Source organism: Saimiri boliviensis, chromosome 7, assembly GCF_048565385.1.
Source record: "Saimiri boliviensis isolate mSaiBol1 chromosome 7, mSaiBol1.pri, whole genome shotgun sequence".
Taxonomy (NCBI): Eukaryota; Metazoa; Chordata; class Mammalia; order Primates; family Cebidae; genus Saimiri; species Saimiri boliviensis.
The window spans coordinates 69,928,028-70,000,116 of NC_133455.1; the positions used below are offsets into that span (position 1 = coordinate 69,928,028).

At 41.0% G+C, this 72,089-nt stretch overlaps 1 protein-coding gene across 1 annotated transcript; it reads right to left on the reverse strand.

Annotated features, from left to right (window-relative positions):
- Window positions 1-1,756: 1,756 nt before the first annotated feature.
- TESPA1 (thymocyte expressed, positive selection associated 1) lies at window positions 1,757-45,172 on the reverse strand. The gene is made up of 12 exons (XM_074402724.1): window positions 45,014-45,172; window positions 41,841-42,012; window positions 33,821-34,027; window positions 32,726-32,768; window positions 27,151-27,200; window positions 26,521-26,574; window positions 25,730-25,766; window positions 25,374-25,472; window positions 23,116-23,324; window positions 21,795-22,609; window positions 20,234-20,333; window positions 1,757-1,846 (listed from the first exon to the last, which is right to left on the reverse strand). Exons 3-11 carry the CDS (start codon window positions 33,981-33,983, stop codon window positions 20,235-20,237), a joined length of 1,569 nt encoding a protein of 522 aa, XP_074258825.1. The 5' UTR covers window positions 33,984-34,027; window positions 41,841-42,012; window positions 45,014-45,172; the 3' UTR covers window positions 1,757-1,846; window position 20,234.
- Window positions 45,173-72,089: the final 26,917 nt, after the last annotated feature.

Genomic DNA, 72,089 nt, shown 5'->3' on the forward strand with positions numbered 1-72,089 from the left:
TGTTTCTTTTTTTTTCTTTTTTTTTTTTTTTTTTGAGACGGAGTTTTGCTCTTGTTACCCAGGCTGGAGTGCAATGGCGCGATCTCGGCTCACCGCAACCTCCGCCTCCTGGGTTCAGGCAATTCTCCTGCCTCAGCCTCCTGAGTAGCTGGGATTACAGGCACACGCCACCATGCCCAGCTGATTTTTTGTATTTTTAGTAGAGACGGGGTTTCACCATGTCGACCAGGATGGTCTCGATCTCTCGACCTCGTGATCCACCCGCCTCGGCCTCCCAAAGTGCTGGGATTACAGGCTTGAGCCACCGCGCCCAGCCTTTCTCTGTTTCTTGAGATGTAAATCTTCTCCCAGCTTTTTCCAGTTTTACAACCCAGGAATATCTTTCTCTAGGACCTGAGAACCATCTCTTTGAAATGTAAACATTGAGGAAGATAGTGCCTCCTGTCTCCTGGTTTCTATGGGTGGGAAAGGTAGGAAACTTGGGGTTGGTGGAGGTGAGGGGTGGTGGGGAGGTTGGAGGTTGGGGGGTGGGGGTGGGGGGGGTGAGGGAATCCAAATTATAAAACTATCTTTTATCATAAAATAGGAGAACGTTCATTTTTTTCTTTTAGTAAGGCCAATTAGTAAACACAGATGGTTTAAAATTCTTTCCACCCTAGCTCTTAAAAACTCCTCAGCCCTTTGTCTCTGCCTCACTATATATCAGACTTAGTTTGCGCCCTCTCCCCTAATGCTGGCAATAGCATCAGAACAAAATCAACTTCTGTTTATCATGTCTGGTATAATTTTTTTCTTTAAACTTTTGATTATGGTTTCCCTCAAATGCCCTCAGATCCTTCTCTTCTTGTCTTTTTTTTTTTTTTTTTTGTCTCATACTTTATTAGGCAGCCAAATAACATACTTCTGGAAATGTATGTATCTTACCTCTCCCACTCTATTAATACTAAGATTTTTTCAGGGGAGAAATGTGTCCAAAATGCTCTGAAACCACATATTGCCTAAGAGAGCACTGTATGTGCTCAAGCCCTGTTTATTGACAAAACAGTTAACTTCCAAAGCAAACTACAGCTGTTAATTAACTTCGAAAACATACCATGATTTTAAAAAATTATTTGTATTGTTTTCTGCCCCCAGAAATAGCGTTTCCCGCAACCCCCAATGACTGGCTAGGAAGAGAGACTCTGAATCCTACTTATCTCTTTTTCTATAAAGATACTAAGTTTTGGGAAGAGAAAGACACTGGACTTAAGGGGGAGCTTCCAAGCTGGTCTCTTCAAAAGAGGCCTCAAGAAGAAAGATAGGTCTCTGTTGTGGTGGAAGATTTTCTGGAATTTAGTTAGGAACATGGGATGAACAGAGGTACAGAGGGAATCATACTGTGGGATGCACCACGCTTTTAAAGCCAGAAAGTGAGATGTCCTTCCTCTCTTAGCTTGGGCCCTTTGAAAGTATTAGAAATAAACTTGTCCCCTAGACTTGATCCTAAAGTCCCCTAACTGCTCATGGCAATGTGGAAACTTGAGAGAAAACTAAGGCCTTGTTCTGTTTACTAATGTCTGTATTATATATTTTAATATACACGTAGTAGAGAAACCAGTGTACAAAGAAGTGAAATGATGTGCATGCGGTTTGTGGCAGCGTTGGGATGTGGATTCCGAATCTCTGAGTCTGGTCTTCTTTCCCATGTACGATGCTGCCTTCCTCCTGCTGAGTTCAGGGATTTGGAGGACCAAGGAGTAGAGGCTGGATGTTGAGGGCAGTGCAGTTTCCTGAAAAAGGTGGGAATTATGTTCCTCTGTGAAGCCACTTCTGTCAGACCACATGCTGTTGTGGTGGTGGAGAAAGCCTGCAATGGGAATAAACAAGATACGTATCATGTATTTTTGAAACAACTTTGGGTACTGAGTTTGGCAGGAACTTTCATATTTCAGCTGTGGAAATGTTTCTCAGTACTATAAGTGATATTTAAAGTTATTAGCAGCAGCAGCAGCAGAGTTATGTGACTTAGGGTTTCTGTTCTTATCATAATGAGGTGAGATTCCTGCAAGAGTTTACCTCTTGCTGTTTAGTACCTATAAAATCGTATATTTATACCTTTCTTCTTTTGTATAGATTGCTGAGCACTATTGGAGAATATCACTAAACCACTATCAATTCCTGTTCTGTACCTTGAAATGAGCCTAGCATTATTCACCTATTCAACTAGCAATGCATTTTCTATTAATAATTATTTCTCTTTATTCTCCATAGGAGAATTCTCAAATTTTCACCATTCTTCTCCTAACTCACACTTTTTAGTAATGACCTTACAGAAAAAAGAGGGAACAAAATAGGCAGAAATTTTCTTCACTTCCTTTCCAAGTGACCAATATAATTGTATTTATACTTAAATTTTTTTTTTCCATTTTTTCTTTCCTCTAATCTCAGAGAACGATCTGTCACACTACTTTATGGCTAGCTATACCCCTCAAAAGTGCTTTGAATCTCATCTCATCCCTGTTCTCAGTGACTTCACACCATCATTATCCCTGACATAGTCTGGCTCTGTGTCTCACCTGAATTGTGATCCTGAGTGTTGGAGGTGGGGCCTCATGGGAGGTGACTGAATCATAGGTGCGGATTTCCCCTTTGCTGTTCGAATGACAGTGAGTGAGTTCTCATGAAATCTGGTTTTTTGAAAGTGTGTAGCCCTTCTCCCTTCTCTCTCTCTCTCTCTCCTGCTGGCCATGTCAATATATGCTTGCCTCCCCTTCCCTTTCCCCTTCTGCCATGATTGAAATCTCCCGAGGTCTCCCCAGCCATGCTTCCTGCACAGCCTGTGGAACTATGAGCCAATTAAACCACTTTTCTCTACAAATTACCCAGTCTCAGGTAGGTCCTTACAGCAATGTGAGAACAGACTAATACAATCCCTTCCCCCCTGAACCACAACCTTTCCCATTCTGTTGATTCTTTCCTCCCAGGGAATAATTACTATATGCTTAAACTTTCCCCATCCTAAAAAAAAAAAAAAATTGTTTACTTTCTTTTCATCATTTCCTATTCCCTTATCATATTAATATTTTAAAGCCCTTTCACTCCAATGAAAATATTCTTCTCAAGGTTAGTAATTGTTATCTAGTCACAAATACAAACGGTAGCCTTGCATTCTCCTTTCTATTAGATATTTTATGGTAAATGTTACCAAAGACTACATCTTCCTTCTTGAGAGAAACATCACTTGGTTTCTATTTGCAAATTTCTTTTTCCAATCAATATTTCTCTTTTATATATATTTTTTCCTTGATAAATCTTTAAATCTTAATATTTCTAAGTTTTTTTTTCCTTCAGATTCTGATTGTACATGCTTTCTTGGGTGAGCTATCTTTTCTTATGCCTTCACCTATTGTAAGTAAGCCTTGAATTCCAAAAACCTCAATTCCCCAGATTTCTTTATCCAACTGCGTTATGAACTACTGTTTGAGTTTGTCCTCCAAAATTCGTGTTGGAATATAATTGCCATGTGATAGTATCAAGAGGTGAGGTCTTAGAGAGGATTACATACACTCATCAGTGTGAGACTCCCATGATGAGACTGTGGACTTTATAAGAAGAGGAAGGGAGACCTGAGATGGCATGCCCTTGCTTTTTTACAATGTGATGTCCTCTGCCATGTTATGATGCAGTAAGAAGGCCCTCACCAGATGTGGTCCCTCAACCTTGGACTTCCCAGCTCCCAGAACTGTAGTAAATAAATTTCTTTTATAAAATAAAACATCCAGTTTACAATGTTCTATTATGGCAGCAGAAAAGCAACTAAGACATGGACCTGTTTGTTTCAGTATTTTAGAAATGTCTCACACTCACCATGTTCAGATATGAACTCATCAGTTTGTTCTAAATAGACAAGATAACTAGATATTCTTTCAGGATAGTGTTAGTCTTTACTTTCTATTTACAGTGCTATTTTACAGTGCTGCAAGGGCAGAGATTACCTTACAGATTTATGTTGGTAGAGATGCAAATAATTTCCATCCAGTGGAACCAGCAATTCCAGAGATAAAGTTTATGCTGTTATTGAATATTAACCATCTTTGTACCTAATATGGCAATCTATTAAGTTATCTCTCTATATAAATTGACTTCTCAAATAGTGTTTGGACCAGTTAAAGCATATTGCTGGTACCTTTATTAATTAATGAGTCGAGGGAAGTCTTTGAACATATTTATCTACAGTTGCATGAGAGTCATTATTTTACCTTTTTGAAAATTATACTTTATTTGCCTTCCAAATTGTTATTCCTACTTTACCTCATTCTTAATAAAATGAAATTTATATCCATTTAGTTGCCCAAGAAGAAACCTGCATGCTCTATCCTTCTGTTCCTCATTCCATTTTTCCTTCCCAAACATGAGTCTAATTGGTGCTGGCTTAGACATCTTATCTCCTAATTATCTCAGAATCTCACTCATCCTCCCCTCCATTCCCACTGCCTTCAGCTTATTTCTGATCATCACATTTCTCCTCAGGTTTCTGCAGTAGATTGTTAAATTGTTTTCCTTACTGCACTGGCTTCCTACCCAGTCCATCTCCTATATTTCTGCCAGAATAATCTTTCTAAAAGACAAACCTAATCATCTCACTTCCTTTGTAAATTTTCCAGTGGGCTCCTATCTTAGACAATCAAAACACTTAAAATAACATAGGAGACTTTGTTTTATAATCTGCTTTCTATTTATTTTTCCTATTTTCATTTTTGACCTTTCTCCAGAACATCCCCTTTCACTAGGCAAAAGGTGTCGTTTCAGAAGATACTGTGGTATTCCATTCATCTGTCTTTGAACTTGTCCTTCTCACTGCCTAGAATATCAACATTCTGCTTTCTCTTTTTCTACTCCCCTCAGCCACCTTCTCCCTGTTCAGTGTTTACACATCTGTCCAGACTCACTTTCTCTACATCTTTGCCAACACATATCATTAAAAAATAATGATGTCATCTTCTGAGAAGTGATTTTCTGTGTACCTATGGCATTTAATGAAAAGTATTAATAATTACTGATTTTCTCATCATGTCTTTCACTAAACTATGAGTTCAAAGTATCCTGTTAACATTTCTGCTTATTCTGTATAATGCTCCCCTTGCTGGTGATTTTATAAGAAGGCAAGCACATTTCAGGGGTGACAAAGGTGTAAGAGAGTTGCTACTTAGCTTAAAGGGTCAAGGCACACATTAAATGAAGGTTAGATCCAAGTCCATGTAGTGAGGCTTGCCCTGATCCACAGTAACAGCCTAAACTCCTGCTCAATCAGGGCCATATTCTCTGATGGAAACAGCATTGGCTCAGATCTCAGGAGACCTGGGCCCTAGTTCTGGCCCTGATACTACCTAGTTGCACGATCTTGCTAAGTCTTTTTCTTTTTCTCACCCCTTTCAAGTATAAAATGGATTCTAGGCAAATGAAATCACAAAATGAAAAACCACAGACAAAAGAACACTGCCGTATCTTCTTTTCCTTGGTCTTCCCTTTATGTTTACTGTCTCATTCTTTTTTTGGCCGTGGATGGCAGAAAGATACTCTCTATCTGCATTGCATAATCCCGTTTTCTAAGTTGTAGTTCAAATGGATCACCAAGGCTACTTCCAAGGCTGCCAAGCCACACGCTGTTCAGGTGTCCACATTCACATAGAAAGCTGAGTTAACATTGCTTTTGAAGATGTGCAGAGAAGGGGAGGTCCTGGCTTCATCCATACTACCTTACACAGTCCTTCTGGTAGAAAGAGCCTCTAGTAGTTATACTGTATAACATTTTCAGAAATATTGTCTCCTATGAGTCTTATAGAGAGAGATGATGCCCCCAAGGTTCATCCATGCCATCATATATTGCAAGACTTCTTTCTTTTAAAGGCTGAATAATATTTCATTGTATATCTATGTCCCATTTTCTTTATCCATTCATTCATTGGTGGACATTAAGTTTGTTTCCACAACTTAGACATTGTGAATAGTGCTGCCGTGAACACGGGAGTGTTACGGTCTCTTCAAGATCCTGATTTCAATTCTTTTGGATAAATACCCAGAAATAGGATTGCTACATTATATGGTAGTTCCATTTTTTGTGTTTTGAGGAAACTTAGTACTGTTTTCCACAGCAGCTGCAGCATGCTACCTTCCTAGCAACGGTGTACAGAAGTTCCAGTTACTCTGCACGCTTGCCAACACCTACCTTTTCTTGTCACTAATAGCCATCTTAACAGGTGTGAGGTGATATTACATTGTGATTTTGATTTGCATCTTCTTGATGATTCGTGATATTGAGAATCGTTTGCTGTACTTGATGGCTACTTGTGTATTTTCTTTCGATCAATGATAATTACAAAATATATAAGGAACTTCTTCAACTCAATAACAAAACAAATAGATCAACCAATTAAAAAAAAATAGGTAAAGGTTGAGAGCCATCCCTTTGACATGTAATTATAAGGAAGATAACAGGTCTCCTCCAGTCTCCATAGGCAGGTGGGCATCTAACTTAAGCACTTTGTTTTAACTTGCAAAACCACTTCCTGTCTTAAAAATATGACAAGTTTATTTTTCTTTGGATAAAGTCAATTGACTGACACAGATGGCCACTCCAATTACCAGGTAAATCTAGGGTGAACTCTGAGTGACAAATGATTCTGTTATGTCTTCTTACTTGAGGACAAAATATTGTTTATTTAATAACAGCTATGTAATGGGTTGCATCTGCTTGGCAATACAAAAGGGTATGATTTCCTTCTGTCTTTGCAATCTGTTTAGTGGATTTTCTGTAATGCGCATCATAGTCTGCTTTAACGCTTATTCAAAAATAAAACCGCTTTCTTTCTGTTACAGTTTTGTGGAGTGATTTCCTGGGGTGGGAGGAGATTTTGTTTTTAATTATATTTTCCCAACAGAGACAAAACAATCTTGGTAAGAATTGTAAATGAGGTGGAAAAACATTCAGTCCCATGATGTCCTCCCACTAGCTCTCCCCCCTTGTCTAATTTCTTCCTACACTTCACATCTGACAGTCCTTCTTCAGAATTTGATACAAAAATAACTGTGTCCTGTATCATCATCTATAAAATGGGGAATAATGAAAGAGCCTGTATCATCGGATGAAATGATTGAATATCCGTAAGTGCTAAGGATGGTGTCTGCTATGTAGTAGCCACTATACCTATTTGTTGTTATTGGTCATGTTATCATACAGGACAATCTTATATCAAAGAGCAAGACTGTAGCTACCCAACTTACGTAGGTTCCACCAAACACAAAACAGATAGTGCTTTGAGTTACCCACCGTTTGGGGGTGTCTCAAGCAAGTTTTCTTCTTTGTCGTGTGTTCTGAACCAGCATTCCTACCTAGTCCTTTCTCTTCTGCTTCCACCAGCAGAGTTGACCATAAAAATGAAAACGACCATCTCTAGCTACGGTCACTAGACAAAGACAATGTATATTGGCCCGTGCTACCTCAGATATGGCAAAAGAAACAAAAAGAACAATAAAAAAGAAAAACTCTCTCCTTGGCCCTGCCTCTTCTAAGTGTGATAAAGGTCAAGTGGTTTAAATGTCAACACAGAAAACCGATAGAAAGGGCTGTGAATTGGACATTTTTGAGCATGGTGGAAATCAGGAGGAAAGATGTGGGTCATCCTTTCTCAGAAACTTGGAGGAAGATTAAAACTTCTTTCCCTGCAGAGACGAAACGAGAAAGTAGCAAGTGGAGAACGCTATTGGCTGGGGGCTGAGGTCCTCTCTTAACAGAAAAGGTGCCCGTTTGACTTCATTTCGTGTTGCTATAACAATACCACAGGTACAGCAACTTTTAAAGAAAAGAAATTTATTTCTTACAACTCTGGAGGCTGGCAAATCCAAGGTCAAAAGCCTGCATTTGGTGAGGGCCTCCTTGCAGCGTCATCCTGTGGTGGAGGATGGAGGCGGGCAACGGCGCGAGAGAGCAAGAAAGCAAGACGGGACCAAACCTGGTTTTCTAACGAGCTCACTTGAGATGGCTAATCCACTCCCACGATCCTGACATGAATCCACTTATGAGGACAGAGCCCTCATGACCTAATCACCTCTCAAAGGTCTGACCTCTCAGCACTGCCTTGGGGATTAAGGTTACGAACACTGTGAGACTCATTCAAAACACAGCAGTGCCCTTTTAAGGCACTCACCTTATGGAAATGAATTAGAAAAAAATGGAGCTGGCCCTTTTTTTTTTTTTTTTTTTTTTTCAGACGGAGTTTCGCTCTTGTTACCCAGGCTGGAATGCAATGGCGCGATCTCGGCTCACTGCAACCTCCGCCTCCTGGGTTCAATCAGTTCTCCTGCCTCAGCTTCCTGAGTAGCTGGGATTACAGGCACGCGCCACCATGCCCAGCTAATTTTTTTGTGTTTTTAGTAGAGACGGGGTTTCACCATGTTGACCAGGATGGTCTCGATCTCTCGACCTCGTGATCCACCCGCCTCGGCCTCCCAAAGTGCTGGGATTACAGGCTCGAGCCACCGCGCCCGGCACGGAGCTGGCCCTTAGAAGAGAAAACTCCTTGAGTTTTTGGATGTCAAGCTCAGGAGGGCTGGATTCTAATTCCCATGTGCCTACCCAGCTGGCTGTCTTTGGGCAGTGCACGGACTGCACAACCCTACATGGTGGCTGGTGAGTGCTACTGTTTCCTACCCACTGCTAACAAGTAGTGGTTAATACCTGGGACTTGAAACAACGTTATAATGGAAAACCATTAATCCCCAGGAAATAATTACAGACTCTGAAGAAGGGAGGAGTGGGACTACTTCCCAGTAGAACTGAAAAAATTATTCACTTAGCTCCGCCTTTGATTGTGGTGAGTGAACTTCCCCCTTCCGTATTTATCACACGGGCTTTATTTTAACATTGGCAGTACTGAGCTGTTGTCATAGCTCTTCTCTCTTCTTGAGGTCTCTTAAAGGGTAATAGAGGAGTGGATTAAGAGAAACGGTTTACAGCTTTGGGAAAAGATAATTAAACAAATGCGCAGAACATTGAAAAAATTTGGGCACTACTGTGACCCCCTTCCTCAGCCAAAGACTATGTCAGGAAAGAAGAGATCCCTTATTCTTCTAAGTAATCATAGGAAGAAAATCTACAAAATAGTTTCCTAATTTATTTGAGAGAAAAAGTGCATTTAATTTGTGAAATTATTCTGTTTCATTGATTATGATAAACCATCTTTTGTAAGACTCCTAATTATTTTACATTCCACTTGAGCCCCCCCCACCCCCACCCCCCGCGCCAAAGACAAGACAACTGAATGGGCTGACACTACCAATTTTAAGACACAACCTAATTTCGGAGATGTTAAAATGTGGGAAAATGTGTGTTTTAGAATCAATAAAATACAGAATTTTTACCTATGACCTCTCCTGCTGTAATGAAGCCCCATTACTGGCAGAAAATGGAATCTACTTGAAGTGCACGACTCCTAGCAATACTTTCTCCCTAGCAATTCAATTCTAATATTTTTAAATACTGACCTTTAGGCAAAGTTGGGAGGGGTTTGTGAGAGGAACTTATGTTCTAGTCATTGCATAGATTGCCCAGAAAAGTATAACCATAGAAATCCTGCAAGCAGCCTGCTTTGTGAAGCATCTTGGGATTTTTCTTGTGCAAGGCTGACATCTGCTGGGCAAATGACGCTTAAGCCAAATGTTGCATCTTAAAGTAAATTGAATTCTTGGCAAGAACCTACCTGTGGAGTATATACTACAGATTTTCTGTTTGACTTTGATGACTCCACAAGTTAATTTTCTTTTCAAATTTTGTATGCTGTGACTGAGTTTGAATGAGCTTTGGAATGAGCACTTACTCCCGGTGAGTCTTTAATATGTGAGGAATAAAGCACCTTAATTAAACCGGTGGTTCTGAACCGACATGGTGCTCCAGAATGATTATTGGTGAGAGACTGCTTAAAAGAAGGCCACAGCCGGGCGCGGTGGCTCAAGCCTGTAATCCCAGCACTTTGGGAGGCCGAGGCGGATGGATCACAAGGTCAAGAGATCGAGACCATCCTGGTCAACACGGTGAAACCCCGTCTCTACTAAAAATACAAAAAATTAGCTGGGCATGGTGGCACGTGCCTGTAATCCCAGCTACTCAGGAGGCTGAGGCAGGAGAATTGCCTGAACCCAGGAGGCGGAGGTTGCGGTGAGCCGAGATCGCACCATTGCACTCCAGCCTGGGTAACAAGAGCGAAACTCCGTCTCAAAAAAAAAAGATGGCCACAACAACCCTCTCATCCCACTTGCCTTTTTACACTGTAACTTTGCCACTGCATTAAAAAGTAGAGTCTGTTTTCCTCCCCTTTCAATATAGGTTGGCTTTGTGACTTGCTTTCACCACTATGGTGTAGCAGAGGGGACATTGTACAACTTCCAACATATCTTTTAAAAGAGGCATTGCAGCTTCAGTTACTGCTGAACTTCCAAGTAAGAAAGGCAGACCAGATACCAAACAATGACACAGCCCGTGGGAAGGGCACCCAGCTGACTTTCAACACCCTGACCGCAGACGTTGGAGAGTCTATGTTTGACCTTACAGTCCAGCCACCTGACAAATGCAGCTGCATAAGCAAACCTGGGTGAGACAAGCAAAAGATCCTCCCGGTCAACCCGGAGAACAATGACAGACAACAAATGATTCTTTCTTAAAGGCACTACATTTTTGATGGTGGTTATGCAGCAAAGGTAAATAACACACTGGGAAAGCTTTAAAAGAGGGAAAAATAGGCTGGGCATGGTGGCTCATGCCCGTAATCCCAGCACTTTGGGAGGCTGAGGCAGGTAAATCATCTGAGGTCAGGAGTTCGAGACCCGTCTGGCTAATATGATGAAATCTTGTCTCTACTGAAAATATAAAAATTAGCCGGGCATAGTGGCACATGTCTGTAATCCCAGCTATTCGGGAGGCAGAGGCAGGAGAATCGCTTGAATCCAGAGGCGCAGGTTGTAGTGAGCAGAGATTGTGCCACTGCACTCCAGCCTGGACGACACAGCAAGACTCCATAAAAAAAAAAAAAAAAAGAAGAAGAAGAAGAAAAAAAAAAAAACAATGCCCAGGTCCCATTCTATTGGGTCGATCCCAGGAAATAGTTATTTTTAAAAACTATTTTTTTTTTTTTTTTTTTTTTTTTTGAGACGGAGTTTCGCTCTTGTTACCCAGGCTGGAGTGCAATGGCGCGATCTCGGCTCACCGCAACCTCCGCCTCCTGGGTTCAGGCAATTCTCCTGCCTCAGCCTCCTGAGTAGCTGGGATTATAGGCACGCACCACCATGCCCAGCTAATTTTTTGTATTTTTAGTAGAGACGGGGTTTCACCATGTTGACCATGGTTGTGTCTCGATCTCTCGACCTCGTGATCCACCCGCCTCGGCCTCCCAAAGTGCTGGGATTACAGGCTTGAGCCACCGCGCCCGTCCAAAAACTATTTTTAAAAAGCTTGCTAGATTGTGAACTATTAACTTAAATATTTTATGACCACAGTTACCTTTAGTAAAATTCAGTAGCACCAGCAACAACATTATTGTTATTCCAATATATTAGATTACCTTTACATGCTACCTGTAAGGTGTTGAAACTTTATGTAAATATATAGTTCATATAAATGTATATGTGCATATATATATGTAAATTATTATTATTATTCTATTACATAGGACAAAACTGAAGTGGAGTGATTTTTCCAAGATCATTGAATTAGTAAGAATTAGGTAAGTTGACTCTACATCATAAATTTTTATTTTAATAGACTTTTTTTTTAAGAGAAGTTTTAGGTTCACAACAAAATTGAGTAGAAGGTACAGAGATTTCCCATACACACCCTGGACCCATACCTGCACAGCCTTCCGTGTTATCAGCATTCCCCACCATAGTGGTGCATTTGTTACAATTCATGACCCTGCGCTAACACTTCATTATCACCCAGAGTCCATAGTTTACATTAGGGTTCAGTCTTGGTGTTGGACATTCTATGGGTTTGGAAAAATGTACAATGACATGTATTCACCATTTTAGTATCATACCGAGTAATTTCACTTCGCTAAAAATCCTTTGTGCTCTACCTATGTATTCTTCTCTTCCTTCTAACCATTTACCTTTTTACTGTCTCTTCTCAGATTGGTTTCTTTCACTTAGTAATATGCATTTAAATTTCCTCCATGCCCTTTTCTTTCCTGAGACAGTCCCGCTGCTAGCAATATTTTCTCCTTAGCAATTCAATTCTAATATTTTTAAATACTGACCTTTAGACAAAGTTGGGACGGGTTTGTGAGAAGAACTTGTGTTTTGGGCATTGCACAGATTGCCCAGAAAAGTAATGTAAAGGCTCACATGATTGCAAGCTGAAGAGCAATCACATGACCTTGGCTCACTGCAACCTCAACCCCCCTATTCTCACTCCTCAGCCTCCTGAGTAGCTTGGATTACAGGCACACACCATCACACCCGGCTAATTTTTGTATTTTTAGTAGAAACTAGGTTTCACCATGTTGGCCAGACTGGTCTCGAACTCCTGATCTGAGGTGATTCACCCGCCTCGGCCTCCCAAAATGCTAGCACTGGGATTACAAGTGTGAGCCACCACACCTGGCCCTCCATATCTTTTCATGGCCTGATAGTGCATTTATTTTTAATGCTAAATAATATTCTATTGTCTGGATGTACCACAGTTTCTTTATCCATTCATTTAATCAGATTGTTTGTGTTCTTATTGTGTTTAAGAATTCTTTGCATATTTTGGAGAGCAGTTCTTTATCTGATATATCTTTAGTAAATATTTCTCAAATCTGTGATTTGTGTTTTCATTCTCTTGACAGTGTCTTTCAGAGAAAAAAAAATATGTAATTTCAATGAAGTCCAACATCAATTTTTTTCTTTCAGGGATTGTGCCTTCAATGTTGTTTCTATAAAGTCATCCACAAACCTAAAATCCTCTAGAGTTTCTATGTTACCTTTTAGAAATTTTACAGTTTTGCATTTTACATTTATGTCTTTGATCTGTTGTAGGTAATTTTTGTGAAGCGTGTAAACTCTGTGTCTAGATTCATGTTTTATTTTTGCCTGTGTATGTACAGTTGTTCTAGCACTTGCTGAAAAGCCTATTCGCCGCTGTATTGCCTTTGTTCCTTTGTCAAAAATCAGTCAACTAAATTCATGTGTATCTATTTCTGGCCTCTATTCTGTATTCTATTGATCTATTTGTTTATTCCTTTAACAATATCACACTGTCTTGATTACTGTGGCTTTATAGCACCTCTCTCGCCTCCCTCCCTTCCTTCCTCTTCCTTCTTTTTTTTTTTTTTTTTTTTGAGACGGAGTTTTGCTCTTGTTACCCAGGCTGGAGTGCAATGGCGCGATCTTGGCTCACTGCAACCTCCGCCTCCTGGGTTCAGGCAATTCTCCTGCCTCAGCCTCCTGAGTAGCTGGGATTACAGGCATGCGCCACCACGCCCAGCTAATTTTTTTGTATTTTTAGTAGAGACGGGGTTTCACCTTGTTGACCAGGATGGTCTCGATCTCTCAACCTCGTGATCCACCCGCCTCAGCCTCCCAAAGTGCTGGGATTACAGGCTTGAGCCACCGTGCCCGGCTCTCTTCCTTCTTTTCTTCTCTTCCCTCCCTTCCTCTCCTTCCTCTTCTCCCTTCCCCTCCCCTCCCCTCCCCTCCCTTCCCCTCCTTTCCCTTCCCTTCCCTTCTTTTCTTTCTTTTCACAGGGTTTTGCTCTGCCACCCAGGCTGGAGTGCAGTGGTGTCATCAAAGCTCAGTGCAACCTTGAATTCTTGGGCTCAAGCAATCTTCCTGCATCAGCCTCCTGAGTAGCTAAGATTACAGGCATGTGCCACTATACTGGCTAATTTTTTTTAATTTTTATTTTTTGTAGAGATGAGGTCTTGCTATGCTGTCAGGCTGGCTTCAGTATTGTTATTGTTGGTAACAATAACGTTATTGTTATCTAGCCATCCTCTCACCTTGGCCTCCCAAAGTGCTGGGATTACAAACGTGAGCCACTTTGCCCAACTTATAGAAAATCTTGAAGCTGGGTTGTATCAGTCCTCCAACTTTGTTCTTTTCCTTCAATATTTTATTAGTTATTCTTGGTTTTTGCCTATCCATGTAAACTTTAGTATTAGTTTATTGATATATAAAAAATAATTTGATTGGGATTGCATTGAATCTACAGTTGAGAAGAACTAACATCTTGACAATATTGAGACTTCCTATCCATAAGCCATCAATGGAGTATCTCACCTCTTACTTAGTTCTTCTTTTATTTCTTTCATTAGAGTTTTATGGCTTTTTACATATACATATAGATCATGTATGTATTTTGTTAGGTTTATACCCAAGTATTTCATTCTAGGGGGTGCTAACATAAGCTGTATTATGTTTTAAATTTCAAATTCCATCTGTTTATTGCTGGTATAGAGTAAAGCAGTTGGCATTTGTATATTAACCTTATATTCTGCAACCCTGCTATAATTGTTTATTCGTTCCAGGAGGTTTTTGGTTTCTGTTGTTTATTTTCAGATTTTCCTTAGATGATCACCATCTACAATCAAAGGCAGTTTATTTAGGCCTTCCCATTATGTATACCTTATGTTTTCTTTTCTTGTGTTATTGTATTAGCTAGAACTGCCAATCCAATGTTGAAAAGCAGTGCTGAGAGGGGACATGGGAAAGCTTTGAATTTATAACCATTAAGTAAGAAATTAGCTGTAGGTTTCCTTTTTGTGCATTCTTTATCAAGTTGAGGAAGTACCTTTCCATTCCCAGTTTACTAAGATTTCCCAGTTTATTGAGAGTTTTATTCAATGGCAGTTGGATTTTGTCAAATGCTTATTCTGCATCTATTATAGTGACCATGTGATTTTTCTTCTTTAGCCCCTGCGATGGATTACACTAATTTATTTCTAAATGTTGAACTAGGCTTGCATGCCTTGGGTAAGTCCCATTTTCTAGCAGTGTACACTTATTTTTATACATTTCAGGTTTTGATTGGCTAATATTTTGTTGGGGATTTATATATCTATGTTCATGAAAGTTATTGGTCTGTAGTTTTCTGGTAATATCTTCCTGTGGTTTTGGTATTAGGTAATGCTGGATTCACAGAATGAGTTAAGTATTCCTTCTGCTTCTTTCTTTCTTTTTTTTCCCCTCCTGCTTCTATCTTCTTAAAGAGATAGTAGATAATTAGTATAATTTCTTTTTTAAATGTTTAATAAAATTCATTGGCCCATCTGTGCCTGGTGCTTTCTGTTCTTGAAGGTTATTGATTATTGATTTAATCTCTTTAATAGATATAGGACTACTCATATTGCCTATTTCTTCATGTGTGAGATTATGTCTTGGAAGGAATTGATCCATCTCATCTAGGTCATCAAATGTGGGCATACAGTTGTTCATAGCAGTTCTTTATTATAATCTTTTTAATGTCTGTGGATCTGTAGTGATGGCCTCTCTTTAATTTCTTATATTGATAAATTGTGTCCTCTCTCTCTTTTTCTTATTTAGCCTGGGTAGAGACTTACTGATTTTATTGATCTTTTCCAAGAACCAGTTTTTGGTTTGGATTTTCTCTATTGATTTCTTATTTTCCCTTTTACTGATCTCTGCTCTAATTTTTATTTTTTCTTTCTTCTGCTTACTTTAAATTTTCTCTTCTTGGTTTAGTTTCCTAGGGTTAAAGCTGAGGTGACTGATTTCAGGGCTTTCTTCTTTTATAATATACACATCCAATGTTATATACTTATCTCTAAGCATTGCTTTCACTGGATCTCACAAATTTTGATAAGTTCTGTTTTCGTTTTCGTTAGTTCGAAGTCTTTCTAAATTTCTCATTATATTCCTGCTTCTACTTATGCGTCATTTAGAAGTATGTCGTTGAATCTCCAAGTGTTTTGGGATTTTCCAGCTATTTTTCTGTTACTGAGTTTTAGTTTAATTCCACTGTTGTCTGAGAACAGACATTGCATGATTTCTATTCTTTTAAATTTGTTCAGGTATGTTTTATGGCCCAGAACACAGTTCATCCTGGCGAATTTTCTATGTAACTTTGAGAAGAATGTGTGTTCTGTTGTTGAATAAAGTGGTCTACAGATGTTCATTACATCCAGTTGAAGGATGGTGTAGTTGAATTCAGTCATGTTATTATGGATTTTCTGCCTGCTGGATTAGTGCATTTCTGACAGAAGGGTGCTGAAGTCTCCAACTATAATCGTTGATTCATTTATCATTTATTTCTCCTTCTTTGGTTTATCAGTATTTTCCCCACTTAATTTGAGACTCTGTTGTTAGGGGCAGACACATTAAAGGTTGTTACGTCCTCCTGAGTAATGGACCCTTTTTTCAGTATGTAATGCCTTTCTTTATCTCTGGTAATTTCCTTTGTCTAAAGTCTGCTCTGTCTAAAATTAATGCAGCTCTTCCTGTTTTCTTTTAATTAATGTTACCATGGTATGTCTTTCTGTGTCCATGTACTTTTAATCTATATGTGTCTTTATATTTAAAGTGCATTTCTTGTAGATGACATATGTTTGAGTCTTATTCATTCTGACAATCTCTTTCTTTTAATTGTTATATTTAGACCACTGATGTTTAAAGTGATTACTGATATATTTGGATTTAGTATCTGCCATATTTACTACTGTTTCCTATTGATTGCCTTTGTTCTTTGTTAACATTTTGTCTTGTACTCTTTTTCTGCTTTTTATGTTTCTATTGAGCATTTTATATAATTCTATTTTTTCCTTTCTTAGCATATCAGTTATACTTCTTTATTTTCCCTTTTTATAGTGGTTGCCCTTAAATTTTGCAATATACATTAACAATTACTTCAACTCTACTTTCAAACAATGGTATTTCACATCATGAGTAGTGTGAGTACTTCATAATAATAAAATGATCCTAATTCTTCTCTCTGGTCCCTTGTATCATTGTTGTCATTAATTTCATTAATATATTAATATATATTAATATATACAAATACACCATTGTTATTAATACTTTGAAACAATTGTTATCTATTAGATCAGTCAAGACTACAAAAAATAGAAGTTTTAATTTTTCCTCCACTTATTCCTTCACCAATGCTCTTCCTTTCTTTATGTAGACTTGAGTTTCTGACTTTAATCCTTTTTTTTTTTTTATCTATACACAACATCTTTAACATTTATTGAGAGGCAGGTCTACTGGCAGCAAATTTGCTCAATTTGTGTCTGAGACTGTCTTAATTTTCTTTTCTCTTTTGAAGAATAATTTCACAGGGTACAGAATTCTATATTGGTGTTTTTTCCCCTCTCAGTGCTTTAAATATTTCACTCCACACTCTTCTTGCTTGCATGATTTCTGAGGAGAAGCTGCATGTAACTCTAAGCTTTGTTCTTTTATAGGTAAGGTGTTTTTTCCTTCTGGCATCTTTTATAACTTTTCCCTTTATTTTTGATTTTCTGTTGTTTAGAAATTATATGTTTAAGTGTAGAGTTCTGTTTTTTTATGGCATTTATTCTTTTTGGTATTCTCTGAGCTTTCTGGATCTGTGGTTTGGTATCTGACATTCATTTGGGGAAAATTCTCAGTTAGTATTGTTTCAGATAATTCTTTTATTCCTTTCTCTCTTTCTTCTCCTTCTGGAATTTCCATTATGCCTATGTTACACCTTTTGTCACTGTTTTTTTCTCCCTGGAGTTTTTATTTCTTGGATATTGTCTTTTTTTTTTTTTTTTTCAATCTTCTTCTCTTAGCTTTTAAGTTTTGGTGGTTTTTAATAGCTATACTCTCAAGCTCAGAGAGTCTTTCCTCAGCATGTCCAGTCTACCAATAAGCCCATCAAAGGCATTCTTCATTTCTGTTACAGCATTTTTGATCTCTAGCATTTATTTTTCATTCTAAGGATTTCCATCTCTCTGCTCATCTCCTCTTGAACACTGACGACTTTATCCGTTACAGCCCTCATCATTTTAATCGTAGTTGTTATAAATTTCCAGTTGATAATTCTGACATCCCTGTCATATCTGAGACTGGTTTTAATGTTTTCTCTGTTTCTTCAACCTGTTTTTGCCTTTTAGTATTTTCTGTCTTTTCTTTTTTTAATAACTGGACATGATATGTTGAGTAAAAGAAATTGATATAAGTAGGCCTTTAATAATGTGGTGGTAAGGTTTAGGGAGAAGGGAAGTGTTTCATGTTATGGTTAGGTCTCAGTCTTCTGGTGAGCCTGTGCCTCTGGATTCCCAGAAGACTGAGAAGCACCGAGAATCTCACCATGCTTCTCAGTCTTCTCTGTCCCCTTTCATGGGATGGGATGGCTAGAGTAGGCTGGAGTTGGGTGTTTCCCTTCCTTCAGGTTGGTTAGTCTCTGACAAAACCTCATCTGGTTAGGTTTTTGGTATTTAGTTTCCCCTGAGGGAAGACTTTGTTCAGAGGAATAGAATGCTCTGATGCATTTCAGAATGGTTCCTTTCCCTCGTCCCCTGCTGGAAACACTAGGGGGTTTTTCTCCAATATTTCCTGTGAGAACCTGGTTGAGCTCCTAGAGGTAAGACTCATAAAAATAAGGGGCCATCCAATGACTAGGTCTCCCTAGAGTTTTTATTTCTTAGACTGGTCCATGCTGAGCATCCAGTAATTCCTCGGTTATTGTCCGGGTTCTCTACTATGGTTCTGATTCCTGGGGGAGTTTATGCTTTGAGGTTTTTGCTTCAACAAGTCATGAATCTTTGCATTTGCCCATTTCTCCAATTTGAGGGGGAGTGGTTTGCCCTGTGACCCACTTCTCTGATGGGTCTAGAATGGTTACTAATTTTTCAGTCTGTTCAGCTTTTTACTTTTGTTTGGATGGAGTGGCCACTTCCAGCTCCTTACATGCCAGACCAGCAACTGGAAGCACCTGAAACTTCTTAAAGTGGGTATGACCTATTGATGCCTCTTTTGTGAGTGACTAGGTATATACATGTGATCCATATACCCCAAGATGTAGGTAGTGGGTAAGAGAGAAAGAAGAGTGATTAGATTCCTAAAACCACAGAGAATTAGCATTAAACAGAATTGTAAATATCTTTGTGTGTCTGAGAAAGTACCACTGCAATTTTGGAGTATTAACAAAGAAAACAATTATACTAGAAAATGCAGAAAATAGTACCAAGACATCCAAAAAGAAGGAGTCTCTAAGCAAGATGTTATTTACTTAATTCAATAAAGATTTTTAATTTATACTATTTGGGGAAAATACTGTTATCCCTTATGCCATTTTCCTTGTGGTTGTAGTAGATAGATAGTTAAAACTACAGGAGACTAATTTTCATTAGTTTAAATAATAAATTACTGGCCAAACTATTTAAAGATTTAACAGATATAGCTGAAAAAATTAATACTGGGAAACTAATATCTGGAGAAAATTTTTAGATGCAATAAATAACTATATGAAATTCATTTCCTGCTTTGAGAAGGAGAGGGAGAGCTATGTTCATCAGACCATAGTTGCAGAAAGGAACTCAGACCATAAATGAGCATAGCTGTGAGGTATATTGAGGGATCTGCCCTGAGTCTAATGATGTGGACAGATTAGAACATAGCTGAAAGCAGGTGTTGGGATATCGATTGCCATGGTTGGTCCTCACCCATTACAAAACTTCTACTACAATGCATTTCAAACTTCAGTATGCAATGAATTATCTAACCTAAAGATGTTGGTAAATTGTGATTCATTAGATCTGGGATGGGGGCTGACAGTCGACATTTCTAACAAAATCCTAGGGGATGCCAATGCTGCTTGTATCTGTAGACTACATTTTGAATATTAAAGTTCTACACAATGTCTCCTGGAACAGCAGTTATCAGGCTGTGATTAACAAACTAGCAGCAATAGCATCACCTGAGAACTTAATGCAAATTCTTTGGTTCCATCCAGGCCAACTCAATCAGACACTCTGGGAGCTGGGATCCGGTCATTTGTAGTTTAACAAGCCCTCCAGGTGACTGTGATGCCTGCTAAAGCCTGAGCATTATTGATCTAGAGAAGTATCTTCCAGCCATATTTGAATTACCTGGAAGCTTAAAATAATTAGTCACTGGTTTCCAATTAAATCAGAATCACAGGATGTGGGACCCTTTATTATGGGGTTTTTTAAAAACCCTCCTCATTTGATTACAATGTGCAGTCAGGTTTGAGAACCACTGCCTGAGAGACAGGCCCACTTACTTCAGGAGTCTTTGCCAGCAAAAGTCTGGTGGGAGTGAGGGTGTCTGGGTCTGCTGGGCCAGTGACTCTGACTCTGCTCCTCTTCACTGTTGCTCTGCACCTGTAACCAAGAACCCACAGAACTCAGCCAGAGCCAAGGGGGAAAAGGGGTAAGGAATGGTGCAGGTGGTAGGTTGCTCTAGGGGAAGGAGGCTGAGTGTACTTGAGAGACAGCCTCTTCTGTGGTGTTAGGGACACAGTAGTGAGAAAGGCAGGAGCTGAGGTGTGGTTCTACATTCAATGAGAGGTGACATACATGCAAATGATACTTCTTTTTTTTTTTTTTGAGACAGAGTTTTGCTCGTGTTACCCAGGCTGGAGTGCAATGGCGTGATCTCGGCTCACCGCAACCTCCGCCTCCTGGGCTCAGGCAATTCTCCTGCCTCAGCCTCCTGAGTAGCTGGGATTACAGGCACGTGCCACCATGCCCAGCTAATTTTTTTGTATTTTAGTAGAGATGGGGTTTCACCATGTTGACCAGGATGGTCTCGATCTCTTGACCTCGTGATCCACCCGCCTCAGCCTCCCAAAGTGCTGGGATTACAGGCTTGAGCCACCGCACCCGGCCTGCAAATGATATTTCAAATAATCACAGCTTCTTTTTGTGGCAAAGATTTAAAAGCTTTTTAAAGAGATCCCAACATTTCATGGAAGTACCTTCCATAGACCCAGGCAAGAAGAGTTCTGAGTTTTAGAGCATCCATACAGTGAAGAGTTGGTGGACTTAGAGAATGTGCCCACCTAATCCTGCACTATTCCTTCTAGAATATTCTTTGATTACCCTGAATCACAAAGTTTGCTGGTCGAATGGCCCCAAGCCAGTTGCAGGAATGTGCGCTGGTTTTGCCTGATGACTGTTCTCTTGAGGGCTGACCTCTCCAGTAGTACATGCAGCCTAGGCCCAAAAGATGACCAATGGCTGTTTGTGTAGGTGGGAGCTTGTGGCATTTGGATAGGCAGGCTCAGGTGACCAAACATGGACATGCAAGGTCCCTTATGGTATAGGGCGGGTCTGGGCATGGGAAGAGAAGGGGACAGGTCGGGAGCTGTGGAGTGGTTCTGCTCACACTGTCACGTTCTAGCACAGAAGTACTAAGAGTCTAAGAATCCTAGACTGAAATCTAGACTTCTAGGTCTTTATGATTAGATATTTGTCAAGGTAAGGGAGAATGTATTTTATTTAAGAGCGTTTAGCTTTGTGTAAAACTGTCCTCCACTTGTACTCTTATGAGGACCAGAGCAAATGGTAATGACAGGTGTACTTAATGAGAACATTTAATGGTGATCAGATCAGGTTAGTATTACTAAAGGAGCTCTGAAAACTCAACTGCTCTTAAGAAACCAGGCCTATTTCTCTTTCTCCCTATATATTAACCCTGAATTCGATTCAGAAAGTGGTATATCTGGCTAGGATAGGAAGCCTGGATTTTTTTTCCTCCCAAGGGTCCTAACCCCTTCATCTTCTGGGAAAGAATCTACAGCCTTTCTCTGCCAGTCTCTCCCTCACCTCCAACCCACTTACCTCCTCCAAGTCCAAAGTGTCCTGTGGCTGCAGGGTTAAAGATCGACGCAGTTCTGGTCTTTCTACACTCTCCTTCCATTTCTGCTGGATGATGGACAGGTCCAAGGACTTAACCTTCCTGCCCATGAGATTCTTCTGGAACAGGCTCTTTCTTGCTCTGCTCTTTCTTTTCCAGAAAGTCTCATCCTTGTCTGAATGGGTTTCTGGATTGGTGGCTGATAAACTGCACAGCTCTCTCCCTATCTGAGCCGGGTCTGTGCTCCGCTGTGGATCTGCTATGGGCAGAGAATGTGTGCAACAAGGTACCTTGGGGTTCGAATCCAGAGTTTGTGATGGTGCTGGAACTGTGGACATCCCCTGCTGTGTTTCCTCTTTGCAGTAGAGGACACATGGACGGGGAGAAGTGGGCAGCTTTGTACCCTCAACAGGGGGCACAGGATCTTCCTGTGAGAATTGCCCCAAATCAGAATCTTGCTGGAGAACCTGCCTCTTTTCTTTCACTTTGTCCATCGCTTCCCACATAACTTGGTCCAAACTGTTCTTTCTGGGAGTGTTGTGGGGTGGTGGTGGTGGCCGTTCTCGGGGGCATGTGTACAGGCACATCTTGGAGATGGCTTTCCGAAGGCGGTCTCTGGGTGAGTGGGGTTCAGGCTCTCGGGACAGAATCCTGATGGATGGCACATCAGTTGGATGGTTGCAATTCCAGAACATATGGGATGGTGTGAACTTTTGGACAGGTGTCTTAGACACATAGGAGTAGAGACAGAAGAAGGCATCAGCAGTGACAGCCAGTGTCTGCACCTGCTTAAACCTGCCTGGGTACAAGAGTTAAAGATGGTGAGTCTGGGGTTCATCAGCAAATTTTCTTAAATATCTCTCTTCAGAAGCTTCCCCAAAGCTCAAAATTCAGGGAGAAGCTTCCAATTTTCATACTAGTGTTTCTCCCTTTTAGATTTCTAACACCCAGGGTTCCTTTTCTTGAATTTCTTGACATCTTGACACCCTATCCCAAGTAGATATTCCAACTGGGAAATAAAAAAGAGGGATAAGATTTATTGACATCATGCTGATATGATTCACCAAAAGGCAAGAAGGCCTAAAGGAAGCAGTAATGGTCTGAAGTCTCTTGATGGCTATTTCTTTAAGAGAAAGAATCAGACAGAGTTCTCCATCTTCACTGACGACAACATAAGAGGAAATAGACACAATAGGCAAAGGGTCAATGCTAAACAAGAGAGAGCAGGATTTGGAGCCGCTGAGCCCTGCTGTGAAAGTCTAAAGGTTAAGGGAAGTAGAGCACGTGTCTGAGGGGTACACTTACTGGCCAGCATGAGGCAGGGGTCTTCCATTTCAATCCTCCGCACCTGAGATTTCAGGAAGAGCTGGAAATCAATGCCCCTGGCTTGAGAGGGGTTGGTGAAAAATCGGGCGGGTATCCGAGAAGTATCTTTGCGGTCCTCTTGGGCAAAGCCCAGACTGAAGAGGACATCTTCTGCATCTTCTTGCACTTTGTCCAGAATCTCTGAGATGCTGAAATGAGGGAGTTTGGGTAAATAAGGGACAACTTTGAGACCTATGATAATTCAGAATATCTAATAAAAGTGTCAGCAGACAAATTCTTTTCTGTCCATTTCTGTATTTTTCACTGTGACTTAAGCAAAGCGTTCACTTCTCTGAACCTAAATTATCTGTCTGACACATGGAACTACAGTCCAACACTAGTTCTAAAAACTGAATAAGATTTTAGTACAGTGCTTTGAACAACTTATTGCAGATGAATAAAAATTTAAGTAAATATGAAAGGATTTTGAAAAATGAAGAGCAGTACAGATATGAATAAGTGTCACGGTTGCATCATTAAGTACTCAGTTCCCAAATCTGCCACCTAACTTGCCCCTGTGGTTGTTGTGTGGGACAACTAAGCAATGATGTGTGAGGAACATGGCACCCCCAAAGGTAAACATTTTTATTCTTGACCTGAAAGCCAAAAATAGTAAGTACATCCAAAACCTGATTTTGAGGGGTATACTCCTTTCTAGCACTATTTTCAGGACAGAAGTCCCATGTCACAGAAGATTGTGTGCCTGTGCTCTCTCTCTATGGCATCAACCTGTATTTATGTCTAAATCGGATTTCCACCAAGCTGGGTGACACTAGAGCTTAGTAACTGTATTTCAGTGAGGCTAAGGGAAGCTATTATGGTTTGAGGCTTTGAATAATCACTATCACTCTCTTCAGAAAGTATGTTGAGCTTTTTGATCCAATAGGGACCACCTTGTTTCACTAAGAGCTGGACAGTCGGAATCCCTGGATCTACTCTTGTGTTTGCCAGCCTAGTGATCATCTTATTTTTATGATCCTAAGTTTTCCTATCTGTGAATTGTGGGCATAAGACTGGATCAGTGCTTCCCAACCATGGCTACATGTTAGGGTCACCTTTGTAGGCTTTAAAAATGCATGTATTTGAATCCCTTCTCTGATTTAATTGAAGTAGGGTATGGTTAGGGCTGAGGCTCAGTGAGGATAAGTTACTAAACATGGTCATGTGACAAAAATTTAAGTCTCAGAACCAGGTCTCAAATTCAAATTTTGACTTCAATTCTGGATACTTTTCATTATATCATACTAGTTTTCATGACTTTTTATCTTTTTTAAAGAGTTATTTATGTGTAGATTTTGTCCACTCTATTAAATCATTGAGCTCCTGGGGTCAAGCATCTTTTTTATTTTTAAGTTCTGTGGTACATGTGCAGGATGTGTAGGTTTGTTACATAGGTAAATATGTGCCATGGTGGTTTGCTGCACCTATCAACCCATCACCTAGGTATTAAGCCCCTCATGCATTAGCTATTTTCCTAATGCTCTCACTTCTATCACCCCACCCCCCGACAGATCCCAGTGTATGTTATTGCCCTCCCTGTGTCCATGTGTTTTCATTGTTCAGCTCCCACTTATACGTGAGAACATGCAGTGTTTGGTTTTCTGTTCCTGTGTTAGTTTGCTGAGGAAAATGGCTTCTAGCTCCATTCATATCCTTGCAAAGGACACGAACACATTCCTTTTTACGGCTGCATAGTATTCCATGGTGTACATGTACCACATTTTCTTTATCCAGTCTATCATTGATGGGCATTGGGTTGATTTCATGTCTTTGCTGTTGTGAATAGTACTGCTTCATCTTTTCAAATTCTGTACAGTCGTTGCCTGGCCTGCCTGTCTGAGTGATTTAACATTTTATTGCTTCATTCAATCAACAAATTAGTCAACAAATCAATACATTATTTACTGAGCACCTACTATGAGTCTGGGAACTGTGATAGTGCCAATATTATACCTCCTAGGGTACAAGTTTCGGTGGGAGGAGACACCTGTATTTTACACATAGTATTTAGCTCTGAGAAGATTCCTCTGCATCCTCCACAATTCTTGAAATAAATATCGTCACATTTTTCAAGTATGCAGAAAAAGTGTATAAAAGCTTCAGTAAGATACCCCAGAAAAAATAGGCAATGGCTCTTGGTCTCATTCTCCTATGCTTCTCATCTCCACCCTTCCACCCTGCCAGACTTTAGTACCTACCTTGAACTAGTCCTGTTGGTCCCCCCAGTCATGCTGCTGGAAGCCAAACTACAGCCAAGATCAAGTAGCTGGCAAGGCCTGGCTGTCTCGAGGAAACTCCTGCAGAGATCAAAGCTGATGTCATACAAATCTTGTTTACAGTCTGCACTCTGGCTTCAAGGAATCCCTGCTGGGATTATTTACCCCCTGATGGGTACCTTTTAGTCTATGCTGTGGTTGCCGGTTGTAAAGTCTCGGTTGTAAAGTCTCGCTCTCTAATGTGAATCTTTAGCTCTTTGTTTAAATCTCTTTGACCTACTCCAATTCACTGATTCTTGAAGGAGACATCATTCAGCCTGGCTGAACCTAACACTTACCTGGAAAAGAGTTTGCCATTGGCGGCCAGCAGTGTGGCTAGACAAGAAACAGAGAAGCAAAGAGAAAATTAGAAGGAAAATGAAAATCACCTGTGTTGCTCCTCTGAACTTAAAATTAAGTCCCCTCTGTTTTTTGTCACTCTGATGGGCTAGCTGGACCCCATACATTCTGCTCTTCTTGGGGCCTCAAGATTACCTACCACAGTTCTGGAATAGGGACAGATATGCCAGAGACAAACTGGCCTCGAGCCTCTAAACTTCTAACCCATGACTGGTGTCCAGACAAAAGGCCTTCTGTCCTAAGGAGGATAGAGTCATTTGGCCCTCCTGGGTAGTATTTCTGTCACACTACACAAGTCTTTTCAGGTCCCAGGAGACACTGGCAGGCTGCTGTGATTTCATTTTTTACTGATGCCCTTATCCTCCTGCAGTACAGTCTCTCTGCTACACCCAATGCACAGACTTGTTTGGAGTTTCTGTACAGAAAACCATCTTAAAGATATCTGGGCAGCAAATGTTATAATAATTTTATATGTTATCTTCCCAGGGGCCAAAGGAAAGTTCCAATGATGAATCAGCAGGAGTCATGATAGGCTGATGAGGAAGTGTTTCTGGGCATGAGATGTCTTCTATATTTTACATTAGATCATAATGAGATTGCCCTTTTCCTACAGATAAAACTCCAGGGATGGGCTGTTTCTTCCTGAAGTTTTGTACTTCCATCTTATCCTGAATTCATCCAATGTATATCCTGTTTTCTCTTCCCAATCTCAGAGAACGGTGCCACTTACCCTCTGCTCCTAGGGTCAAGTCATCTTCAAAGCTGGTCCCATGGCTGCAGAAGCCTGTCAAGTAATCAGGTGAGGGTCACAGAAAATCAGGATGGAACATATACACATGCACACACACACACCCTTGCATACACGAACATCTTCACATACCTTTAGACTAGATTTGCACAACCACATAATCATACTAGATATCCACGTTTGCAGAATTACCACAAACTGTACATATACCACCTCAGAAGTTATATTCGTTTTTGATTCAGAAAGAATCGTGCATACTGTAACCTTTCCCCATATCATATAGTTATGTACACAATCCCTTGCCAAACAGCAAACACGTGGGCGTGTGCACTCACATCCATATAAACACATATTTTATAAAGTTCTTTTCTTACAGCATTGGTTGCTATCTGAGCGACCACTAGCAGAAGATAGCCTTTGACTATCAGTGAGCTTATGGGCTCTGAGCCAGCACTTTCTTCTTAATTTCCTGGAGCCTTGTGACCACAAACAGTGTTTTGCAGCCAGTTTAAGAACACTCAGGCACTCTTTTGCCTGCCTATGCATGTATATGTGCATAAACACTCACACACACACACACACACACACACATACACACACACCTATACTCACCATTGCAGATAAACTGTACTGCTTCCTCAGAAAGTCCTTCTTCAGAGTATCTAAACCAAAAACAGTCTTATAGGTTGAAGTCACTTATTAGGTTTTTCTAGAAGCTTTTTCGTGGAAAAAGCTCCCACATGTTTATATTCTTTTCCCATGAGAGTCAATAGTATTTAATTTGCTTTTATATTGGAGAAAACAAGGACAGAGTGGTTACTGGACCAAAACTTTCATCAGAGTAGTCGGGGAAACTGGGGCTGGAAGGCTCTATGTTTTACATTGTGCTTCTGTTGTCCTGGCCACTGGGTTAAAGGACAAAAGTCAGCTTAGCAATGATTCTTCAGTCTTTAGGCAAAATAGGAAAGAAAGAACATTGAAGCAAAATTGGAGAATTACATTTGTAGAAGCCCGGGTTTGCTTGTCATAATTTTCAAATCACAAATATAAATATCTAGGTTTTCTTAAAACGTTGAGATCGCCTTAACTACCACACTTCCTTCCTTCTCTCTGAACCACGTTATTGCTGAAAATTGTGTCTTTCAGGAAAAGCAGAAATCGTATCCTTGGTTAGAAATATTTTAAAATTTTGAGACACGGTCTTATCAAACATGTACCATCTCCACCAGAAGAACGGATGGAAATCAGCACAAATAGGAGTGAAAGACAGCTCAGTTTTACAAACAAGGAAGAAATTCTCTCTGTCCAAAACAGGTGTGTGAAGTAATGTGTGGCAAGGCTTTGACATGGGACCAGCACATCTAGATCCGCATCCTGGCTCATCGTGGCTGTTTTGTTCTTAAATATTATGTAAGGGAATTTGGATCCCTAGATATTATCATCATCTAAGTCTGCTTCAAGCGCTGAAGTGTTGTGAGTTTCGTAGAGTTTGCTTTCCTAAAGCTTGCTACATGGAAGTTGTTCATGGTGCTGTAAATGTAATCTCAAGTGGATGTTGGAGGGGAAAAGGGTCGGTAACGAGGGTTAGCAGGGAAACGAGTGCACCCACTGTTGCTGGTCCTAAAGGAGGTTGTCTCTTTCTCAGTCTCCAGCAATCCAGATTACTCCCAGACTACTGGAGCATCACCTAATGGACTGTGTAACAGTGGGAATGGGCTTACTAGCCAAGATATCTGTAGATCGGGTTCTGCCTAAATTTTACAAAATAAGTCATTACCTATGTAGACATCTTTTGCTGTTAACTCCTTTCAATAGTAAAAAAAAAAAAAAAAAAAAAAAATCAACCATGTTTACCAAAATCTGAATTTTATATGGCCTTATGAAAAATGCTACATCAAAGGTTCATTATATAATGTAAAATAATGGGCAAGCTAGTTAAGAAAATGTAACTTGAATAATACACTTAGAACTACAAATATATTTTTCTGTTCCTAATATATAATCACATAAAATATGTTGTGGTATAATACTACAAACATATGTGTAACTATATATAATATTTACTATTACTACTAACAAATAGCATGATAACCAGTATAGTCATGTACTAGAATATTGCAATTTACTACTGCATTTAATGCTTGTGTTGTAGCTGCACAATAATGCAACTACTAAGGCCTACTGTTACTAGAAGTACAATTTAAATAGACTACAATTCCATTTCTAGGTTGTACCCAATGGACATGCCCGTATATGTTCCCCCAGGTAAATACTAGTCATGATACCAAGAAATGGAAGCCTCCAAATCCTGACTTACTATAAAATTAAACAATTAAATAATAACCATACAACTTAATATTACACAATAATAGAAATGGACTTACTGCTGTATGTGAATACATGGAGAAGCATCATAAACATAATGCTAAGCAAAAGAAACACACATAAAACAGTACATGTCATCATATGACTCTACTTCTATAAAGTTCAGAATGATCCCAAACATATCTATGATGTTACAAGTCAGGGTATTTGTTACCTTTGGAGGTAGGATAGTGAATGGAAGGGATGGAAAGGTGGCATTTGGAGTGCTGGTAATGCTCTGCTTCTGGTTTCATGGGTGTATTCTCTTTGTGAAAATTTGTTGATCTATTTATGTATTTATTTATTGGCTTATTTATCTATTGACAGGGTCTCACTCTGTCACTCAGGTTAGAGTGCAATGGCATAGCTCATTGTAGCCTTGAACTCTTAAGCCCAAGGAACCTCCTGCCTCAATCTCCTGAGTAGCTAGGACTACAGGTGCTGCCATGTCTGGCTAATTTTTTTTTTTTTTTAGAGAGTTGGAGTTGTCCAGGGTGGTCTTGAACTCTTGGGCTCAAGCAATCCTCCTGCCTTGGGGCCCCAAAGTGCTAGGGTTACAGGCATGAGCCATGTGCCTGGCCTCAGCCATATATTTAATACTCATTTATTTTTCAGTGAGTATATTATACTTCAGTATAATTTATATTTTAAAAAGTTACTAATATGTAGGCTGAACTTCAATAAAATTTACATTTAAAATGTCACTTATAAAATTTCCTGTTTGTCCAAAGCAAAACTCACTTGTATTCATTGGATACAAATTTTTACTGGGTGCTAATCCTACATTTCTCTTTAGTTACACTATGCCAGGTATTTCTATTCTCTTTATGAGTAACAGTAACATCATGAGTCTTGGGCAGTCTGTGGAACCTACAACAGCAGGGTAGACATGGGCCTGGATTTACTGGTGCTTTCTCACTGAGCATGATGATTTGAGACTTTATGGCCGTCACTCAAGTCCCAGGCTTTCCCTGGGTTATTGCATAGGTCATAAAATCAATGACCAGGGACTAGATCCATAGCTGCTCCCCTCTTCCCACCCTTGCATTAAAACATTCCTCAGCATCATTTTAAGTCTCAAATGAAAGAGCCAAGGTATTGCTCTTCCTGTATACCCAATTCATAAACAAATAGTAGGGAGGAGGGTTTGGATTGTGGGAAGAAGTATATGGCTATTTTTAGCTTCTTCTAGATGTTTCCATAGATACCTGCCTGCAGAGATTTAAGCTGAAGCCCACACAGATGATTTTTGGGCTCCCAACCCCACCTCTGGTGATTCATGAGCAACACAGTCATGTCCCAGAAAATCCTGAGAGCTTAGGAAGAGAAAGAAAAAAGGAGAGGCGTAGTTTGTAAAGACATGCATGATGTGATCCTGTGGCAGAAGAGTCTGCCGCTAGATTCAGTTGCACTGAGAAACATGGACACTAAATTGCCTGAGATGTTGGAGGTCTCTCCGGAGAGCTTGTCAGAAAAGAAAATGCTCTTGCTACCACAGGGGGTTTGGCTTTGGAAAGAAAAATGGAAACTGTATGGTCTTGGAACAAAATTTGCAAAGTGCCCCCCAGGTTACCTGGCAACAGAGTGGACAGATAACCAGTAAATGTGCGCTACTTGTTCATTCTCCTTTCTTTGTGGTCATGGGGCCTAAGCATGGAATACCGTGGTAGTTCAGAATCTCATATTTAGAATGCGTCTTGCCTCCATCTTCTTCATTATCTATTACTAAAAGTCAAGTGTACTATCACTACCAATCATCGTCATTATCATCCTTTAATTTTTCTAGCTTTTCCATGTAATTAAAAAGTATGACACACTTATTAGACAGAATTTTAAAACAGAGAAAACTGGAAATTTTCCTGAATCTAACAATTCCCCTTCCAAAGACAACTCTGCAAGTATGTTGATTAACTCTTTATGGCTGGTTCGAAGTTTAAATATTTAAAACCTTTTCAAAACACAGACACATAATGGAAATGTAACAGACACCCTTGTGCCAGGTACTCTATTTTCACATATCTAAACATTTTGCCATATTTGCTTCAGAAAAAATAAAATGTTAAGTTATATATTATGTCAAATAAAAAATTAAAGATATAACTAAAGTCTTATTTTACTTCCATTCTTTGCTACTCTTTTCCTTCCTCCAGGTAATCACTATCCAAGAGTTAACATGTATCATTTCTGGGCATACTTTTTCTGATTAAAAAAAAAAAAAACAGATGTAAATAGATGGATAGATATAGACAGACATGTTGTAGAATTATAAGTAGGTATAAACTCCTCCTTTATAAAACTCACCAGTTATTCTCTATGAAAAGCATAAAGCACATACACATATATCATGTCATTTAAACCTCACAAGAACCCTTAAACTGTATTATTCTAAGTGTCCTACTTTATAGCTCAGGTCTCTACAATGAACAGAATTTAAGTTATTTGCTTATGGTTACACACTCAGTAGCACAAGAATTAGGCTCAAATCTTGGAGACTTTTCACTAACCAGACCACTTTTTGTCATAAATCTTGGTTCGGGGTTTCTCTTTGTAGAGCACAAGTGAAGAAAGACGATTTCTAGAGTTTATTATCTTGTATATCTGTGAATTTATTCTTTTCAATTAGAATGAAGTATGTTCGAACTCAAGAAGCATATTTTAACCTACTTAGCACCCCTCTAGGTTATTCGGATAATCAGACAGTTAACAAAAGCGTAATTAATAATTGTTGACATGAATTGATGACTCAAGAGTAGTTAATGAGATAAAGACATTAACTGAGCTGACTTTTTCCCCTGTACATATCTGGCAAAGCATTTTAAATCCTAGGACAGTTCTCATCCTAGGCTTCTCAACCAAACCTGCAAACGTTCTGATTACCACCATTCTTTTCTTCCTGTATTTTGAGGGTCCTCTAATTGACTTTGAAGTCAATGAATTGTGAATAAGATGAGGGCAATGAGAACAACAGGTTTTTTCAAACAACAGAATAAACGCAAAATGAATCCTTCCTGGCATTGCCTTCTTAGGCACAGGTGAAATGAATGGCCTTGGATTATTCAATGCTATTTATTTCCTACCAAATAAGCAAGAATGGGTTTCTTTATGGCAATTAATAGTTGAGTTTAGATTAAAGGCTATATAAAACTTGAGACATTCCTGGAGGGAAAATAAGGAGCAGGCAGAAGTTGCCCATTGTGAGAATTCATTATTATGCAAAAGACTAAATAGGACACGAATCCCTCCTTTTGTGTCTGGATATACTGAGCCTAAGAATGGTATAGGCTAATGGAGTGTGGGGTCTCATCATTTAAGGTATCTCTGAGGAAAGAGATAATGCACTTCCTTGAAGTTCCTGTTCCAATTCTTCCCTGCTTTGAATGACTGTCATAAACCCTAAGCTTCTCCTATGTTCTGCAGTAGAAATCCATAACACAGATGAATTGCTCTCCAGCAAGAATGATCAGGTTTCCAATTCCTTTTGTTACACGAAGTGAGACTCCAATCTAAAGGGGAGATCAGAGGAGCAGGGCTCTGGAACTCAGCCCAGCTATTCCCCATCCACTCTGAGCTTGAGACCAAACCCAACCTCTCTTCCTAGACCTCGTGCCTAACTTAGTCTTAGCCCAGAGTTGCACTTGATTCACAACTGTGATACCAGTTCACCCTAAACCCACAACACCCCTCCAGCCACCGGCTCCACCTTTCTTGTAATCTTTAGGCCTAATTCAGATCCATCTTCCTGCCTCTGAGTTTCCAGGAGTTGTGTCTGTTAGCAAATCCAACCATCCGCCACATACCACCCCATTGCCTGTCCAGCACTTACCCACAATCTTGCAGCCAGTCTTCAATTTTATTGATTGGATTCCCTAGAAAAGTCAGACACTAGATCACTGTGAGAACTGAACAGAACCAGACCTCCTCCCTGTAGCTAATTCCATTACACAAGTTTATTCTTACATAAGCCGCGTCATGAATTTTTTTTTCTACATAAAGCTTTTCTTTAAGATATGAGAGGAATATACCCGTATATAAAAATAGTATATGTTTCTTCTCTCTCTCTGCTTTGTTTCTCCCTTCCTCCCAAGAACCTGGAAAGTGCCCAAGACGTCAGGCCCACTGCTCTCTTTTGAGAGATCCTTTCCCACAAGGGTGGATCCTTCTCATTTAAAAAGAAAAGGAAGAAGAAAAAGAAAGACAATCTTGTTTTCGTGCTGTTTGCTTCCCACCACATAAGCACAGATGGGTTTATTTCCACCAGAATTTTTGCTTTACTCATGTCTGTGATCTCATCTGAACCTCAAAGCTCTGAGAAGTGTAGGAAAAGCACTACCGCTTCGATTAGACAAATAAGTCTAAGAGAGGTGAGTGACTTCCTGAAGGTCACACAGCTTGATAGCGGCAGCACTGTGACCAGAGTCCAGACATCCAGCCTGGATGTGGTCTTGTTATACAGACAAAACAGAAACACCCCAAAGCATTCATAGAGAGTCCCCAGCCTTGGGTTCTTAGAGAAGCCTCTCAGGACGATGCAAAAATGTGCCCTTCCCTTTTTCCTAATCTTATGCCTGTCGCCTTCTCACATAATTCATATTTCATATTACCTTAGCTTTTCTCCTACATGTATTTAAACCCGTCAAAACAGTCTTCCCTGAGAGCCTTGCTAAACAAGGGACCTGTGAGGGTGGGGAGTTGGGGAGGGATAACATGGGGAGAAACGCCAGATATAGGTGATAGGGAGGAAGGCAGCAAACCACATTGCCATGTATGGACCTATGCAACCATCTTGCCTGTTCTTCACATGTACCCCAAAAGCTAAAATGCAATTTAAAATATAAAACAAGGGACCTGTTCACACTCTGCAGACCTGGGCCTGCTGTCACCAGACAACATAGATGCTTGTCTGATGTTTGTCTCTTACCTTCTTGGAAAACGTCATCCAGGCTGGAAGGCTCATGATCGGGGACATCCTGCAGGGCCGCAGCAGCCTCCTCTTCTAGGACCTGGGTCTGCCAGTTACGGCTCTGACGGAGCCAGGCCCGCCGTTTCTCCCAGGATGTGGGGCTCAGCACAGAGGCCTCCATGGCCCTGCTCAGACTTCAGGGTTACTCGTAATAGTAATGCCGTCCTAAGAGTTGAAAAACAGTGACACTCCCTCATCCTGTGCTCAGACACCACCGTAATGCTCAGGGTTCCCCCAGAATTTTTCTATCTCTGCACAAAGGAGCTTGGTCTCTCTGCCCGTTCAAGAGCAGGGAGGACATGCCTGGCTCATTTTCTGTCTCTCCTGTAAAAAAGGAATGCTCTGAAAACTCTAAATACCAGGGTAAGTCTTTCAAGTCAGTACATTTGAAAGCTTCAAACATCACGATTTAATGGATATTAAGAAAACTCTTCTGACTTAATCTCTCTGTCTCAGGGCAGCCGAAATGCTATACTAGAAAACATGTTTTCTTTAATCCTTAAGAATGCTGTCTACCAGAATCTTCCATCATGACTAAAATATCTTTAAGCTTGCAATTTATAAAATTCACTTAATTTTTTTTTTAAATCCTCATCAAGATATATGAAAAAGTTTAGGATCTCAAAGGTGAAACAGATTTTCTAAGGTCCCACAACCAGGATGTCACTCTAACTACAGGAGTTGTTTGTTTAGTTTTTGTCTTGATTTGTTATGTTCCTGTTTTATATGTTAGAGTCCACATATGATTTCTCTCAGGAAAAAAAAAAAAATACCTTGTGATTAAAAATAGGGAGACACTAGGCCAGGCGCGGTGGCTCAAGCCTGTAATCCCAGCACTTTGGGAGGCCGAGGCGGGTGGATCACGAGGTCGAGAGATCGAGACCATCCTGGTCAACATGGTGAAACCCCGTCTCTACTAAAAATACAAAACATTAGCTGGGCATGGTGGTGCGTGCCTATAATCCCAGCTACTCAGGACGCTGAGGCAGGAGAATTGCCTGAACCCAGGAGGCGGAGGTTGCGGTGAGCCGAGATCGCGCCATTGCACTCCAGCCTGGGTAACAAGAGTGAAACTCCGTCTCAAAAAAAAAAAAAAAAAAAAAAATAGGGAGACACTGCCTTAAGCAATTAGCAGCTACTTTCTAATCTGTCACTTTCTAACAAAGTATTTGTGTTAATAATCACTTTCTAATTGGTCAACTCATGCTTTCTACCTAACTATGAATTTATTTCTCAGCTCATCAATGCAATTACTGATCCTATAGATTCATATTTCATGTAACACTATGTAAACATCTCTGTATTCTTCCAAGGGACACAATGATGGCACTGGGACTAGATACACATTCAAAGAGGAACAGAGAGGGAAGAATCATTCATTTTTCCAAATGGAGCTTAAAAAAGCTTGATGCTAAGTCATATTCATTGGCTCATACTCTGTCCTGCTGTCTCCCACCAGCCACACTCGATTCCCACCACACTGAGCAAGTAGGAGTGGGGCTGCAACTCTCCTGGTCTTATCCCTCTATTCCCGCGAGCTGCCATGAACAACTTCATCTTCAGAGCTACACTTTTAACTGTTGGAGTAAAATGAAATAAAAGAAAAAATATAAGAAAAATACCAGTTTTACAGAGACTTCTGTTCCTCCAACACTTAAATACAAAACTATGAGTGAGGCATCTAACGATTTAGGTACTAAAATAGCTATTTTCGGAAAGAACATCCTGAACGTAAAATGCATTCCTAGGGCAATAAAATTATTTTAGATGCCTCTGCTTGTTACAGACAAAACATACCTAGGAAAAAATAATACATAATTACTGTTGTCTGATCTAAATTCCTTGACCTCAGGTCCCGTCCAAGATACATTTTTCTCCCAGGTGACATGGTAGTTAGCACTGTGAGACTTTGCTCCTTAACCCTTGGCTCTTTGTCTACTGCCTGTGCCTTTTAGAGAAAATTACATCATTGAATTAAGTTTGTGTCATAAGGAAGCCTCAAAGAGGAGTAGCAGAGATGACTTGCTGTTCTTTTGTCAGAGCTGTTGCGAGGAGATTAAGAGAGGATAAAACTGCCACGAGAATGACCTTAGGACAATAATCTAAAAAGCCTCGATCGGTTTATTGACCTAGTCCTGTGCTTCAAAATATTTAATTGACTGATTCCAGACAGCCCAGAGAAGAAAGTCTCAATGGCTGACTTGCCTATTGTTTTTAATTCCCAAAGGAAAGTGACCTCCCCTAAATCACTGGGAATCTTCAGCTCACACAACAGTTTTGGTAGTAGAACTCAAAAGGAAGGCAGGAAGCCAGGAGGGCAGGAAGGCAGAAGAGCAGGAGGGTAGGCAGGGAAGGAGGAAAGGAATGATATGGGGAGGAATATCTGGCTTTCATACTTTACTCTGCCACTTACAAATGGTATAACCTTGGAAAATTTCATCTCTTTATTTGGTCTCAGTTTGTCAATGAAAACATTACAGCCCTAACATTTGATGCTTCCAGTGCTACAGGCTTCTGGATTTGCTGTTTTACAGTCCAACACCTATAATGCCTAGCACAATTCGAGATCTCACTAATTGAAGTGGAGGTAGGGGGTTTCAACATCCTCTGTGACATGAATCTATTTTACAATCCTCCTACATCTTCAAAAATATGTCACAATAATAGAGCCTAATGTTCTTTGCATTCCCTGAAAATACTTATCTCTTTTTTAACCTCAGTGTTCTAATATTCTTTCCCCCCCTCCTCTTCCTCTTCCTCCGTCTTTGCCACACTCACCCTGCAATGTCCATCTCTTAACCCACCTCCTCCATGAAGCCATGCCTGGCTTCCACAGCATACCTTAATCACATTCACTGGGCTCTTTCTCTGCTCGATGTTTTTTTTTCTGCTTAGGTATTATCAGTAACATAATTTACATTTTATTTATTTATCTAATTTATTTATTTATTTATTTTGAGACAGAGTTTCACTCTTGTTACCCAGGCTAGAGTGCAATGGCACGATCTCGGCTCACCGCAACCTCCGCCTCCTGGGTTCAGGCAATTCTCCTGCCTCAGCCTCCCTAGTAGCTGGGACTACAGGCGTGTGCCACCATGCCCAACTAATTTTTGTATTTTTAGTAGAGACGGGGTTTCACCATGTTGACCAGGATGGTCTCAATCTCTTGACCTCGTGATCCACCCATTTTAGCCTCCCAAAGTGCTGGGATTACAGGCGTGAGCCACCGCGCCCGGCTTATTTATCTAATTTATTGTTTACTCTTCTGATTAGAATACAAGCTCCAGGAGGACAGAAACTTTTGGGTCATTTACTGCTGTGTTTCCAATGCCTAAAACAGAATTTAACACATTGTAATCACTGAATGAATAATCATTCTCTTAATGAGTGACTGTTTAGAAGGTGACCGTTCCTCAGAGGAGCCCAGTGCCTTACAGAATCATCAGCGACACAGGCAGGGAGATCAGCTTCAAAACAGTAACAATAAGCCGGCAGCCATGTGCTTACTAAGCATGTAAAATGTTGTGGGTTGAAAGTTGGAGAAAAGAGAGAGGGTTATTCTAAGACTTGTTTCCATCCTAGAAGTTCCTATAATTGAGAACAAAAGTTGTATTTTCTTGACTAGCTCCTATTTACTGTCTGTCTCTATATCCTATGTATGGAAGTTTTACTTAATGTTAATACCTAAAGGATAATAATGCCTATGAAAATAGAATCATTAATGCTTAAGAGTTCCAAAGAAAGGCTTAAAAATAAATGGCAATTATAGGTATGACAACGAAAAGGCCAGACAGGTTAAGTGTTCACTGAGAATGACAGACGTTTTCCTGGCAATTTGGGCAAGAATGGAAGAATTTTTCTATGTGAAAAAGTAGCAGTGATCTCAAGTCTGAAAGAAAGGACATAAGGTAGAGCTAAGCTAATCTTCACAACTCTAGCACACAGGATAGGGGACTGGGAAATTGCATAAATTTTTTTTTCCCAATCTCAGCGACACTTGAGTTGCAGAGACTTGTCCGTGGAGTGTTATATGGGAATGCTGTAAGTATAGCAATTTCAAGAGGCAAGAAGAAATGGTAGTGTTTGGTTAACGGTAATAGGAGGAAGCTATACTGCTGGGAGGTAAGAAACTGGATATTTTTTTTTCTTGTGGAAATCTGCAGGAAGCGACAAATGATTATCAAACAAGCACATCAGTCATGAGAGTGTTAGAGAGAATTAAAATATGGGTACACATAAATGTCAAGATAGCAGCTTTGTAGGTCTTGGGGCTCCTTGCAATAGAGATAAAGACATGGAGCTATTTCCTCCAAATAAGTCATTCAAAAACATACACTGGTAAGACAGTGGAGTTTGGTGCAGTGAAAATTAAACTGATTAGAAATCAGAGGACTTGGACATTTTTCTGACTTGTCCAATTAATTGACTTCCGGTATGTCAATTAGGTTTTTTATGAGGGTATCAGTTTAATCCTCTAGGAAAGGGATTGGTTGGACTCAACGTGTAAATTTACTTCCAGTGACAATGTTTATTAATTTCTTTTCATACTTTTTAGGTGAGTTTAAAATATGCCTAGGAATAGTACCTGTAAAAGAAAGTGCATTTATATAGTTTTCCCCGTTAAAAAGTTGGAAATGGTTCAGTGGTCTCTGGAGTTACTTCCCATTTACCAATTCCCTTTCAAATTAACACCAACATATGGAGCTCCTGCTCCTGTGACCTTCACCCTGGATTCAGGAAAGTGGCGAGCCTGAACAGGCAGGCCATACAAGAACCTCTACAGGGAGCCAATCCGGTGCTACTCATTGACTGTCAGCACTGCTTGAACTTTCTACCTCTTTGCTTTAGCTTATAGCTTCATCCACCTTCCTCTCTAATCAAACAAATTCTTTCTACCCTTTAAGGGCCTGCTCAAGTCATCTCCTTCCTCTGATCTACCTCTAGCAACGAACACCCACGCCTGCACCATATGCAACAAGAGAGTAAGTAGCTACCTCTCTTGTCATCATGCCCCACTACGTGTAACTTCTCCCCTAAACCCACCACAGAACACAGCACAGTACTTTGCAAGAGAAGGGACTCCAGAAATGCTGTGCCTGCAGAGGAGCAAGAATCACCCTGGCACTGGGAAACTATCCCCAATTAGTATTCATCACAGGACAGGTGCTCCTGACCGTCCTCATGGGCTTGGACCCTAATGTACATTTTTGCACAGTTTGTAGTAAAGAGGAAAAAGGATTGGAGCATAGTCCTCCCCCTCCTTTGCTGATATGACATAAGGTCACCCAAGTCTGACTTAATTTTTAAAGCTTGAACTACCTAATTCTCCTATCTTAAAAAATATTTTCACCGGGCGCGGTGGCTCAAGCCTGTAATCCCAGCACTTTGGGAGGCCGAGGCGGGTGGATCACGAGGTCGAGAGATCGAGACCATCCTGGTCAACATGGTGAAACCCCGTCTCTACTAAAAATACAAAAAATTAGCTGGACATGGTGGCACATGCCTGTAATCCCAGCTACTCAGGAGGCTGAGGCAGGAGAATTGCCTGAGCCCAGGAGGCGGAGGTTGCGGTGAGCCGAGATCGCGCCATTGCACTCCAGCCTGGGTAACAAGAGCAAAACTCCGTCTCAAAAAAAAAAGAAAGAAAGAAAAAAAAATATTTTCCAGCCTTTCATTTTAAGTTATTAATTTCTTGGTCAAAATTTCCTTCTGGGATTTGTGTTCCATTTTTCTTGATGATGGTTTATTAGTATATGATCATATTTAATCTTCCCTATAAAGACAGAAATATAAAGCCTGAAGATATCTTTTCTCCAGTTTTCCCATTAAACTAAGACATTCCCATACTGGTACTATTGCTTCTTGCTTGAATCAGCCCAAACGCTTATTCTCCTCCTCTGCTACCATTTCCAGCCTTTTGTTCTTTCCTCTTTTCTACATTTCTCTAGAGGTTCATTCCCTAAATCCTTCTCCACAATCTGTCAAGAGTTCTGGAGCTGATTACAACCAAGTAGAGTAAGAGAGAATTCTTGTTCTGAGGATGCTAAAGTTAAAAGCAGAAACTGTGGCAGATAGGATTGAGGTTAGACAGGAGAAATACCCTCTACTGGGTTAAGATTAAGGAGTGAAGAGCTGTGAAATAAGTATCTTCCAACAAAAATTATCATCAGATGCAGTAACTGTAGCAGTAGCAGAAACCCTGTAGAGGTATGTCATAATTACGACACTAAGAATATCACCTATTTCTAGTCTTTGTCTTCCAAGGGAAGCAGTCAGGGATTCACTACACACTGACATGGGCAAGTCAAAGGTAGATAGATACTCATAATAACTGATATGTACAGAATACTGTATATTTATCCATAAAACTTTCCTGTTAACTGCTTAACTTAATCCTGGCAACCACTTTAGAGCTAATTACTATTACCTGACACTTACAGAGATATGTGATTTGTCCAAGGTCACATCCCCGTATTGCTGAGCTATAAACTCAAGTTGATCTGACTCCATGTTATACAGTTTTTCCACTGACATTAGAATAAGAAAATGGCCCAATGTCACCATCCCATGCAATTTGGGATTTAAAAATGAGAAGTTGTTTTAGTAAATTCTCCGTTTTGCATGCTATGTAAACTCTCCATCTTATGGTCTAGTAGAGAAGAGGCAGCATAAACACTAGGCAATTTATATTCAGTTCTGTGACAATCTTAGTGCAGGAAGTGTTGCTTTGTTTCTGTTATTAGAATAGTTTCCTTTCTGACTCCAACTAGGTGATTATGAAGCAGTTTAGCCTCTCTCGGGCTTACGGAGTGGTTTTTTGGCAAGGGTCCAACTAACTTGTAGTTGGGAGGAGAGAATCTGCCTGGAATTCCACATTACTTTCAGATTGTTGTGGCATTGAGAATGTTTCCTAATGGTTTGGGGCACCACAGGGCAATGAGAGCTGGTACTGTCACAGCCCTGTGGTGAGGCCGCACCCAGTACATGGCTGATGGGGCCTTGAATTTCCAGAGCTTGTCTGGGGAGTCTTGAGGAAAGAGCTGGGGTAGCTGTGCTGGGGATGAGCACTCAGAGAGCTTGGAAAAATGGATAATTATCATTATTTGCTGTAAACATATTTTAATATATTAACAACTATTAGTCTACCAATTTATACCTGACAAATATCAGCTCTGCTTACAGATACTTCACCATGGGGAAATTTTCAAGGGGCTCAGTAAGGATGACCAATGCTTCTTTTTCTTTAAAGTTCAGAGTGTTATTTAGAAATTAATGAGAAGGAAAATTATAGAAAGGGTTTGGGCGTTGGAATCAGAGTAAGTCTAGTTTGGAATCACAGTTCTGTCTACTTACTGCTTATTTGTCCTTTGTAACACTATTTTTCCTTCTATACATAAGTTTCTTTTTTTCTTTTTCTTGCTGTTTTACCCAGACTGGTCTTAAACACCTGGCCTCAAGCAATCCTCCCACCTTGACTGGGCTTATAGGGCTGGGATTATAGGCGTGAGCCACTGCACCTGGCCTATACCTAATTTTCTTCATGTGTAAAATAGATACTGTGCCAAACTAGTTGGGTGATTGGCAGTTGTAATGAGGTAACATATATGAAGTCTCTGATGTATAAAGGTGGTGCTTAATAAGCGACAGGTATGATTATGAACCTGCCCTCAGCCTAAGCTGTTCACTGAAGTTGAAACATCTTGAGGAATACGGAAGGAAGGAGGAGTGAACATCAGGGTACAGTTGACAGCATAAAATCAAGACGGTGAAAAAAAATTTTTTATCTGTGTTAAGCAGAGATAAAAAGTAAGCAATGAAAGTCTTTCTTTCTTGTCTAATTCCCAAAGGGACCAGAGAGATTATTTAATCCTGTTCACTCATTTTGTAGTTGAGGAAACTGGAGAGAGAGAGAGAGAGAAGAGCAGGCTTGCTTGGAGTCATAAGAATATTAGTGGATTTAAATGGGAATCAAACTCACAGGTTCTGAGTCCCAGAAGCATGCTTTTTTCGTTTCTGTCATACGGCCTTCCTCCTGCCACACTTGGTTTCCAAGGCCCAGTCCCAGGTTTGTCTTTAGTGCTCTGGGGGACGTGTAGATGACAGACCTCTCTTCTCTTCTATCTGTTTTGTACCTATGCCCCAAGTAGTGCCTGTGAGTTGAGACTGAGAGTGAGAACCAGTGTGGGAGGAGAGAAGAAGGAAATGGGGTTTCCATGAGGTGGCCCATATGACCTTTTGCATCCACAGCCAAGATACACATCATTATAATTGCAAAGAGTTATGGGAAATGCCAGAGCAGCTAACATTTCTCTGTTTGTGAACTGGACAAACTCTACCTCAACCTCGGTGGATTGTCCCCCATTTGACATACCCAAACCTGCAGCAAATTCTCACATTCCTTTATAGATAAGAACTGTCTTCTAGCTCCTAACCCTCTTCCATGTGACTCAGGTTGAAAGATCATCAGAACAAGAATTTCCATAAGTATAATATTTGAACATTCTGAGACTTCTTTGTCTAAGGAGAAGTTCAGTCTGTTCAGGGAAAAAGGGAGATGTGATTTGGTAAATAAAAGAAAGAAAAATGCCTATTAATCAATAGAACTCCTTTCCTCCTCTCTTTTTATACTCTTTCTCCCACAAATAAGTTTAGCTGAATAAATACAGAAAGAAGGCCAGGCGCGGTGGCTCACGCCTGTAATCCCAGCACTTTGGGAGGCCGAGGCGGGTGGATCACCAGGTCAAGAGATCGAGACCATCCTGGTCAACATGGTGAAACCCCGTCTCTACTAAAAATACAAAAAAATTAGCTGGGCATGGTGGCGCGTGCCTGTAATCCGAGCTACTCGGGAGGCTGAGGCAGGAGAATTGCCTGAACCCGGGAGGCGAAGGTTGCAGTGAGCCGAGATCGCGCCATTGCACTCCAGCCTGGGTAACAAGAGCGAAACTCCGTCTCAAAAAAAAAAAAAAAAAAAAAAAATACATAAAGAAGATCATCTAAGACCTTTTCCCTCTCCTTTCCTCTCTTACTCACTTCCACTTTCAGGATATGAATGAGTTTTAGGAAAGGCATGTATGCTGCTACAGGAAATATTAAAGTTGTACATTTGGAAAAAAAATTAATCCCATGTTCTCAATGTAGGGAGACATCAAATATCTTAATTAGATGGGCATTAAAGACATCAAGAATAAGAAACAGCAGTTCATCGGAGCGAGTTTATAGATGGGTTCATCTAGAGAAAGTAGGAAGAAGGAGCAGATTTCTTGACCTTCACAGAGTTGGCTCTGTGAATTCATATCTTTGATCCTCCAGTTTTATTTCCTTTGTGATAAGCTCTTTCCTGCATATACTCATTTTCTTCTTTCCCTTTTTCCTTTTTCAATATCTATACACACTCTTCTTCTCCTCGTCCCTCTGCTTATTTGACTGAACTCTTTTCTCAATCTAAAATCTGTGTTTAGGCCATTCTGCACCAGGCCTGGGTATGGCAGGGCACATAATCCTGTGGGTACTAGAATACCCACTTTGGTCTTGTCCCTTAGGTGGAAAAGAGAACAGATGTAAGTTTGCAAGTGGAAACACACGTGTGATCTTTTCCCCTTACGGTAGCCCAGAAGGAACCTTGTAAGTCACAATATCGGCTAAGACCAGACCTCTATTTTATTCTCTGTTAGAATCCAAATCATAAACATTGAACTGAAAATGACGGTTGGGACTTCACGTTCACTGCATAATGCTTCATCGCAGGGTTTCATCTTAATTTTCAAAATCCAAGGGTTATGAGAACATGTTATTAGTATGGCTATAAATGGTTTCTAAATACCCTGGGGTGCATGTGAATAACTCATATGTCAGATCCCTTTCTATCCCTCCTGTTACATCTTCGGCTTGTTATTTCTGATAATGGTCTCAGTAGAGATAGACAATAAACCTGACTTTCCTTCTTCCTACTAACACTTTGTGCTGCAAGAAAATCATACGAGATCTTTATCTCTAATCTCAGGCTGAACAACTATTGAGTCCGATGCTTGGACATACAAGTTGAAGCTTCCTACCTCCAGCCTCCCATCCTAGGTACTGCCCTCCACCATCTAGAAAGTCTCCTCACCTCCCTACTCCGGACTATTTGTGGTACACGGAGTCACTAGTACTTCCCTGGAAATCTCCTGTAAACTCTCACAGTCTTGTCAAATAACTTCTGTGGAACTCTCCTCTCTTGTCCTTGCCCTGCCCTGGGGACCCACCCTTTCTCCTCCACCCACTGGTGAGCTCGGTGGCATAGACAGGGTATGGGAAAACCCCAGGGTGGAGGATCTTTCCACTCCTCCATCTTCCCCAAAACTCATGTAGGTGATGACAAGCTCTGCCTGCTACCACTGGGGCAAAGGGAGTTGGAAGAGCATGAAGCCCCCAGTATTATGTAGGTCACTGAAAGATCAACAAACCCATCTATCCATCTCTGAAATATGAAGCCTGAAATCCGGTCCTGACAGGCGGATATCCATCTATCTTGAGCCTCCTGGTTAATTTGACCTTGCGTCACTCAAGTGTGTAAATCCTCCCTTACAGCTGACCTCAATATATCTTGCTGCAATTTATCTCAACAAGTTTCTTCTACAACTTCTGAAGAAAGAGGTCATAGCATAGAAAGCAAAATTGATTTCGGCCAGGTACTCTCAATGGTTGGAGCTATGGACACTAGAGTAGGACCTGAAATGAAATTGGGAAACTTCTTCCTTGAGAACTTTGCGATGGTCTAATCAGATGGCAATTGCAGCAACAATGACTTCAGCAAGACACAGAGAGAAACTCTGCAGGTGAGAAAGGTAAAAAAAAAAAAAAAAAAAAAAAAAAATTCCTAAAACAGTTATTCAAGTCATCAAAGAAACCCATGTTTTGAGAACCTAGAAACGTTACCTCTTTGATAAGAAAGAGGAGAAAACAAACAAACTAAAGCGAAAGGGCACCCAGCTCTGTTCTCCTAAGCACAAAGATGGATGCTTTTAAGGTCGAAGTAACAGCGGTGGGAGATTTTCTCCTGATTTTCCCCTTTTCTTGGCAGCCTGCTTTTTCTCTGGCCTGTTTCCTTCTTTCTCCTAGCATCACCCGGAATCAGTACAGCCTTGAGACTGAGATAAAAGCTGTACTTACCTGTCCGCTGGTAGAAAGCTGAGTTTGAGGCAAACCGGTTGTCAAAGCTGGGCGGAGGCCTTCACAGGTGTGGGCACAGAGGTGAAGCGAGTGAGAAAGTATCATGTTGTAGATGATGCCTTTCTCCCTGAACTCATTCAACTGCTGTTGCCTGCTCAAAAGGGGAAGCGGAAATGAGCACACACACACACACGCACAACACACACACACACGCACACGCATGCACACATAGATGCAGTCCCCGCCTCCCAGCCCAGCCACATCCTTTGCTTCGGCTCGGGAGACTGAGTGAAGGCCAAACCATCTGTAGACACGGTGCTCACAACTAGGAAGACCTTCCTGCCCCAGGGCTGCCTCCGTCTTTTCAGAAAAACAGGAGATCTTTTCTTATTAACGCAAAGGGACCGTCCATTTAAAGATGTGTGTGCAGGAGTCTTCCTACCAGATAACTAGAATTCCACTGCTGCAGATCAATCCTTCTGTCCTCGGGAGGAGAGCTGTCTGAAAACGGGAAAGCTCTCTCTCGTAAATGATCTCGCTTTTATCTCAGAGGTTTCCAGCCCTATCACACACTTGAGAGGGCTCTGGGCCAGTCACTCTGTGTTTATCACTCTTTCCTACTCCGGTAAATTCCCCCGAAGCTTGTTTTCAAATACGGCCTACTTTTTTTTTTTTCTGTTAGTTTCTTAACTTTGTTTTTATGTTCAAACCACTTCAAAGTTTTTGTTTTTGTAATAAATGACTGCTTTGCCCAATGTTTTCAAAGCTGAACCTTTGAAATCTGTTACACCCTGAAGATGTCTGCAGTTGATTGGCTTTCTGTTAAGAGAAGGTTTATTGAACTCTAAAAGGTTTCTCCCAGTCCTCAGTCAACGTCACCCACCTGGGGGCATTCAGCACTGCTAACTATCCCTCCTCGCTTCTCCAATATCTCCTAATGCACTTTCTCTCTGTAGGATGCTCCTTTATCTCGAGTATCTTCTTTCTCTCTCTCTCTCCTGGTTCTACTGTTTCCTTCTTTGAATCATTTATTTATGAATATTTATCACAATATTTATTTTATAAGGCAGTCCTCTAATGTGTTGAGACTGGTTTTCACATGTTCATTAACTTCTTTCTGTTTTGCTGGCTATAAGTATACTTAGGTCGTTTTTTTGTGTTTTTTTTTTTTTAACCATGTTTTTAAATTCCATTCCCAATTACCAATAGGACAACTCCATTGAGTATCCATAGTATAGCTATAATATGGTAGATATAATCCTAAATAAAATTCTTGTGTGGCAAATTAAGTTCTCAAAACATTATTTTCTTCAAGTATAATGTGAGGAAAATAATAATTCTGTTTCTCGCTCAGTCCTTCCCCCACCCTATTCCTTTTACATAGGCATGAAAATGTCTAACATATTTTCTCAGGGCATAGCAGATGCTAAGCATGTGCTTTTCTGAGAATTAGCTCCACAGTCACCAAATAAAACGCTAAACCCAACATGCCCTAATTCTCTTTATTTACTATTCTTTGCCATACAAATTAACTGTAAAAACTCAAAGAATGCAACTTTAACAATTCTTCTAAATCCCAAGTTTCTGGAATTCGATATTTTCCTTAACAGTTGTTTTCAATATGTTTGGGTTAGGGAGAATATCACTTCTGTAGGGAGTTTGGAGATACGTGAGGGAGATTTAATTTTCAAAGAAAATGGGAAACTGATACTGGTATTTAGTACCTGAGGGCCAGTGATGCTAAGTGCTTCTGAAGGGATGGGACTGTTCAGCACAGGGAATAATTGTCCTGGCCCAATGTCAACATTTTGTTAACACTGTTCATTTCATGGTTAGGAGAGCAGGCTTTAGTGTGAGGCACTGGCATCAAGTAGCTCTGTAGTCTTGGACACACTAACATCTCCAGGTCTCAGTTTCTAAGCTGCTAAATGGTGATTGATCTTCTTACAGGAGTGGTTGCAAAGCTATAAGAATAAAGAAACACAGTAGACCAGCGCCTACGTCACAGCAAATGCTCAACAAATGGCAGCTATTTTTAAGGCTCTTGAAATACAATGGTTTCTTTTCTTTTTTTTTTTTAACTTTTAAGTTCCGTGGTACATGTGCAGGTTTGTTACATAGGTAAGCTTGTGTCACAGGGGTTTGTTGTACAGATTATTTTGTCACCCAGGTATTAAGCCTAGTACCCCATAGTTTTTTTGATCCTCTCCCTCCTTCCACCCTCTACCCTCCCATAGGCCCCAGTGTGTGTTGTTTCCCTCTGTGTCCGTGTGTTCTCATCATTTGGCTCCCACTTATAGGTGAGAACATGTGGTATTTGGTTTTCTGTTCCTGTGACAGGTTTCTAGAGATAATGGCTTCTGGCTCCATCCACGTTGCTGCAAAGAGCATGATGTAATTCTTTTTTATGACTGCATAGTATTCCGTGGTGTATATGAACCACATTTTCTTTATCCAGTCTATTACTGATGGGCATTTAGGTTGATTCCATGTCTTTGCAATTGTGAATAGTGCTGCAGTGAACATACACATGCATGTGTCTTTATAATGAAATGATTATATCCCTGCAGGTATATACTCAGTAATGGGATTGCTGGCTCTAATGGTATTTCTCTTTTTAGGTCTTTGAGGAATTGCCACACTGTCTTCCACAATGGTTGAACTAATTTACACTCCCACCGACAGTGTATAAACATTCCTTTTTCTCTGCAACCTCACCAACATCTGTTATTTTTTGACTTTTTAATAATGGTCATTCTGAGTGGTGTGAGATGGTATCTCACTGTGGTTTTGATTCGCATGAAATATAATATTTTCAGTTTATCCAGACTGCTTTATGTCTGTCAAAATTACCTCACTCACTAAAGATACCATTTCACAAGCAATTGCTAGAAATCATTTTAATAAAAATATTTATTTTTGATTTATATTTATTCTCAATTTTGTGAGTACATATGTAGGTTTATATGTTTATAGTAGTTGTGATTTATTGTTTAGAAAGAAATATTTTTCTCTTCTACAAGCAGCTTCTGAAAGACAAAGATGAAGACTGTATGATTCCCAGGAGAACGAGGTTCAAAGTATTTCCCTGTTTGTCTTCTTTCTCAATTGTTTAGTCTTTCTCTCTTTCTTTCTTTGCTTTTCCTTCCCTCCCTCCCTTTCTTCCTTCTTTCCTTCCTTCCCTCCCTCCCTCCCTCCTTTCTCTTTTTTCCCTCCCACCTTCCCTTCCCATCCTTTGAAAACATTAAATGCCTCTGTATCTTTGGCATCATGAACTTCTCTGAGCATATGTTCCAGGTGCTTCATGAAAACAAAACCACTTGCTCTTTCTATACTAGATGCAGTAGTTTAGGGTTTCCGAAGGTTTGTGTGTGTGTGTGTGTGTGTGTGAGCTTCTTCATTTTTTTCCCCTTGGTTAAAAATAAATCCCTTAACACTATCTGAGATAACGAACTAGCTCCTGACTGCCTGCGTGATTCAGCAGTTTGGTGCCTCGTCATAGGACCTATTTGTCATTCCATGGCTCCCTCTCTTGTGTTTTACAGAACTTAGCAAAAACACTGAACTAGGAGTAAAAGGGAAATCTGAGTTTAAAACTATACTAGTTACTTAATTTCACTGGATATCAGTATCATCTTCTGACAAAGAAATGTTTTCTTAGATTAGCTTGGCTTTAGATGTCTGTAACATCTGTTACAGATGTTATTTTTCTCTACCCTTTTATAACGACATGTGGTTTCTTATGGAAAATGAAAATATTAAGTGACTGATATTTGGTAAGAAATTATTATAAAGGTAGTAGAAAATGTATTTTGAAAAACTTCTTTTTCACTGAAAAGCCAAGTTAAATATTGCTTTTGAATAATATCCTCCAGGCACATAACCTGATAACACTGATAAATAAGAACAATTTCTGATCGCTGATGTGCCCATCAAACAGATGGGCTGTATTTGGGTACAAGTTCTGGAGCTGCAGAGCTGAGGGCTGAGCTGGCAGGTTGCCCAGACCTGGGGCAGAGCCAGGACAGCTGTCCATAGAGGCTGTCCCAAGACAGAGAAGCTGCTGTTCAGAGCCACTGCTCTGGGCTGAGCAGCTGGGCCCTTCGGCCCAGATCCAGATGCAAATCACCTGCCTCCATTTCAGCTCTCAACCTTCTTTTTTCTCAGATACTAGGATTTTTGTTGTTGTTGTTGTTGGTTTGTTTTGTTGTTTCATTTTTTTCCAAGGACGTGTTCCTCCAACTGCTGATATGGGAGTTGGAGTGAATTTGTAACCAAAGGCTCCAAAGTAGAACGAGAAAGTGGGTAGAGTAGTAGGGGAGAGAGCAGTGGTTTCACTCACCAAGGGTTTTCTCAACTTTCTCCAGGCAGAAAAGTGTCCACCAAGGTCATCTTGTTCTTTTATCTGCTTCTATGTTCTGGTTGTTAAGGATACAAAGAAGTGGGATTATCTAACTTCTCTAACCTGCCCATTCTCCTAAATTGCTCCACTCAATGCCAGAAAGTTCTTCCTTCTGTCTGGCTGTATCTTCTCTCTGTAAAAGTCCAGCAGAACAGAAGAGCAATCCATCTCAGGCCTCTGCAGAGAGTGTTTATTCAGTGATCTGGATTGTAGTTCTACCCAAAATGTATTTTGTTAGATACCTTCTGAGTGCCAGAAATGAGACAGACCTGGGGAAGGTGCTGAGGGGAGGGTGGAAGGAGAAGATATACAAGAGGGAGAAACAGTATCAAATATGATCCCTTAGAGGCTTATTTTCTAGTATGATCAAGTAATTTGGGGAAATACAGGGTTAACAAAAGACAAACATGTTCCTTTAAGTCAGTGGTCCCCACTGTTTCTGGCACCAGGGACTGGTTTCATGGAAGACAATTTGTCTATGCGAGCAGGGTGAGGGGTTGGTTTGGTGATGAAACTGTTCCACCTCAGATCATCATGCCCGCCACTCACCTTCTGCTAGCAGCCAGGTTCTTAACAGGCCACCAACCTGTGCTGGTCTGTGGGCCAGGGGTTGGGGCCCCCTGCTTTAAGGCACAACTTCTTGAGGCTTTTAATAGATTAACATGAATTGTGATTCTCCTAGAAGGAGGAAGTTTTGTATTTCCCAAATGTATTGATCTACGGATTCCCCTCCCCTCCCCTCCCCTCCCCTCCCCTCCCCTCCCCTTTCCTCCCCTCCCCTCCCCTCCCCTTTCCTCCCCTCCCCTCCCCTCCCCTTTCCTCCCCTCCCCTCCCCTCCCCTTTCCTCCCCTCCCCTCCCCTCCCCTCCCCTTCCCTCCCCTCCCCTCCCCTCCCCTCCCTTTTCCTCCCCTCCCCTCCCCTCCCCTCCCCTCTCCTTCCCTCCCCTTTCCTCCCCTCCCCTCCCCTCCCTTTTCCTCCCCTCCCCTCCCCTCCCCTCCCCTCTCCTTCCCTCCCCTTTCCTCCCCTCCCCTCCCCTCCCCTCCCCTCCCCTTTCCTCCCCTCCCCTTCCCTCCCCTTTCCTCCCCTCCCCTCCCTTCCCCTCCCCTTCCCTCCCCTTTCCTCCCCTCCCCTCCCCTTCCCTCCCCTTTCCTCCCCTCCCCTTCCCTCCCCTTTCCTCCCCTCCCCTCCCCTCCCCTCCACTCCCCTCCCTTCCCCTCCACTCCCCTCCCCTCCCCTTTCCTCCCCTCCCCTCCCCTTTCCTCCCCTCCCCTCCCTTTACTTTCCCTTCCCTTCTCTTCCCTTCCTTGGAGCATCCCAGAAAATTATTTTGGAAAAGCTTTCTTCCACTACAGCCACTTCTCTGGATTAAATAATGACATTCATGTCTTTTATTATAGTCAGATGGTTATGAACACAGGATTGACTTCTCAGTGAGCCTATGTTGTAACTTTCTTCTGATCAAGTCCACTTAACTCAGAGTCACAGGTCTTGACTGAGTTTTTCAGCGTGATCTACATGGTGAGTGCTCAGTGTTTTGTAAGCCGGTGGAGGAGGACAGAGCCTGGATGTGGGTGTAAGTGCAGTGGAGGAGGAGAGATCTGGGGATTTCGTAGGATGGGAGGCAGAAGCCTTTTGGGGCTAGAGAGAGATCTATCAAGAAAAATCTCAGGGACTTGACAAACAAGAAATGTGGAATAGTTTTAAAACTTGATCTCTCTACCTAGAAGAAAAGAGGGTTTCTAGCAGGGTTCCTCCCTATACCGGGGACCTGGTACAAAGTAAACACTCATAGCAACAGTATAATCACTGACAGGGAAAGAAAAAAGAGGAGGAGGAGTGAAAAGCAGTCAAAATTTTTAGGTAAAAGAGGATTTAAGGTGGATTGGGCTATTATCTTCAGTGCATGTGACTGCAGTGCACTTGATTTACATGCAAATGTAGCAGCTATGTTCAAGCTGCTCCAATAGAGAAAAACTCATAAAATGGGTAACTTCCAAGCAACCCTCAGGAATTTATTTCTGAAGGTTCTGGAGGGATGTCCAAAATCAAGGTGCTGGCAGATTTGTTGTCTGGTGAGAGCCTAATTTGCAGGTCATAGACCCCTGTCTTCTCACTGTGTCCTCATGTGATGGAAAGGGAGAGCCAGCTCTCTGGGGTCTCTCTTATAAGGCACTAATACTGATCATGAGGCCTCTGTTCTCCTGACCTAATAATTTCCCAAAAATGCCACCTCATAACACCATCACCTTGGGGGTTCAAGTTTCAACATATGAATTTGAGGGGCTGGTATGAACATTCAGATGATAGCAACCTTGGAGAAACTGTGAAGGGAGAGTCAGGGGTTAGTGACTTCATGGATTTGGGGAACATTTAAAACTGAGTTCTTCGGTTTTTCAACACTCTAAAGCCTTGAAAAGGATAAGCATCAAATGACACAACAGCAAGTAAAATTTGGGGGCTGTTGTAGATTTGGAGTGAGGGAAAAATAGGTAGGGCGGGTGAATATTGGTGTTAGAGCTTAGAGGTAGAACATGAAAACTTGGGTTATTGTAGAAAAGGAGTAAGAGGTCACAGATTGGAGGAAGGGACAGATTTTATTTATTTATTTTTTTTTTTTTTAAGAGCCTAGGTGCATCTCTTATCTCCACAAAACGGAAGCCCTGAAGTCTGAGGTCACTCTACCAAAGTCAGATTGCACTCCCTGCTCACAGTAGACTGGAGATCCTGGTGCGCAGAGCGGACACAGGTAACAGCAGAAGAGGGTGTGGGGCAGAACCCGGCGATGAAGTGCAGAGCAATAGACCAAGGTTTCTGATAGGATACTCAGCGTTTCCTCAGTGTAGTGTCGGTTAATCAGAGGAAGTGGGACAACTGCTGCCTTCTGATCAGAGGAATGTCTGCAGGTGACGAGATGGTGCATGTGTCACCCCACAGTGTGGTCTGCACAGGAGTCTCAGCTCCAAGGAGAGTTCTCGTTGTTAGCTTTAGACAAAGAGTAGGAGGAAGAGGTGGAGGAGGAAAAGAAAGTAGAGAGGCTGAATCAGAGAGAAGCAGAGAGAGAATCTGAGGGAAATGATTTACATGCAAGAGAAAGTGAAACTCAAGTGTAACCACCCACCCACACTGCAAAGGGCAACTTCTCTGGTCCACCCACTAGGGAAAACCTCTCATGTTTCTCAGGCACCTGTTCTGGCAACAATCATCCTCCTCCCAGAGCTTGCCCGGCCTCCTTTAGAAGGTAGGAACAAATGATAAAGTGGGAGTGAAGAAGATTTAAATGACTTAAAGTTCTCCACAGCTACATATTATTCTTTTTGCTATACTTATATTGAACCTGTCTCTTTTGACCTAGGTGTTAAGGAGTGAGAAGTAAAAATCCTGTCCTTTAGCCCTTACTCTGCTTCTTTTCTGGATTTCAGATTCCTTAAATGTAAAATGAGGAAGTAAAAATAAATTGTCTTTAAGATTCTTCCCAGTGTAATGGTTTATATTTCAAATAATACTAGCTACCATTTAATAATAAATGCTCTGTGAAAAGTGATTAATATATCTTAACTAGAATCCTCAAAACCATCTCAAAAGTGAATATTGTGATCCACAGATGAACTAAGTGACATTGTGTCTCTTTCTGGCTTTTCCCACCCTGCAAACCTCTGTGTTCATAGATGAACCCTGGACCTGATACACAGTCAATGCATCGCTTAGTGACGGGGACATGTTTTGAGAAACACGTTCTTGTGCGAACATCATAGAGTGCGCTAACACAAACCTAGATGGTATAACCTACTGCTTACCTTGGCTATGCAATGTAGCCTGTTCCTCCTAGGCTGCAAATCTGGTCAGCAGATTACTGTACCGAATGCTCTTGGCAATTGGAACACAGTGGGAGGTATTTGTGGATCTTAACATAGGAAAGATACGGTAAAAAATACAGCATAAAAGATTAAAAAATGGTACACCTGTATAGGACACTTACCATGAATGCAGCTTGTAGAAATGGAAGCTGCTCTGGGTGAGTGAATGAGTGAGGGGTGACAGAGACTTAGGACATTACTGTCCACTCTGTAGACTCTATAAACATTGGACACTTAAGCTGCACTTAACTTGCTTAAACATATTTTTCTCTTTTCATTAATAAGTGGAACTTACTGTAAATTTTTAATTTTATACAATTTTACTTTTTTGTTAATGACACAGCTTAAAACACATGGTGTATAGTGGTACAAAAATATTTTTAATATCCTTATTTGATAAGTTTTTAAAGTTTTAAATTATTTTACTTTATTTTTAAACTTTTTAAAAAAAAAAAGTTAAGACACAAATACACACATTAGCTTTGGCGCACACAGGGTGAAAAATCACCAATATCACCATCTCATACCTGCACATCTTGTCCCGCTGGAAGGTCTTATGGGGCAGTAACATGCATGGAGCTGTCATCTCCTACGATGATGATGCCTTCTGGAAGAGGTCCTGAAGGACCTGCCTGAGGCTCTTTTATGGTTCATTTTTGTAAGAAGTAGAAGGAGTACACTCCAAAATAACAATACAAAGTATAGTGCAGTAAATACGTAAAATATACATAACTATACATAAAAGTATAATGCAGTTTAGTATACGTAGAGGTATAGGGCAGTGTACCTAAAAGTATAGCGTAGTAAACACATAAACTGCATACATAAACTGTTACTCCAATAACAATAAATAGTTTCATAATTATTAAATATCATGTGCTATGCATAGTTGTATGCGCCATCATTTATATGACTGGCATGCAGCATCTGTTTACATGAGGAATAAACACAAACATGCGGGTAAACATGAATAATATGTTGTGCTACCACATCACCACAGCTCTGATGTCACTAGGTGATAGGAATTTTTCAGCTCCATTATAATTTTACAGGATTGTGGAATGTATGGTCCATCCTTGACCGGAATACGGTTATGCAGCTCACGACTGTACTCCCAATAACCACCAGGTGGCAGCCCATACCCATTCTTTAAGGTCACAATTACATAGGTGGAAATCTGAGACTAACCCACTGCCCAGGAAACTGCCTTTACCCACTGATGAATTAACCCAGTTATGGAGTATCTGGACAACCCCTGTTTGTCTGATTTGTTCCACAGGCGATCCGATGAATTTAGAAACTACATAAGCAATTGAAGTTTTCTTCCTTTGATTTTCTGGATTTCTTTTTTATTTTTGGAGACAGGGTCTCCCTATTGTCCAGGCTGGAGTGCAGTGGCCCAGTGACAGCTCACTGCAGCCTCGATCTCCAGGGCTCCAGTGATCTTTCCATCTCTGCCTCTTGAGTAGCTGGGACTAGGCACACACCACCATGCCTGGCTATTTTGTAGGGTCAGGATCTTATTATGTTGCCCAGGCTGGTCTCAAACTCCTGGGCTCAAGCGATCCTCCCGCCTCAGTCTCCCAAAGTGCTTGGGATTACAAGTGTTAGTTATCACTATGCCCGGCCGTATTGCTCATTTTAAACTGAAGAATGTCCAGGGTTGAATAGAATTTCAAAAGGTTAAGGAGTAAAACGAAGGCTCTCCTGGCAGAAAAATCTGAGTGAGCATAAAAACCAAGATGGAAAGGTACAGGGTATGTTTGGGAAAAGGTCAAGTAGCTCAGCCTGGGTGTACTGTTTTGTTTTTGTTTGTTTGTTTGTTTGTTTTTGAGACGGAGTTTCGCTCTTGTTACCCAGGCTGGAGTGCAATGGCGCCATCTCGGCTCACCGCAACCTCCGCCTCCTGGGTTCAGGCAATTCTCCTGCCTCAGCCTCCTGAGTAGCTGGGATTACAGGCACGTGCCACCATGCCCAGCTAATTTTTTGTATTTTTTTAGTAGAGACGGTGTTTCACCATGTTGACCAGGTTGGTCTCGATCTCTCGACCTTGTGATCCACCCGCCTCAGCCTCCCAAAGTGCTGGGATTACAGGCTTGAGCCACCGCGCCCGGCTGGGTGTACTGTTAAGTTATGTTATGACAACCAGTGAGTAGAACCTAAGATAATTAACCTAAATTAAGTTTAGATCGAAGAAATCTTGAATATCATATTTTGGGATATGAACTTTGTTTTAACAGTTTTCCTTTGAAATGGAGAACTTCCGTACAGGTGTATGACTGAAGATTGTTAATATTCTACTTTATTATAATGCCTTTTTTCCCAACACTTTGAGAATCCATTGTAGATATTACATCCCTTTGCCTCTTAAAAATAAGGGCAATGATTTTCATAACTATAGTACAATTATCAAAATTTTAAAATTTAACACAATCACCTAGTTTACAGACTTTATTCAAATTTGATTCTTTTCCAAATAATATGTAGGACCACACACTGCATATAGTTTTCATGTCTCTTTTGTCTCCTTTAATCTGAGATTCTTTCTCTACATTCCTATCTTTCATGAACTGACTTTTTTTTCCCAACTTTTGTTTTAGGTTCAGGGGGTACATGTGCCGGTTTGTTACATGGGTAAATTGGGTGTTGCGCGGTTTGGCGTACACATTATTTTGTCACCCGATGGGTAGTTTTTCGATCCTCACCCTCCTCCCACTCATCACCCTCAAGTAGGCCCCGGTGTCTGTTGCGTCCTGCGTGTGTCCATGTGCACAGGATGTTGATATTTTGGAAGAGTATAGTCCTTGTATTCTGCAGACCGTCTCTCAATTTGATTTGTCTGCAGTTTGTGTGATTAAATCTGTGTGAGACAATTTCGTCAGGATTACTGCATGGGATGATGGCTCCCAGTGCTTCACATCAGGAAGCATTTGTATCAGTTTTCCTATCATTGGTAATATAAGGTGGTATTCTTTTTTTTCCACTGTAAATTTATAATTTTTCTTTTTAAGTTAAAAAGTGCTTTTAGATATTTTTTAACTATGCTAGTATCCTATTCCTTATTAAACTTTCAACTCTCACCTACTAGTTTGGATATTTTATCTTTGTAACTGTTGAGAGTCATCAAAAATATATTGAATGGATAGGATAAAATCAGAACCGTGTTTAGAAATATCACTCTAGTAGCTGTGTGTGTGTGTGTGTGTGTGTGTGTGTGTGTGTGTGTGTGAAAGAGGGGAGGAGAGAGAGAGAGAGATTTTACTATCTTCAACTCCAATACATTGTAGGCCTTCCTTTATTTTGATTTTTTGAGATGGAGTCTTGCTCTGTCTCCCAGGCTGGAGTACAGCGGCGCTATCTCAACTCACTGCAACCTCTGCCTCCTGGGTTCAAGTAAGTCTCCTGCCTCAGGCTCCCATGTAGCTGAGATTACAGGCGCCCGGCACCACACCCAGCTAATTTTTTGTATTTTTAGTAGAGATGAGGTTTTACCATATTGGCCGGGCTGGTCTCAAACTCTTGACTTCAAGTGATCTGCCTGCTTCGGCCTCCCAAAGTGCTGGGATTGCAGGCTTGAGCCGCTACGCCTAGCCTAGTCCTCCTTTTGTCTAGGACTCTGGTCCTCGAGCTCTGACCTGGTCCAGGAAATCTTTTAACCTTGAGTCCAGCACATAAGAATCTTGGTAGATCGGGGAGCGGGGAATAAGATGACCTCCAATCAGGCCGGTGCAGCCCAGGCTCAGATCACACAGTTTGGATGGATTTGTTCCTTTGGGCAGATTCCTTTGTGCAAGGCACAACCATCACAATCTCAAGTGCAGAGACCTAACAGCTCTGGATTAGATTTGGGGAACATTAGAATCTGGGAGAAAACAAACATATATTAAGCTCTTCCAACTCACTCATCTCTATTCTGGTTGTTTTACTGTACTCTTATTTAAATCTCATGACAACCCTTTAAGGCAGGCACTAGTATTCCAATTATACAGATGAAGAAACTGACTCCTGAAGAGGTTCAGGAGTCTCTAGAGGGCCACAATTCAAAGCTTCATGTCTCTGATTCTGAAACCTATATGCATTACATCTGCTACTTTATAATCCATTGATTGCAATGACAATACTAAGAGCAAACCCTGTCATTGGCTTGTAGCTGACATACCAGCTTTTTAAATATACATTTTTCCTCACATTCTCACAGCAAATTATGGGAAATAGAGAGCAGATGCCATTTGTCTCATCTGATAATGAAGATCCATGCCCACACAGCTAGTGGGAAAACCAAGCCTTTTGACTTTTAGTCAAGAGATCTTTCTAATTTTATCATGTGCCCCTTTTGGACACATAGGATTTAGAGGAGTGAGGAGGAAGAGATGAGGAGAGGAATCTGTCGGGGTGGAGGACATCTGCAGGAGGAAATCTGTATAATCAAGATGCCTTAACATGGCTCCCTGGACGTGAGCTGTGGGGCTGCCCAGCGATGCCTGCAGGCTTCAGGATGCAGGACACATCTGTGCCCCTGGTTCCTCTTGCCAGAGCCCAGGAGATTGGCAAGGACCCTAGGGAAGACAGTCTTCTGGGTGCAGGGCAGATGCTGAGCAGCTGAGCAAGCAGAACTCGGCAGGCGGGTGTGGGGGGTTCTCCTCTAGCTAACTTGGGTTTCCAGAGGCCTGAGAGCACAGCTTTCGTATTCTCCTCGTTTGGGAAGAGGAAAGCTGGCTTCTCTTTCCTCTGACTCCCAGTGGTTCTCAAGGCCCCAGCGGGAGGTCTTTCCCTGGGAAAAACAGAGCTGAAAGAGCAACAGCACCTCAAGGTATGAAGGAAAAGAAGAAACTGGCTCATCCTCTGCTTTTCTGTATAAGACAAGAGGCAGTTAGGGCAGGACCGAGAATGATTTTCTGATTCCTTGGAGTGGAGGGGAAAGGTTAAAAGCTACAGGGAAAATTAACTCTGAGGGTAAAGAAGAAGATCCCCAACATATCACTACATGTCTACTCTCTGCAATAACAGACAGACATCTGAGTAAGACTGGCTTAGGTTTGACATAAAGAAAGATTTCCAACAACAGGGGAGATGTGACAATGCCTGGAGGGGCCATGTGTGACTAGAGAACGGGCTGCCTGGGTTTGACTCCGTTATTCACCTGCTATTTGAGTTTGGGCGAGTTACACGGCCTTGAAGGCTTCCCCTTCTCATGTGACATGGGACAATCATGGTGGCAACCTCAAAGTGACGTGCAAGTGAAAGGAAGGGGTATGTAAGCTTAGTCCATAGGAAGGGAGCAGAGATTTTAGCTGTTGCCACACTTGTCACTCACTGTGAAAAAGTGTTGGGTTGAGGGTGACGAAACCTGGTTTCTATTTGTTTCTTTCTGCCTAGCCAGCTCTTTCCCTGGCAAACAATATCTTCTTCTTTCCCCCATATGTCCTTTGGTAAAGAGGCAGTATTGCATGAGATCCAAATTCTATTTTCAGTTCTGATACTAACTCACATTTTGAGCGAATGCAAATTACTTTACCACTCTGAGCCTCAGTTTCCCCACATATAAACAGGGAGGATAATAGCTATTTGGAGTTGTGGATTATTAGCATATTGTTCAGAGTCACAAGCCTGGATTTGCATCATACCTTCAAAACTTATTAGCTATGTGACTGTGGGCATTTTACTTAACGTCTCTGAGCCTCAGTTTCCTCGATTGTTACATGAAGATTATAACACCTTTGTTGAGCTTGGCAAAGACTACTCAAGACAGTAAGTGTAAGCTGCTTCACCTAGAGCCCAGCTGAAAAAGTAAGTACCTTGGCAGCAATTTTGTAGCTGGTAGATTTTCTGTAGGAATGAAATCGCCTATGGAGTACTCTTTTAAGTAGTACTATTTTAATCACATTTCCTCTGCCTGGAACAAAAAGGAGACAATAGATGTACACACTTCGTGTCCTCATTCTGCTTCCCCATTTACACTGATCCACTGAAAAAGTATCTAAGAGTGTTTGTCCCCAATTCAACCATAACCTGCTCCAGCATCCCCCATCTATTCTCTCTAGGGTAACTCACAAGGCCCATCCATCAACTCTCAAACTCACCTTTGTCATGCAGAGTGGACCAGCCTGGAGGAAATCCCCCTCCCCCAACATCCACACACCCCAACACACTCTCTCTCTCTCTCTCTCTCTCTCTCTCTCACTCACTCACACACACACACACACACACACACACACACTGCACACATAATTTCTCAAAAGCCAAATTAAAGTCACCATCCATCTACTGCCAGAAGCCCCTCTCCTCTTCCTTACTCCCAAGGGAATCCTCGCCCTCCATTGACATCACCCTCCCCCGTACTCCGTCCTCTATCACAGACACACACTGGTCACCATCCCACTTCTCCTCCCCTTCTCTATTGCTTGGTAATTATATTCTCCGCCTCCCAGTGTCATGCTAATATAAGCTCCTGGCACAGCTGCCCAGATTAAATTAGAGCCCAAACCAGCAGGCCGACTAATTATATTTTCTTGGCTGGAATTGTCTTCCCCACCTTTGGGGTACAGGGCCAATAAAAAGTAAATGAGCACTGCCAATATTTGCGGAGGATATTTGACTTTTCTTGCCTGGGTGGTTTTGTCCTCCTCAACCAAGCTGGGCCCTCGAATTAGATTACACCAGAAGGAGAGAAGAGAATTTTCCTCAAATGACCCTTCTAAGCCCCATCCATTTTCCTGCACGTCAGCTCAGCTGGGTCTGACCACCATCATCAGGAAGAGAGAATGACATGGAACTCTTTCTCGTGAACGTGACTCTTCTGCCACCTTTGTGAGTCCCTCTGTTCCCAGCTCCAAAATCTTTCCTCCAAATACTCACTGCCACCTGTCCTGAAATGATTGCTGCTGAATTCTTTTTACTTCCAGTCTCACATGAGAAACACTGCTGCTTCCCTTATAGAACACTATTTCAAGGCCGATTCCTCAGCTTTTGTCTTTCCTTATTTATGGCTGGAGCAACATAAAAGTTTCCATTGTTAAAAGAAATATTTTAGACAAGTTAAATTTCACAGAGTTTAATAGATTTTTTTTAATTAATTTTTTTTTGAGACAGGATCTTGCTATCTTGCCCAGGCTGGTGTCAAAATCCTGGGCTCAAGCAGTACTCCTGCCTTGACGTCCCTAAATGCTGGGATTACAGGTGCGTGGCATCGTGCTGGCCAATAGAGTTTAACTGAACAAGAAGTAAGAAAAAAGATTCATGAATTGGGCAGCCCACAGCACCACAGCAGATTCAGAACGCCTGGGGGTCAGAGAGAGTTTATGGACTGAAAAAGGAAAGTGACATACAGAAAATGGAAGTGAGGCACAGAAATAGCTTGGCTGGTTACAGCTTGGCATTTTGCCTTATTTGAACATGATTTAAACAGCTGCCTGTGAATGGCTGGGGTATGGCTGCTGGGATTGGCCGAGACTCAGCTGTTGTTACAGAAGCATACTCATCAGTTAGATTTCCAGTCTGTCTACCTACTAAGTTAGGTTGTGGTTCATCCATAAGGACTTGAGTATGGAAGTACAGAGGCTTTCCAAGGCCAGATTTTAGTTTTATATAAAACAATTTTCCTAGCGACAAAGTTTACTTCATTTCTTGATTCCACAAACATTTATTGCCCACTTACCATATGCCTCATCCTGAGATAGGTATGGAAACGTGTAAAGGCATAATTCTTGCCTTCAGAAAGATCAAGGCCTCGTGATGGGTTTAAATGTGTGCAGATGTGCAGAAATCAAGAAATCTGTGCAAGGTGCAGTGGAGGGCAAGAGGCTTGCAGTAAGAATCAGAAAAGGCATAACTGAAGAGGTGACTCTTGGTGAGGTTTTGAAAAATTGTTCAGAAGGCCAATAAAGTGAGGATAGGAATTCTGGGCAGGGAGAGAAAAGCTATAGGGGCAAGAAAGCCATAGCAATTTCATGACCTGCACTCATAAAGGATAAGAGAAAGGAGTAGCCAGAGACGGCCTTGAGCAGCTGAGAGACGTTTTACTTCTGGAGTTTTCTGGACCCCAAATTCATGTCCTCCTAACTGAACAAGCGCAGATCTGCCTCTGAAAGGTCTGGGCTACCCAAGTTGGGGCTCTTTCTTTTGCCATCAACTTTCCTTCTCAAATTTGCCTACGATAATCCCTCCCCCAAATAATCATCCCATTCTTGTGTGACTGCTTTTTTTTTTTGGAAGTACATTTAAAGAAGAATCTGATATTTCCAAAGCATTGAAGGAAAAAAAAATTGGTAGTAGAATTTCTAGAAAAAAAGAAAACCTCTGACCGGATCTCTGATGTTCTCCCATATATTCAGCAATCTTGTCTGCCTCTTTATTCATTCACGTGTTCGTCCAACGCCAAGTTTTCAGCACCACACCGAGGAGTGTTGCAGAAATGATCCAGGGTACCAGGGTAGACGAATAGGAGAGTCCTTCCCCCTGAGGAATTCAGGAGAGAGAGAGAGAGAGAGAGAGAGAGGGAGAGAGAGAGAGAGAGAGAGAGACATAGCTAATTAGAAAGAAGAGGCAATGAGAGCTCAGAGGAGGGGCATTGTGTTTGTTTCCAATCAGTGCTGGAAATTGCGTGGTGTTTACTGTAGGCTAGCAGCCTGAAATCAACGTATCTGCTGGCCGCATTCCCTGAAGCTTGTAGGGGAATTCTCTCTTGTCTGCTCCTAGATTCTGGTAGCGTGCGGCAGTCTTTGGCATTCCTAAGCCTGTAGATACAATAAACCAAATCTCTGCCTTCCCATGGAGTTCTTTGCGTGTGTGTGTGTGTGTTGCGTTCACGTAGTCGCCTTCTTATAAGGACAAGAGTCATATTGTATTAGGGTCCACCCAACTCCAGTGTAACTTCACCATAGTTTAACCTGCCATTGCCCAGTTTCCTAATAAGGTCACATGCTGAGATACTCATCAGGACTCCAAAGTACCTCTTTTGTGGGGAACACAATTCCACTTGTAATGGGCACCTAATTCTTCCTAGGTGCATCACGAAAGTTCTTAGAAGTGGGAATGATTGAACTAATTGTTTATTCCAGAAAGTCAAGTAAGAATGAACTAAAACAGTGATTGAGAGGAAAACATTCCCATGGAAGAAATGACATGAGAAGGAGCATGAGGGTATAGAAAAGGCACAAATAGACCAGGGCAATTTGAAGAATTTCCTGTAGCTCTAGCATACAGAATTTAAAAAAAAAAAAAAAAAAAAAGCGGTGAATGATGGGATGCGAGAAAGGCCCGTGGATCAGAGAGCGATGGGCTTGGTGGCTGTTTTATCCTGGTGCCAGTTGAGACCATTTTTTTAGTTGTGAACTTGGGACTTACTGCCCTGACACCACTGAAAAGCAGGGGCCTGAGAAGTTAGTAAGTGCGACGTGGTAAAGGGGAAAGTGGGGAACCGTTTCATCCTCAGCAGCTGCCAAGGCCCCTGCTCGCCTCCTTCCCTCCCAGAGCAGGCACAGCCATCATCTCTGGACTTTCTTGTAAATGTAAATCTTAACAGAAAGAGACTCTGTCGTATTCATCTTTATATTTTCAGTACAACAGCTGCCCCAGTGTACACACTGAATGGAGATTGGTCAAATGAATGAATAGATGGAAAGGTACATTTAGCTCAGCAAGACCCTGAGCAGGCCCTGCTGACCAATAATGCACCGAGGCACATGCCGTTTAGCATCCTGGGGCCTACTTTACTTCTCTTTGCTCCTCTGTCTTTAAGGTTCCCTCAGGGAGGGTCTCTCGGGTGTTAAAGAAAGACTTGCAGAAGTCTCTAGTCATCTGGGTTTGCTACAAGGCTATGCGGGGAAGTGAAATTGCACAAGGGTACACAGCAACAGAAACCTGATTATTCCAAGTCCCAGGGATGCCAGGAAGGTGATGTGCAGAGAGGGAGAATGAAATAATTAAGGCACCGGCCTGAACTCTAACTCATTTTCTGTGTATACATAATCTTTTTTACTTCCCAAGAGAGGATCTGCTAAGTTCCTCTCACCAACATCCAAAATGAAGCATTTCTATGGCTGAGAGTTTTGCCTTCGGCCGCTTCAGAAGGGTTTTTGTCTCTGTGTTAAACCTGCACAAGGTCTTCTCTGACCCTTGGCCCAATCTGCTCCACTGTTGGGCTTTAATTTTTACACAATGCCTATATCACAATTTTAGAGAGAATGAATCACTATTCGCAGAGAGGATCAGTAGACCAAACAACTTATTTTGAGATCACTCTTCAGAATAAACCGCTGACTGTATCAGAATGATATAGGTCTGGAATTCCATAGCCCTTGAGAATTTTTACACTTCCTAAGCACATGCCTTGTATGGACATATTTCTGTCTTCCATGCTGTCTTTTTATTTTATTTTATTTTTTAGTTTTACTTTAAGTTCTCGGGTACATGTGCAGAACGTGCAGGTTTGTTGCGTGGGTATGCATGTGCCATGGCGGCTTGCTGCACCTGTCAACCCGTCACCTAGGCATGCTGCCTTTCAGCCATTTCCTTCCTCAGTTATCTACCTCCCCAACCACTCTGGGCAATGAGAAGATGCTGAACATTGCAGTCAGGCAGACAAGGGTTAGAGTCCTGCCATGGCATTGAAAAGGTGTGCACATGGGGTCATTAATGTTCCTCTTAGCTCCTCAGTGTCCTTATCTGTTGTAAAAGATGCAGTAATGTTTCTTCATAATTTATATTGAGTATTAAATTAGAAAATGGTGTGAAATTAGCCCAAGACATGCCAGTTTTCTTTCTCATTTCCTTAAGGACAAAGATAATTTGTTGGAGTTCTTTGCAACCATTTTCCTGGGACCTGGTTCAGAGCAGGCACATAGTTTGCTTATTGAGGGACTGAAAACAGTTGGAACATATTTCTAAAAGAACATAACTTGCGAGGTGACAACCAACATTATAGCTACTTACAACAATGAATCTGGGTCTGAAGTTCAAATTTTTAAGTGTCCCTGTAACTGGCGCTGCTTTCAGAATACGGGAAAGGAACGTGTAATTTGTTTCTTGCCTAATTTTGAAAATGCTGCAGAGCCTGAGCAGTTGACTAGACCAGCTCCCTCATTCGCAGTCCCTTGTGTCACTTTGCTGCTCTTTTTGACCAATTTTTCCTGTACGCGTATCCACCCAGTCAAAGGTGTGAGAGGAGTAGAGAGGTTTGGAAGGAAGGAAAGCATCCAGGAGAAGGAAGGGAGCCGGTGTGGGGCGGAGGAGGGCGGTTCTGGATAAAGGCAGAGAGGGCAGAGTTCTACATCTTTCTTCTCTATTTTAGGCCATTTTCCTTTCTCCTTTTTGCAGACTAACTCTTCAAGCAAATTATTTGACCTTTCACTATGTCCTGTTGCTGTGCATGTATGTTCTATGACACATTTAATTCAATTGCTTCTACAATGTTTTAAGCATTTTAAGGTCACACACTCCTTGAGGCATGGGACAAAGATATGCGTTTTGAGTAAAGAATTCTCAACAATAACTTCTCCCTGGAAAAGAGAAATAGAATTTCTTTCATAATAGGAGGAATCTAGGACAAGCTGAAACCTAGGTAGAACATCTGACTACCTAGGTAGTGTCAGGAGATGTTTTCCTAAGAACACCTGTGAAATTTAATTTTCAAGGTTTGATTTAAACATAAACAATATCAGTCGATTGGAAAGACACTCGTTAGTTCAGTTCCTTTACTAGATCCCCAGTGTCTGGAGTAATGCCTTGGAATCATAAATACTTTGTAAACATTTCTGCAATGATGTCAGGTTGTCGCATAATCGTGGAGATTGTTGAGATAATCAGGGCTCGGCTCATCATACTTAATAAGGGTACTGTGGTTTGTGTTGCAGGGACTACATTGAGAAGTATGAAAACTTCTCAAGTTTTCAGCTTGAGAAGGGCTTGCATCCTGAAGGAGAAATGAACAAGCAGCATTAACTGTGATGATGCAGCCTGCAATAAGTGCTATGACAGAGACTGAAAAACAAGTGCTCGTTCATTTTTACTGGAAAGGCAGATGCTGGATTCAGCCTGGAAAGGAAAATCATTGAGAAGATGGTATGAACTAAACAAATAAATGGGATTTTAACAAATGGAGAATAAAACTTACTGCATTTTGTAAAGGGAGGCAGAATAACCTAATCTGAATACAATTTGGATATGAATAAGGGGTCCAGGAGATGAGGAAGGCAGCGTGTGAATATCTGGGGTAAAAGCATTTCTGGCTGAGAAGACAGCAAGTCCAAACGCCCTGAGATAGGATCAGGGCTTTCAAGGAATTGCAAAAAACTCAAAGATCCTGGAGTAAAGCATGCAAGCCAAGGTGGGTCCAAGATCAGATCTGAGTGATAGGAAGGGGAGGGGGGCAGACTACATAGAGCCTGGCATGTCATTGTAAAAACCTGGGCTTTTGCTCTGAATAAAATATGAAGTCATTAGAATTTTGGAGCTAACAAGGGGCAGAACTGTCACTCTCATTGCTGTGTTGAGAATAGAATGAAAGGATCAAAGACGTAAGTCAGAAGACCAGTCAGGAGACTAAGGCAGTATTTCAGGTAAAACATGATGGTGTCTCAGACAAGGCTGGTGGCAAAACTAGTGGGATGCTTAAATTTTGGAGGTGGGATCAATAAAAACGTGTTGATGGATTGGAAGCACAAGAGAAAGGGTACCCAGGAATGATCTCAAGTTCTTGGCCATAGCAGCTGAGGAGAGGGAGTTGCCAATAGTAACTGAGAACATGAAGCTTGGAGGAGGAGCGATATGTGGGGTGAGCAAGGAGCTCAGCCATAGACATGCTACGTTTGAGACACGTTTTAGTCTTGTTTGGTGATATCAGGTTGGCAATTGGATGTGCTGGTCTAGAGTTCAGACAAGTGGCTTTAGAGCATAATAATACACGATTAGACGATTGTAGAAGGAAGACAGAATTGTGATGCCAAAGTTTGTGGCTTGTTCCACCATGGTGAATTGCTTCCTAAATGATTTAATGTTCTTTGTGTTCTAATGATGTGAAATGTGCCAGGAAACCTGCAAGGAGTTCACTGGAATTGTACATTTGACTATTAACTTATTTTAAAGTAGTAAAACATTTTTACTCTAAAAATAAAAAATTAAAATAATCACATATAGCCTATTGCCTAAGTGATAATCATTGCTGTCTGTTATATTTATTTCCCATCTTTTTTTCTTTGAATATTTCTAAATCTGAATTTTCTAAAAAGTCTATGAAAATAAATTGTTGATAAGATAAAGCTGAAGTTTTTTTTAAATCAACTTTTATTTTAAGTTGTGGGGTACATGTGCAGGATGTGCAGGTTTCTTGCATAGGTGAACTTGGGCCCTGGTGATTTGCTGCACAGATCAATTCATCACCTAAGTATCAAGCCTGGCATGCATTCCCTATTCTTCCTGATGCTCTCCCCCAACCTTGACAGGCCCCAATGCACGTGTGTTTTCCATAATATGTCCATGTGTTCTCATCATTCAGCTCCCACTTAGAAGTGAGAACATGTGGTGTTTGGTTTTATGTTCCTGCATTAGTTTGCTGAGGTTAATGGCTTCCAGCTCCATCCATGTCCTTACAAAGAATATGATCTCATTCCTTTTTGTGGCTGCATAGTATTCCATGATGTACATGTACCACATTTTCTTTATCCAGTCTAACATTGATGGGTATTTGGGTTGAATCCATGTCTTTGCTATTGTGAATAGTGCTGCAATAAACACATGTATGCATGTGTCTTTATAATAGAATGATTTCTATTCCTTTTGGTATATACTGGTATCCAGTAATGGGATTACTGGGTCAAATGGCATTTCTACTTCTAGATCTTTGAGGAATCATCAGACTGTCTTCCCCCAATGGTTGAACTAATAATTTACATTCTCACCAACAATGCAAAAGCATTCCTATTTCACTGCAACCTCACCAGCATTTGTTGTTTCTTGACTTTTAATAATTACCATTCTGACTGGCATGAGATGGTATCTCACTGTGGTTTTGATTTGCATTTCTCTAATGATCATTGGTGTTGAGCTTTTTTTTACGTTTGTTGGCTGCATGAATATACAAAGCTGAGTTTTTTGCTGGCAAGAGAGATCACTATCTTAGAGTTTTAACATTACTTTTCATGGAGAGAAGGAGGAGTGAGGATATTTATAAGTTTGCAGGTATAGTTTAAGAAGGAGCTTTCAATGTGAGGAATGAATAAAACTGAGTAAGAATAATAATACAATAGTTTAGAATGGGGAGAGAAAGCAAGATAAGAGTTATGAGGTGAGAATTTTGAAGAGTCTTGGATGGAAAACAGTCATTTGATGTTCATATAATCTTTTTTGTGAATTCTTGAAAAAAAGTTATTTAAGACATATTTTTGGTCATGCTTGGTGGCTCGCACCTGTAATCCTAACGCTTTGGGAATCAGACAAATCACTTGAGCCCAGGAGTTCAACACCAGCCTGGGCAATATGGTGAAACCCTTTGATACAGTTTGGCTTTGTTTCCATCCAAATCTCATCTTGAATTATAGCTCCCATAATGCCCACATGTTGTGGGAAGGACCCCGGGAGGAGATAATTAAATCATAGGCATAGTTCCCCCATACTGCTCACATGGTAGTAAATAAGTTTCATGAGAGCTGATGGTTTTATAAAGAAATTTTCCTTTCACTTAGCTCTTATTCTGTCTTTCCTGCTGCCAGGTAAGATGTGCTTTTGCCTTCCACCATGATTCTGAGGCCTCTCCAGCCATGTGGAACTGTGAGTCCACTAAACTTCTTTTTCTTTATAAATTACCCAGCCTCAAGTATGTCTTTATCAGCAGCATGAAAACAGACTAATATACCCTGTCTCTACAAGGAAATATATAAACTAGCTGAGTTGGATGGCATGTGCTTACAGTCCCAGGAACTTGAGAGGCTGAGGTGGGAGGGTTGCCTGAGCCCAAGAGGTTGGGACTTCGGTCAACCCTGCCTTAAAAAAATTCCTTCTGGGCAAGAGTTTTCTGGAATAGTAAAGCCATGTTAATATAGATGATAAGCTGCATGGATATAGAAAGGTTTCAATTCTTAGTATACCTTCTAGGTAATCATGAACATATTGTATACATAATTTTGTATATCGTGTTATTTTATTTACTTTATGCCATTTTCTGTGTTGTGTGTATCCACTGCAAACACTGTAGGTAAAAGCTGAAAATTTTCATCTTTCGAATTCACCTATATCAAATTAAGGATTCTACTGAGCCCATTTCAGTTATTCCTTATTTTGTCTTATAACAGATGAATTTACTTATACACAAGAATAATTCTGAATATGGGATTGTTTCCTGTAGACAGAAACATGTGAGATAAAATTAAGAGATTAAAGGATTATAGTCACATTTTAACTCCAAAGGGGCTATAAGTGGTTTGATTTTGTTTGTTTCCAGATAAACTCCAGTCATATGAGTCAAGCCATCTTAGTGGGTGACTTCATTCAAGTCACTATGGGTATATTATTTTTTCTTTTATTTTCATCCACAAAATAATTCAGACTTTCTGCCCAAGGGAGGAAAAATAAATATAAGACAGACATTTACAGGTCTTGGCAAATATAAGTTTGATATTCTCTATGACTTCAAATGATCAGAATCTTAAAAGCTAGCTAGAAGTGCTAAAAGCTAGCACTATTATGCAATACTTTTCCTGGAAAACAGATATTTGCATTATGAATCCCAGTCAAAAATGGTATATCAAGGAAATCTGCTGGCTTTCCCCAGCTCTCATAACCCTTCCACACCAAAAACAAAAATAAAACACTTCTTAAGTTAAACTCCTGCAATTTTACTTATATATGGCACCTAAAGTAGGTTACTGTGAAGCTTTATAGAAAAGTTCACATAAATATCTAAACCATATATAGTGCTGAATTAATGGGAATACAGTACAAAGCTCTGTCTCAAAGCACAGATCAAATTTCACCTCCCACTGGAACCATTCTCTGAGCCATGAGACATCTTTTCTTAGAATTCTAGAGCATGTTTTATACTCATCATACTTTTTCCTCTATTAAAGTTATTCATGTGTGTGAATAGTTCCCACTGGACTACAAAACTCTGGAATTCCAGGATCATTTCCTAGTTTATTCACTTTTGCATCCCCAGCACCTCACAGGATTTGAACAAATAGATATGTGTTAAATGGGATATAATTTTGGGTTATCAGGTGATTGGCATTTTCTGTATCACTGCTCCTACCATCAGCGTGCCTGATCCTGACTTTACTAATGACCCAATGTACTGTTGCATCAGTAAGTCTTAATTATGTAGCCTCAGGCATCCCAGTAGGAGAGCAGCCTCGCTGGACAGTACTGTTCTCACTGACTCCAGTGACTTCAAAGGCTTTCTTGAGGGGATATTAGGAATCAAGTTGAGTGAGCGTGGGGGAGAGCAGGGAAAATAGAGGACTCCAGCTAGGTCTGAAGTGGGCTGAAGTGGGGAAATGGAAGTTTACCTATATCTTCCACAGTTCTCTTAGAAACTGCCCACAGGGAAGAGGAAAGGGAGGGGGTGATGGCTGGGGGCCAGAGGGGGGATGGTGAAAGGCTGACAGATGGAGTGCTCCCTTTGAGGGCTCTCTAAGGACCAACCGTTGCACAGCCACACAATGTACAGAAGTAAATCAAATCGAGGAACATGTGCACTAAAGAAGAGGAAAGAAGGGAGGGAGAAGAGGGCACACAGTAGGGAGGGGCTGCGAGGGAGGTGGAGATACCCAAAAGCCTGAAGAAGAGAGAGCGAAGGGAGTTAGTTAGGAAGAGGGAAAAGAAGCTCCTGTCTCCTAAGGCCTGCAGTTTTCTGGAGCAGTCTGGGAGTAAAAGGGGAGATATGGACAGGGAGGGCAGATCTATCAATCTTAAGGCCTCAGGGAACTTGATTGGTCATTTCATTCATTCTTAAGGGTCTAGGCAAGACAAAATCCTTAATATACCACAGATGAATAACTGTAGGTGAGTGTGTACAGGTAATGACTCCATCAACACCAAGTTCGTTAATAATAGGTAGCAACATCTCCCCACAAATTACCACAGGAGGTTCCTAGTGGATGGTGCAGTGGTTTAAGCCTGGTCACAGCTGGTACCCACAGAAACTATTCAGAGCCTCAATTTAGCTATTAAAGACATTAAATCTCTTCTAGCCTGGGGGAAAACAACTCTCACTCTTAAAGCTGGATTTGGGCTTCTAACTCCTGGATTCGTCTGGGTGAAGGTAGAAGGAGTGGGGGCTGAATATAAAGAGGCTATATGCCTGAAGAGATCTTTTTACTGAGTCACTGAATAGGGTCAAGAGAGGTTTTGTTTTTGTTTTTGCCTTTTTGCCTCCCCTCCCTCTCCTTACTTCCCCAGTTTTGGTTTTAGTCATCTTTCATTTGTTAAACCCTGAGCCCCCAATAGCTCTATACCCCTCTGACTCCCTTCATCATGACCCTTTTCAGTCTAGGGAGGATGAGACAGAGATTTTTCCTTTAATGGTGGAGTTAACTAGGATGAACCAGGGAGCATTATGGTCCTAATATCAAGGAAAGGGCAAGTTTGGTACTTCAACGCACGCATGTGAGTGGGGTAGCAATACAATGTACATGCAAGCTGTGGTATTTTAAAAAGTAAATGAAGCTCTAAAAATAATTAGTAGTCATTAGTTGGTCTGTATAGGTGCTTACTATGACTGTGCTAAGCAAACCAGAACTCTTTGTCACCCTGCATGTGACTGAATTGGCGTCACCATATAGTTGTGTATTCTCTCTCTCTCTCTCTTTCTCTCTCTCTCTCCCTCCCTCCCTTTCTCTCTCTCTCTCTCTCTCTATATATATATATATATATATATCTGTGTGTGTGTGTGTGTGTGTGTGTGTGTTTGAGGAGAGTGGAAACCATTGAACTTGCCATGGAGAATCTCCCTTCACGGTAGCTCCCTGGGACCATTACTTCCCTTTATCTAACCAATGTTAGAGGAGATGGGATTCTGGAATGGGGTATTAACTTATTTCATTTTTATTAAATTCTATCTTTCCGTGCTCAAGAATGAAAGGAATAGAATAAAAATAAATAAAAGAGGCATAGAAATAAGCAGGCTTTCAAAGTTCAACATTTATTTTCTGGTTGTGTGATCTTGAACAAGTTACTTGTTCTTTCTGTTTTGTTCACTGATACCATCCACAGTGCCTATTGCACATAGAAAGCACTCAGATATTTATTGAATGGATGAATTAATGGACCTCATTCTCCTCATCTCTTAATAAAAGTGATAAAATAGCACCCATTCCAAAGAGTTGTTGCAGCAATTAAATGAGGTAATGCAGGTAATTAGATGAGGTAATTCTCTCAACTCAATGCAAAACTCTCAGAAAATGCTGGCTATATGTATTTCTAAAGGAGATGATAATATATGCAGACTACTGATGCAAAAATTGTATGGTACAGATGTTTAGAGAATGTCAGTTTCTTCATTTATCTTTTTTATTTTTTATATTATGTTTTATTTTTTATTTTTTTGAGACAGAGTCTCGCTCTGTCACCCAGGCTGAAGTGCAGTGGCATGCTCTCAGCTCACTGCAACCTCCTCCTCCCAGGTTAAAGCGATTCTCCTGCCTCAGCCTCCAGAGTAGCTGAGATCATAGGCGTGCACCACCATGGCCTGCTAATTTTTTGTATTTTTAGAAAAGACTGGGTTTTACCATGTTGCTCAGGCGGGTCTCAATCTCCTGACCTCGTGATCCACCTGCCTTGGCCTCCCAAAGTGCTGGGATTACAGGTGTGAGACACCATGCCCAGCCAGTTTCTT

Bases quoted from the DNA above. Each gene is read 5' to 3' on its own strand.
- TESPA1 (XM_074402724.1), bottom strand. From the start codon at position 33,983: ATGGAGGCCTCTGTGCTGAGCCCCACATCCTGGGAGAAACGGCGGGCC. The intron at 23,325-25,373 runs GTAGGTACTAAA...CCCTCATTTCAG, and splicing joins ACCAACAGGACTAGTTCAAG to CATCTCAGAGATTCTGGACA. The intron at 22,610-23,115 runs GTAAGTGTACCC...TCTTGTACCCAG, and splicing joins CCCCTGCCTCATGCTGGCCA to GCAGGTTTAAGCAGGTGCAG.